At 38.1% G+C, this 72,089-nt stretch overlaps 3 protein-coding genes across 4 annotated transcripts; 2 read left to right on the top strand and 1 right to left on the bottom strand.

The window, feature by feature from the left end:
• Nucleotides 1-32,149: 32,149 nt before the first annotated feature.
• Nucleotides 32,150-43,848, bottom strand: LOC105228618 (uncharacterized). The gene is made up of 3 exons (XM_011208507.4): nt 41,076-43,848; nt 35,006-35,059; nt 32,150-34,873 (listed from the first exon to the last, which is right to left on the bottom strand). The coding sequence occupies exons 1-3, from the start codon at nt 43,619-43,621 to the stop codon at nt 32,230-32,232; spliced, it is 5,244 nt and encodes a 1,747-aa protein (XP_011206809.4). The 5' UTR covers nt 43,622-43,848; the 3' UTR covers nt 32,150-32,229.
• A 5,595-nt stretch (nt 43,849-49,443) lies between these two features.
• LOC105228635 (protein toll-like) lies at nt 49,444-57,181 on the top strand. 2 transcript variants are annotated; one of them, XM_049454894.1, is made up of 2 exons: nt 49,444-49,503; nt 52,297-55,097. In XM_049454894.1, exon 2 carries the CDS (start codon nt 52,321-52,323, stop codon nt 55,003-55,005), a length of 2,685 nt encoding a protein of 894 aa, XP_049310851.1. In that variant the 5' UTR covers nt 49,444-49,503; nt 52,297-52,320; the 3' UTR covers nt 55,006-55,097. The 2 variants fall into 2 exon arrangements, 1 of the variants encoding a protein (XP_049310851.1); XR_007422584.1 differs by lacking the exon at nt 52,297-55,097 and adding an exon at nt 56,969-57,181 and having other exon boundaries at nt 49,458-49,503.
• Nucleotides 57,182-57,365: 184 nt separating this feature from the next.
• On the top strand, nt 57,366-60,116 carry LOC125775249 (protein toll-like). The gene has a single exon (XM_049454871.1). It carries the CDS (start codon nt 57,366-57,368, stop codon nt 60,114-60,116), a length of 2,751 nt encoding a protein of 916 aa, XP_049310828.1.
• The last annotated feature ends 11,973 nt before the right edge of the window (nt 60,117-72,089 follow it).

The raw sequence follows: 72,089 nt of genomic DNA, 5'->3' as shown, positions 1-72,089 counted from the left end.
GCAGATCGGGGTGAGATGGAAAGCCTTAAAGACGTTTAGAATCACCAAATCTTGTACAGGAGTCCCGAAGAAAAACACGCATGATTTTTACTAACACAATCTCAAAAGTACTGAAGGACGGTTGTTGGTCTAGTTACTACTCACAATTTCTTGGCATCACATGCAAGCCGGATAGACATTGGTAACAGCGATGCATGCGGAAAGTTTAGGGAAGTAGGCATGAGAGAGATGACAGAGACGTTGGAACACCTCATATTCTTCCGTTCAGCCTTATCTAGAACATCGTATTAAATATCTAGGAACTTCGCAGTTCAAGGGACTAGATTTAGTATCAACATTAGCTATCAAGTAGTTCGGAAAAAGCGTTTAGATCAGCTCAGATTAAACTTTACCTCCATCTGTCACTAACAAGGACGAAGGGGGTCTATGTATGGCGTGAAAGACGTTCAGTATAACCTAAACTGTCTTTCTATTACTGAAATTATATAAAATACAGAGAAATCTATTTCACGACAACGTTCTTCCGTAAATCGGTCGCAAAGTGCGAAAACCTAAGTAAGTAGCTCATGATTTCAAATCTTCGTTGAAAACATAACACAAACTAAAAATAAATGTTCCCCTGAAGCTATTTCTAAAAGACCGAAATTTTAAACTCTTCATGCTAAATGGCATTTAAGGAACAGTGGAAACCGTCGCTTCCAGAACTATATAAGGTATTACCTTATTAGGTATCCAAAAATTGAACCACAGCGACTGGTCTTTGTAGCTTTGAGTAAAGTGCTCTCTTTACTGGTTATTAACGATGTACCACTCCATCAGTGCTGCTGGAACTCAGAAAACAAGAATATTTTTTTAGTGAGTTTGAGCCTCAAACATTAGCGGAGTTAATTGGACTAGTGAGTGGACAAATTCTAACAAAACCTATATTAGCTTTCGTTTGGGAGATAACGAAGTTTGACTAACAGCATCCTGTTGCCGGTTAAGCAAGTTTTTCTTGGGACTAATCAGATAATCCGCGTTTTTCGACTGCGACTTTTGTAGTGATGGTTTGACTCTCACGCTATTTATCGAGCAAAGCTTTTGAGGAGCTGATGATAGTGCTGATTGACTGTCTTTGAATGAATTCGCCTGTTTGTAGAACACTTCAGCAATTGTAAAGCATATCCATGATCGCATAGCCTCAGTGAAGCTTAAACGTTCCAGCAGTTTGAAAGAAGTTTTTTTGTGGCAAATATCTTGAAGAAATGATGTTGAGAAAGCAATCCAGTAGACACTTCTTCTCATATCTTATATAAACATTACCAATATTATGGTCCCTGAGGATCATACTTACAGAACGCTGTACGGTATTCTGATTGATTTAAAGTTTTTTAGTAGTGCAGTGCTTGTTTTCCTCGACTTTTCTGTTATCCTTGTTTGAACTACTAAGTTCGCTAAGCTATTGACAGCGTAACTTTGTCTTTCACACTGGATCTTCATTGTTTAGTGAGCAGTAAACGAGTTTGTTGAATGTTTGACACTTCGATGAAGGTGCAAATCATAAACTAAGTTTAACCTCAGGTTGTGTAAATCAAATCCATCGTCCGAACGAATACCTATCCTATCTACTTCAGAGTTGAATTTTGGTTGAACGGAATAAGTCTGTGTTTAGCATCTTCAAAAACTGGGCTAGAAAACATTATTTTACTCTCTTGTAGCCCACTGTTTTAACGCCCTAATCTGCTGTATTTATGTATATCCTACAGTATTCTGGAATCTCTATTGGTGCTCACAGAACTATGGTTCTGAAACGAATGAGACAACATATTTTTCAAAGCCTTAGCGATTACAATGGAGTTTCTTCTTTTTTGTAATCACATCTACACACCAAAACACATAACGTTTCAGATCTACCTGAACATACTATACACCAAGGACTTTCTTAATTGAAGAACATCTGTCATCGCTTTGATTCGTCTGCCATTAGGCTTAATGTTAGCAGCTTGAATGTCTAGCACCTATATTTCTGAGTTATCACAAATTTAATTATCTTCCACGGATTTTCTGCCGATAGAATCAGTATAAGTAAAGGGGAGAGGCACTAAACTATAACAGAGCTGTTAGCGACTCGCTCACTAACTGCATTTATTTAGAAATGATTTCGCACAATTGGACAAGTGAAACACGACGACTGTGTATCATACGAGTTCATACCAGAAAGGCAGGTGTGCGGATAAGTAACACTGAACAAGTGGAACACTAGAACTACGGCTGACTGTGTATGCATTAGTAGGATTAGAACCTTCCGAACGAAAGGGTTGTACAGCATCATTAGTAGGCGGTTTGTTGGTCATTACTAAGCAAGCTTGTGTTTTTTGCAGCTTTGCTCTGCTTTTTTGTTTCCATTTTTCGATTTGTGTCGCAAACTGTAGTTAATTTTTGTGGTAACAGTCTATTCTGATATCCAGACAACTCATAGTGTTATATGCGCAAGTGTTGGCGTTGACCCAAAACTAATTTTGTCTAAAAATTTTGTTGTTTTCTATGACAAATGATCAAAATGTCACATATGGAATTTAAAGTAGGCCGAACACGTATCCCGTTACATTGCTGGCGCAGACAACTGTGGCATACCGGAAAGATTAGTGCCTTTGATGCCTCAATCAGCATTTTGCACGTAGATGTGTTTACTTTTTTTGTAGAAAAACTTACATATGTGTCACATGTGCTTTAAGGTAGAGCGCTCGCCTAGCATAAACTATTTATTAAATAGAGCCACACTAATAACCTGAGTGAAGTCTTAGTATGTCTCATGATTGTGGCATATAAGTGTTTTTCAATATTTCCACAAAGTTTTTGAAAAATGACCGACTTTGACAGCTTGCATCTACCATATATGTGGTATTCACCACAGCAGCTGCTGGCAGCAGGCGGTAAATAGAGCATTAGACTAACAGCGCTGATTGTCATTTGAAATGTTGAGTAAATAAATGAATAAAGGTGGCGCGCCCTTCGCTAATGCAATAATATAAATGTTAACGGCGCCCTCCACCTTCTCTAAAGCAGACGTAATACATCTACCCATCCATTCCTTTCGCAACCAAGCCACCATTGTCTCATTCCACCACGCTCACATATGCGTTGCCACCACATATGTACTCACATATCCGTTTTTCGTGCGCTTAGTGTAATATTTTCATTTCCCGCTGATTGGTCTTAGTTGCTGATCCCCTAAATGTCGTTATGTTGGCATTCTTATTTTGACAATGAAATGTCAGTTTTGACAGCTGCTCAATTAGTCATTTTGCGCTGAGGTGTGTATAAGCTGCATAAGACTTTTATTGGATTACATTTTTATTTGTATTGAAAAACGATGTGATATGAATACGCACTATAGCTGTACAGATACATATATGTATGTGTGTAGACTTAATAAGCTTATTGGCGGGATATTAGAGCGTACGCGCATAATAAATGATTATAGTCAGACACAGATTGCTGTGCAAATTAAAAGCTAGTGCTCCCGTTCTTACGCTGTCAATTAGTACATATGTATATAACTTGACTTGCTATCTTGAGACCGAAAGCTTTTAAAGATCGTTCTCTCAATTGAGTGAAGGTAAGTTAAAAAAAAAAACATTATAAATATACAAGGTCCGGCACTCGAAGTGTAACCAACTTTACACCATTCGCACAGCTGTCGCACTGGCATCAGCTGTTTAAAAATTTGCTGAATGATAGCTCGGAGTATTGTTCACAAGTGTACAAACGCGTTTTGCCAAAAGTGAACGCAAAAAAAGTGATCAGCGATGGAATTCAAACGTAATCGTGTGATTCCTTTACAGTTAGCTGGAAAATCACAGCTAGCAATTGTTCGTGAGCTCAAACACCTTAATGTGAATAATGTTTTTGCTTATCGCACCATCATTCGTTACAATGATACTAGTAGCATCACAAAACGTCATGGAGGTGGTCATCAAAAGACTGCTACGTCACGTGAGATGGTTCGGAAAGTGAAGAAGCGACTTGAGCGAAATCCACGACGAAGTGCCAAATATATACGAAATATTCGACCGCATCATCCGACGCATATTGAAAAATGAGCACAAGGTCAAGTCTTACAAGTTCCAAATGATCTCACACCGAAGCAGCAACAAGTAAGACATAAGAGAGTGAAGCAGTTCTTTCGCTTGGCCGAAGGCGGTCAAATTCCGAACATTGTGTTTTCTGACGAAACAATTTTTATAATTGAGCAATTCGCAAACTCTCAAAACAATAGGGTTTACTTGACCGACCATTCATACGAGAATCTAAGTCATCGGTTGGCCACCAGGAGGCAACACCCACCACAAATAATGGGTTGGGCCGCTGTCACCGCTGATGGGCGCTTTCCAATTGTTTTCGTCGAGCCTGGCGTCAAAGTAAATGCGACATGTTATCGGGAAAGTGTTCTGGAGGCTGCTTTGGGCAAACAAACATTTCGGTCGCAAACTATGGACGTTTCAACAAGACTGGCTGAAAAACAACGTTCCGAACTTCATTACGACCACACAATGGCTCTCGAATTCACCGGATGCGAATCCAATGGATTATTCTCTCTAGGCTATTTTTGAGAGCAAGGTCCGAAGTAAAAAATACAACAGTCTCGAGATGTTGAAGAAAGCCATTGTCTATGAGTGGGCCAAAATACCGGCAAGTCACATTCGGGCAGCTTGCGATCCGTTTTTTGACCGTATCATGGCCATAGTTAAGGAAAAAGTTTGTCATATCGAGCAAAAGTGATCTGGTCCTGAATTTATGATTATTTTCTCACATTTTGTACTTTAAAATAAATAAGAACAATTTTCCAAACCGAATTTATGGCTTCATAATTGGTTACATTTCGAGCTTCGATCATATTGGCCTCTCATAAATTTATATTAAGTATATTTAAATCTTTGCATCAACAGACACAAAAATCTCCTTTCTTCATTTCATAGAGTACTGATTAAAGCCTTTTCCTTACCAAACCTTTAGCGGTATTAAGAGTTTCGATCAAGTAAGACTTTAGTTGATTTATTGTACTCTTGCAAACAGTTGCTACAGAATATTACAGTTTTTACGCCAGTAAAGAAGAAGAAAAAAGCTTTTCAAACTTATATTCGGAATTACAATTAAGTAAAATTTAAAACTTTGTAAATTGAAAAAAGTTATGAAAGCTTTGTAATGAGGAAACTTGTCAAAGAGATGAGTTACTCGAAAGAAAACTCCAGAGGCCAGCATACATTAAATATTGCTTGGTCATTACATTGTTAAAATAATTCACGTCGCTATTGTCGATCGCTCAAAAAAAGTCTCGATTGGTCGAGAGAATGTTAAAAACTACGATAACAGCGCTTCGGAACGTCCATGGAATGCTGAGAGGTGATGAAATGAGGATTTACGCGTAGACGTCTGAAAGCAACGATCAGTTAACTGCAGGGTTGTTTCAAGATGAGTCGAATCCGACAGAAGTTGTTCACGCACAAGCCACTTCTAGGGATATTATTGCATGTTATTTGAGAAAAACTTGATTTATCGCAACCATAGAATAAGACAAGTAAAATGTGAGTGATACACAACTATCGGTTTGTCAGTTGTCTTTCAAGAAATCAGCAGAAACAACCCGCGAAGACGGATCACTCTTCCCACGACAATGCGCGTTTTCACACACCCACGGAAAAAATTGCATTTTAGAGCACTTAAAACTTTGAAGAGTCATTTACGGATAAATTCTAACTTGGCATTGAACGACTTCTTTTCATCTCCGCATGTAAAAAATTAACAAGAGATCAACGTTCTTCGACTCCTGAAGAGAATGTTGATGCGTTCAGAATGTATGTTTTGAAGAAACATCAATCAGAGTAGCTAAAGTGCCTCGAAATTGGTTCAAACGCGTATAGAAGTACTTATATGATATAAAGGGTGATCCCAGTAGTTGTACCTTTTTCAATAACCTTTTTTCGACATATGACGTCTGAGTCGTGTAAAGCTTTTATGTTATTTTTGCTCAGTATTGTTTAGCATTCAATCGTGGAAAGACTTATGCCTTACGACAATATAATTGGCCTACTGAATGTACTATTCGCATCATCATCACCTATCCTGAGACATTCATTATTGGATAATATTCGACCGAATAGGTCACGTCTAGCACTCAGTGAAGAAAATATAGCAGCCATAGCTGAGAATGTACACGAAGACCGTGGAAAGTCGATTCGGCGTCGTTTGAGGCAACTCGAACCGACGTATGGAACGACTTGGTGCATTTTACCACGAAATCTTAAAGCGTACAAAATATAGCTTGTGCAGGAACTGAATCCACTCTACCTTCCCAAGCGACACCGCTTCGCTCTATGGGGTCTAGAAGAGTTCCAGGAAGATCCGACGTTTTCGAGATAAATTTTGTTCAGCGATGAGGCTCATTTCTGGGTATGTAAAGGTGTAACATTGTCACATTAGGGACTTAGAGCAACCAGAAGAGATTCAAAAGCTGCCATTTCAACGCTTTGGTGTGGTTTGCGTCCGGATCAGTACATATTTCTTAAAAAATGATCCGACGGTGGTGGGGAACATCGAAATAAATCACACTTTTGTTTGCGCTAAATAAATTTTTATGAAAAACTCTGAACACAATATGCAGAAAATCGTGGAAATTCATACATATTGTCCCTAGTCCTATACTCGCACATATGGTATATAACTACATCCCCATATGAGTTCAAATGTGGTAAAGCATTTATGAGAGCGAAACCACACAATTTATCCCACAGATAAAACATATTTAAATTCAAATTCAACTACAATTACACCCACAGGATTAGTTAACAAAAGTCAATACGTTTATGAAGCAGAAAAAATATTTACCCCATAGGAGCGTAATAAAAACAGCACATATGCAGACACAGCAAAAAGCGCATTCTACATTTATATAAATGGAAGAAGAAATTTCGCTTTTTGCAAGGCGTGAAAACTACATTATTTGCTGGCGAAATTGTATTATTTAAAAAAGTCATAAATCAATTGGATACGCCAACAACGGCCGCAGCCACCACAAAATACGCAAATCTATTTTTAAATGCAAAATAATACGGCGGAACCGAGCGCGCGAGCGCATCCTGCGGCGTTCGACCTTTTCGCGGAACAATAAAAAAAAATAAAAAAATAAAAAACTGGAAAGAAAAATATTTCGGCAAAAAAAAAATAAAATATATGCAAAAGCTAGAGCGAAGATTATTGCCGGAAAAAAATGTTTCACGCACACACATATGCATACTGTAGGCCACGCATGATATGTATATGTGCTTATGCTTTTTTCATTCCCCTGCTGTTGCTGGTGTTGTTGTGCGGGCAGCACGCATACGTGTCCTATCGATAGCCGGCGCTGTAACCAATGAGCCGTTGGCGGTGACTACTCGACTGTCAAGTGGGAGAAATCATTGGCCGCAATGCCCCGCTGGGTATTATTGTTGGCAATAAACGTAAAGAAAGACAGCGGCAACATAAGCAATAAAATGTTTCCGCTTTTGTGTGCGAAAAATGTGGCAGCAACTTAAAAAAAAAGTTTGCCAGCGCGCAAGTCAGGCATGTGAGGTTCGTGAGGCTATGAAAATGCTTTGGGTCACATTTTTGACACTATTTTTCATTTGAGTGTGTTTTCACTTTTGGGTTTTTCAGTTGAGCCACACACTTCAATGAGTTCGAAATGTTATTTGATGGTCCACAGGGCATACATTTATAAGTGTATCATATATGGGGACCCTTAAGTTAAGTGCGTGATATGCAAATCTGCGTAACACAACAATGAAGATAACCACATATGAGTGTTTGTATTATGTTAAAAAGATATGTTTCTTCAGAGATTGACAGTAGCTTACTTGAAGGAAATATACACTTTATTGAAGTTGAAGTACACTGAGAAAAATTTTTTCAGGTCTAATGCTTTAATATTAAATTTTTAAATATTTAAATACGGAATATTTTTTGTCGCGTATGGCAACCTTGTAAAGTTTTTTCCAGATTAATTTTGCTTCGACTACTTCGTATACGAAATAAAGACTAAAATGTTTTAATATAAAAATTATTATATAATGTTTTATTTTCATATACATAGGTGGCAACTCTAAAAAAATAAAGTAATTTCAATTATTAATATTAATTAATTTCAATTATTTATCACAAGAAAAAAATACATAAACATACAAAATTTTCCAGTTTTTGAACTATTTGCTATTTTACTTTGAAATATATGGCAACTCTATAAAAGATGTGTTGTCATTATATTCGACTTTTTTTTAACTACTTTTCACAGAAAAGAAACATTAAAAGCTTTAGATTTTTAAGTTTTGTTACTAGTTTTTTATAAAAAAAATAATCTGGCAACTCTATAAGATATTTATTACGTTCAATTTTTTTATCATGCTAATTTATTTAGTTTCTTATAAAAATTACAAGCTAGAGAATTAAAGCTTGTAATTTGTATACCAGTATATTGCAATTAATATTGTATTAAAATAATATGGCAGCATTGTCAAAAAAAATTTAAATTATGAAGTTTCAAATATTTTTATGGCAACCATTATGTTACATATACAAACATAATGGTTGCCATAAAAATATCAATGTATATAATTTTTTAAAATTTGCAAATAGGTGGCAAGGTCTTTTCAAAATTGTATAATGTTATATATACACTTTTCTGATCATGATAATTCAACTTTTTTACAAATGTTACTATTTTTGTAATAAATATTGTAGACAATATATTAATTATTTTTTATAAAAAATTTGTTTCATTATTACTTATATTTGGTTATACTATATTATTACTATTGGTTTTATAGAAGGCAATATTTTAAATTAGAAAAAGTTGATATAAGTTTCTAATAAATGGTGGCAACTCTATTTTAAAATCGCTTTGAATAATATTATTTAATCCAAATAGTTTTATTTTAAAGTGGCTTCAACCATGTTTTAGTAAATTTTGAGGTAGGTGATTTCGTGAAAGGTGGCAAGGCGTCAAAAAATTATGTACTAGTTTGCCAATATTAAAAAATAATTTAATTGTATTTTTTTTATAATTTATTTTTTCTTTAAAAGGTGTCTCAGTAAACCAAATAAAATTTTTTATTTAATTTGCAATAAACATGGCAACACCATTTCAGGTGACTTTACTTTAATTTTGAGAATGGCTTCATAAAAGTTTATCTTATATAAAGAAATATTTACACTTTTTGAATATTTTATAGAAAGTAGTATTTGTTAGAGCCGCATCCTACCACCATTCTAGAAACTCTAACAAACATAATCAAAATATTGTTCTCTGTATTAATCTCTCTCACTTTCTCTTTAATAATTTATCGTATACGAAATTTTATTTTTGTTATATTTTGAATAATCCATTTTGGTTTTTTAAAACATTAAGTGATTTATTGTACAAAGTTTCCTTATTGTTTCGTCTCTTACTTAGGTGTTTTCTGACATCGATATCAGTTACTATACTTATGAAGGTCAAGGATTTTTGACGTCTGTCTGATCTGAGAGGCTTTATATTTCTTATATATAACGCTTCTAGTTTGCTCTTGCATACACTATTCACCGTTAGCAGATTTCAAGTAATTTTTTAAGTGTTTTATCAAATTGTTGCAAATAGTTTCAGGTTTTATATGGGATGCCCAAGTTGTTTTTGAAGAGCTTGGTACCCTAGATAACAAAATAGTTGCTGTAGTCCTTAATAATGTGTAGGTGATTGCTTGCTAAGTCTCAACAGAAACTACGTATGTAGGTATTTTCAGTAACCCCCTAGTTAATCTTGAAAAGCCTTAACGACTATAGGATATATTTTTTTGGTTTAAGATGCTTGCATAAGTTACTTAAAAACTGGTATTTAACGATTTTTGCAAATTTGTAATGGTTTATTTGCATATAAACTCTCTCTGGGGTTATTTCAAAATGGGCCCTGAAGACTTTTCAATTTTTTGTGAATTATTTTAAATGTTTATGAAACCTTTCCATTGTTTGTTTGCCTATTAAATGTTCTCAAGCTGTATTTGTTTATATGTATAAGGAGCTTCTAAGTGTTTCTCGTACAGTTTTTTTTTTTCGATTTTCGGTGAATAATTTAAAGTATATTAGACGTTCAATAGATTATTCAGGTCCCAAATAGTTCTTGGGATACCTTTGGGTTCATATTCCAAGTGAGATCGGGATTTGGTGTCCTTTCCCTTTAGGTAAATCACTCTATCAAGACTAAGGTTACAATTTGGTATACAATGGTAGATTTTTAAGATTTCTATAACCTTATTAAAGTATCTACTGTTTTGTTTTCGATAAATATTCGATTCAAATTCTTTACTTGACAGCTAAAGAAAACAAAAGTATCTCAGTACACAAATATATTGTTAGAGAAAAACGAAGTCAGTCTATATTGCAGACAAAAGTATTTAGTGTGAATTATTTCTCACAGTGTAAGCAAATAAAATTGATGTAATGCCTTGACACACATCCAAAGCTGAGCTAGTTACAGAAAATAGGGTTGTCTATGAGTATGTGACCACAAAAGACCAGCCTCGAACATAAGTAAGTGCTTAAAAAAACTGTAAAAGTATAAAACATAGCAACGCAAACACACATATGAACATATGGAAGGATATCTGAGTATATCTATTTATCTAATATACACATGTGAACGTGGTATTTGCGCACATGTATGCAAATACACCCCCACAAAAGTTTCTGCTATCAATGCACACGCTTACTATTTAAATAAATCGTTTTTTCCTGATTCCTGGCCTGCTGGGTGGATACATAAATTTGTTTATGCAAACAAATCAAGCATAATCCTTTTTAACACTCAACAGCATACCAAATAAGTACGCATGTAACCCAAAAAATAAAAAAGGAAAACCTCAAACAAAGTTAGAGAAAAAATCAAAGAATTTTCCTAACTCACGCGTCCGAAAAAGTGCAGGGAAAAGGGATGCGCCTAAATGTATGCATGTGTTTACACATATGTGCGGTAGCAGTGGTTGAAGTATAGTTAGTTTGATAGACATTTATGTTTGTATATACATATGTGTATATGTACATATTAGTATTTGCATGTGTAGCTGCCGTGTGACTGACTGTCTGACTTGACTGCTTAACTCGCTTGGTAGCCGTAAACAAATCAGATATCCGCTCTAATTCAGCGATACGGTCAATTTGTAAGCGAACGTCGGGCGATAGTTAAATATTTTGGGGCATTATAAGTGTGCATGTATGTGGGAATATATTAATGCGCTCATATTTGAAGAAGTAATATACATATATATGTATATTGTATGTATTTGTACAAAGGACACGCGTTCAACACTTTGCCTGCGGCATATTAGCCTTATGTGCTTGATATGGAAAATAATATTTTTTCCTTTATACATAGTTTTATCTTACTTATTTTTCCTTTAAATTTTTTAGTTTTGGTACAATCTTTATTATAGTAAAATTTTATTGCAATCTTTTTATGTACTTCAGTTTCTTTTTCCACTGAGTAATTTTTGCAGCATACATGTATGCGGACATACATAGAACTGCACTCTATGATGGTCTGTTGTCGTTTACTTGTACTGACTTCAAGTCCCTAAAAGCTAAATTCTTTTATATGTCAAGAAACACAAAGAAATTTTGCATAGATTGCAATTACTTAATCTGATTAATTGGGATTTAGCTTGCAAAAAAGAGTTTGAAAAATTGCAGATGATTCATTCATTCGATTTCAGTAAGATAAATTTATTTCTAGCACGCATTGATATTACAGTAGCTGCTATGTATACAGACCCTTAAGCTTGGTGATATTGTGCTCACAGCTAGAGAAGGTGTACAGGACCACATTCGCCATAGAATTAAGTTACTTCAACAATAAACTAGGGTAAGTTCCTGGCCACAGCGGAATTGTCGGAAACTGTGAAGCCGATAAGCTTCCAAGAAAGAGCACGCTTACTCAAGTTTTCAGAATAGAAACGAGCAAAGATTCCCTTGACTTTCTGCACGCTGGATCTATGGGCTTCAAGCAAGCGTAGTAGCGTTGGTCAACAACTGGTCCAAAGTGAACGTAATAAATACAAAAAACAGCAAGCTCTTAGCAAGGCTCACAGCATTACGTGTGTTACTTAGACACTATCCCATTGGCACTTATGTGGTGACGCTAAAGATTCTGGAGTTTATCAAAGTTGCAGAAAGGAAGATGAGGTGAAAACATCTTCTTCTCTGGCCAGTTTCGCCATACTATTGTTGAAGGATCTTAGTTGACATAACTTCTACGAACCGGCGCATTAACTGGAGTAGGTATTAGCTTCCTCAATACATTTTTGGTAGACTATAGACATTTTATCCATATCTGATGGTGTTTTTGATTCATATTTTGGAGTTATGGGTCTCATAACGGACAAGCTTATCTTGCTGTATAAGTGGGTTTATGCGTGGCCTCACGGGAAAATAGTTAATTTACCTAACCTAGCTAACCAAACAAATATATAACACATTTTATTTAATAAAACTTTAATAAACAACTAACAATGTTTTAGAATTATTTGTTTTAGAGTTGCCACCTTTTTGAAAAAACTTATTATATTTATCTTAAAAAAAACTGTATTAAATAAAACCTTAATAAAAACTGAAACCGTTTAAAGATTATAGTTTTTTTGGAGTTGCCACCTTATTGATAAAATATTATTTCTTGTAAAAAAAACAATACATTTTATTAAATAAAATCTTAATTAAAAGTAACATAATTTCGGAGTTATTTTTTTAGAGTTGCCACCTTATTGAAAAAACTTATAAAAAAATTAATTAATTTTATTAAATAAAACCTTAATAAAAAAACTGACGTTGACAAACCTTACCTTATTGAAAAATATATTATTTCCTACAACAACTAAATGTTGGATTAAAATTTGTTAAAGGTGTGACTCGAAAAGTGGTTATACTATACATACGATTTAAATATTTACGCGGGTAAAGAGGAATGGTCAACATTATCTGGAACTTTAGGGGAGAGAGCTGTTTTTAAATTTTGTTTTAATGTTTAGTCGTTTTTTTACCTCATACAATCAGATGAAAATTTTGCCCTTTGCATGCTTGGGAACATGTATTCAAAATAGGAAGAACCTGCTAACAATAAGTGACCGTTTGCAGAACCGAATATACATATACAATGGTTATTGTCATGAGTAGCTGTCATAATCCTACAATATCCGAGATCTTCAAACAGCAAAAAAGATGGCTTAGAGTTGTTACTAACTGCTGGCTTTCTATAATGAGAACATAGAAGGAGTTGACATATCAGATTAATCGAAGAAACTACCATTTTTTTACAATATTGCGGTTTCTCTAAAAATCGCTTTTGGGCAAAAATTTCGACCTTAAATTGTTTACAAATATATATATCTATATATTTATCGGTGAAATTTTTCGATTAATTACTAAAAAACATATTTAAGAAGAGAGTTTAAATTAAAAATTGAGAGTTTTCAAATGCATCGCAAAATTAGATAATATGTAACGCAGGTTAATATTTTTTATTTCAAATATATTTTTTTTATTTTTTATATTAATATAATACTAGAATATCATTAATTACTTTAAGGAGAGTTATTAAAAAAAACCAACAACCAAAAGATACAAAGTACTTGAAAAATTCAAAATTTTACTATACCAAAACATAAACTTTTCACCCTACTGCCTTAAGCTTTCTTTTATTCGTTTCAAATTCATTATATTAAATGCGACTACAAAAATTCTTGATTGCCTTTTTAACTAATTTCCACATAAGCAAGCGCTTGCCAGCTAAAAAAGACACTTGAAATAAAAATACGATAAAAATGCCACACACCGCTGTAGCGTCAACATAAAAGGAACAGGAATGCTGGCAGATATGTTAAGTGCTCATCACAGACGCGCGACGGCAAGCGCAAGTGACACAACAAAAGCGCACATTAACTTATTTGCCCTAAGATACGCGTGTGTATGTGTGCCGCTGTATCAATGAAATAATTTTTTTCTGTTATTTCTGATAGATGTTTACGTCTAAGTACGCACGCACCTTCGAAAACTGCACCATTGGGATTTATACAGATATTTGAAGCATACCTTGCGGCGCGCTATCCCACCAACAACCACCATACGCTTAAAGAAACACACATACATCACTATTACTTCAACTTGAAGCATTTACCCACACCACTTTGAACTGAAAGAAGAAAATTTGCATATTCCTTGACGCGCATGTGTATGTGTAGCTCGCTTTATGTGTGTGTGTGTGTGCGTTCTTCTCTTCACTCGCCTATCGTTGGTTTGTTGCGCCCGCCTCCGCGGTTTTACGCCGCGGTTTAAAGTATTTTGCATATGTTACGCGAAATTTGCGAAATTTACAAAATTGCGTTGTCAAGTCAACTCCCGCACCCGCCCTAAGCACTCACAACGCGCGGCGCAGCAAAAATTATTGCCGCCTTGCTCGGCTTGTGCGCGCTTGCTCATTGTCAGCTGCTTGGCATTTTCGCTTTCGCATTTTTTTTTGGCGAACTTTTTGTTCTTGTTTTTGCAGCTCAATCTCGCTCACAACGCCACGACCTCTTTGTAATCCATACACCAATCACTCACCCCCACCCGCGTTGCAGTGTCGCGCTGTCGTCGGTCTTGCTAACATCGCGGTTATTTGTGTTTAAATTTTTTTTGTTAATAACTTATTTGTGCATACATATGTTTGTATGGCTTTTTGTGCGCTTATCAACTTATCCAATTCGAGTGGCAGAGAAAATTATTTCTATTATAGCGTTTTTATCGGTTTCCGCAAGGCGCGGATGGAGTAATGAGCTCGTATTCATTCTTGTCTGATATATGTAAATGAGTATATATTTGTGGAAATTACTGTGTGTGTTAGTATATAGATAAGTGTGAATTAAAAAAAAAAACAACAAACGTTAACTATGCCAAATTTCGTGAAGTTACTTTGTCATATGAAAAAGTTTTTCCATACAAGGACTTGAAAATTATCCGTCTTTTCATCGAAAAATGATCTTCAACGATGAGACTCATTACTGGCGGAATGGATTTGACAATAAGCAAAATATGCGTTATTGGTCAGGCAGCAATCCAAACGTACTCCGTAAGTCCTCATTGCATCCCGAAAAAATTACGGTTCTGTGCGGTTTATGGACCGGCGGCGTCATTGGACCGTACTTCTTCTATGATGATCCAGCCCGGCTCGTTACTGTGAATGAGAATCGCTACCTCTGAATGATAACTGAATATTTTTGGCCTGAATTGGATAATATAGATTTCGAAAATATTTCCTGTGGGGCTACGTCAAGGTTATGGTCTATGCCAACAAGCTAGCGACGATTGATAAACTTCGTACGAATTATGATTGAAAATCGTCGAAAATTAGGTTCAGCGTCTGGACTTCTGCAAGCGTGCCGGTGGTGGTCATGCAAAAGAATACGAGTTCCATACATAATCAATCAGAATTTCATTGATATCCCATACAGTTTATGTTCTATTTAAAACTTGCTTTTGTAGTACACTTATTGAAAACCCCGTAATCTACGTAGAGACTGTTAAACGTATAAGCTCTTCGAACGACTGCAGTTGCTATGTTTGTTATATGTGACCTGGTCTACGAACGTGCGAAAACTAGTTTCTGGTTTCGTCAGTTTGGTTCTCGTTTCGTCAGTTTCTCGTTTTTCATTAATTGTTGTTAATTTTGACACCTAAGCCCCCTTTCCGTAGACCAGGTCACATATAGAGAATATTATAGATGAGCAAAAGCTCGCTTACCTAGAATACCATAGGCAATTACTATCCTTTTAGAATCTTATAGCACATCTCTGACATCTTCCAGAAAAAACCGATATTTCGTCAAAGGGTCAGATTTGTTGAAGCATATGAAAATGTAGATATTGTGTTATCATTTTGAAGATTGCGTTGGAAAAATTACATCTACTTCGCCATTGGAATACCGATATTAGTATCCGTTGACTTCCATAGTCATCCGCTCAGCATCTTCAGCATTATCACTTTTTCAACTCATTGTCGACTAAACGTTTTGTTATCGTTTCGTCCTTAATCGGAACTACTCTTTCAAAGGTCTTTAACCTTCCCTTACTATCCAGGTTTCGCAAGACTTAGGTTGAAACGTTTTAGCAGTCAAACTTTCAGTTATCCACGAGACACAACCGAAACTGCTTTTAGCCGTCTCAACAAATTTGTGAGGAGACCAAAGCGCTTCAGCGATTTATGAGGACCTTCCTTATCAATTTTATACTCGTAGGAGCTGTCTAAGTGAGTTCACTGTTAGTATCGACATTTTAACCAAACTAACCTATAATTTCGAGTAGTTAACTTCGACGGCTGTTTATATGGAAACATAAGGCAGCAATGCTACTCAACGCATCACGACGACCACTCTTTGGACATCTAGTATACCATTCCTGCCGGGTTGCTCAACCCAATTGCATACTTTTGTGCATTTTTAATTATCGGTCTTCTTAGTCAAACTTTGACTATAGTCGGTCGTTAATTGTATTTGCTTTCACTCTTCCTGCATATTTTTTCCAAATGTTTGCTCAAAAACTACTAACTGCCGTTAAGAGTACGAGAGTTTGAGAGAGCGGCGCAAAAAAAGAATAAATTCAATTTTATTGCCATTTGTGAGTGAATGAAAGTAAAACAAAACTAACGAGCAATCATCAAAAAGGGCGGAGTTTTGAGCTTTACACGCCTCGTCTCGCTTCGCCTCGCCACGCTGTTGCTTTGGCCGTACGAATTGGCGCTGAACACTTGGAAGTTGGAGAGTTCATATAAAATGCATGGAATTTTAACTAAAAGTGGATATTGCCAAAACGTTGCAGCAAGAATGGACCGAGCGAAAAAGCGACCAAATGGCATATAGGAGAGCGAGGTGATGCTGTGCGGACACGAAAGGAGTTGAAAGCGAAAATGCTGGCATTTATATAGCGTCATATATATCCACGTAGCGCATAGAACGTCTGGTTGTATGCTGCTCGAACGGGAACGCAGAAATTGTTGCTTTCCGTCTGACCATTGGCAGCGCTGGTGATTGAACAAATTGCTAGGCGGATAGCCAAAATAAATATTTGTCGAGTAAAAAGTGCAGAAGCAAATAGTAAATATCAAAAAAGTACGAAAAAATAGAAATTGCACTACTTTATTAGTTTGAAATGCGCGAAATGAAAAATGCAATTTGATGTATGCAATACGGAAGAAATGGATGGAAAATTTTATTTTGGGTGCAAAGTAACTGGCGGGCAGAGTAAATACTTGAATTGATGTAGTCCATTGAAGAGTGAAAATTGGAAGTATCAAAGCAATATGAAGCACAATTATAATAACCGGATATATCGGACTGATCTGACTGATTTCAACTGACCAGTCGCTCGTTCGTTAGCTAGGAACGCCTTCTACCGAATACAGTCGGTCCGCTGCCGGCCGGAAGAAAGTCAGTCCTATTATTTTCCGGACAAATCCTGTATATATATATTTCACAGGCTCTCCATCGTATCCTTTGGTGCATTACAAACTGCATGGTTTAAAAACTACAGGACAGAACGGTCTTCGTTCGTCAAAACTTTATTTATAAATTGTCTAATCAGTCCAAAGTAGCTCCTGTCGGCAAGAGATATTTTGCGTTGGATTTCGAGGCTGACGTTGTCGTTGGTGTTGATAGTGGTTTCAGGATAGACGAAGTTATCTATGACTTCCAAGTTATGACTGTAAACAGTGATGTGGCAGCCCAGTCGTGAGTGCGACGACTGTTTGTTTGATGGCAGGAATTATTTCATCTTGTTCTCGTTCACCACTAGACTCATTTGCTTCGCTGCCTTATCCATTCTGGGGAAAGCAGAACTAATGGCCCGGTTATAGGAATCAATGACATAAATATGATCGGCGTACGACATCAGCTATACATTCTTATTTTCTCCAAGAGGAGATTGAAGAAGTCGTACGGTAGGGAGTCGCCTTGTATAAAACCTCGTTTATTATCAAACGGCTCTTGATAGAGCTTTTGGTGTTGCTCAACGACAGTTTACACAGCCGTATCAGTTTTTCGGCGATACCTAATTCATACATTTCTTTTCTAAAGTTTGGCGCTTGGTGAATATCTAGTTAGTAGTTGATTTTCCGAACCTAAATTCGCATTGATAAGACCCAAATCAAGCTCTTTGTATCGGCGCATTTCTGTGCCTTCCTTTTTTTGTGTGCAAATTCGCCTCGCTTCCCTCCCGGCATCTATCCCATCCTGCACGTGTAGTGGTCGATTGTAAGTTTGCGAGGTAGGCAGTCTGTCTTCTTTTCACTGCGACACGACACCCCTCATCGTACTACCAACTGTTCTCTTGACTTTTCCAAAAATCAATAGTTTCGTTTGCAGCTGTACGAAAGTAGCGTGAATTGCCGCCCACAATTCCCTTATATCGGGGTGCTGATGAGTGATCTCAGAGAACAGGTGTGCAAGTCGAGTAGAAAATCGTTGGGTTGTTTGTTTTGATTGCAGTTTCTCGACGTCGAATCTTCATTGTGTTTTTTTGACGTGCGTTTTTAGCTGCACAGAGGCGGGCGCACATCTTGACTGCAACAAGATGGTGGCCTGAGTCGATGTTAGGACCTCGGAGCGTACGCACATCTAAAACACTGGAGACGTGTCTTCCATCTATCACAACATGTTCGATGTGGTTGACGGCTTTTCGATCCGGAAACAGTCCAGTAGCTTGATGAATTGTCTTTTACTGGAATGTAGTATTACAGATAACCATATTTCGGGTCCGGAGAAGTCGATCAGCCTCAATCCATTTGGTATGATAATTTCTATGTCCACCCCTATATGGCCGCTACAGTCAATGTCACAAGGACGTGCTCGTCTCAGTCCATGTTTTGTCCATCGCAATTCTTGGACGGCGGTGATGTCAGCATTAGCCCTTACGAGGATATCAACCAGCTTGGCAGCGGCACCTTCCCAATTAAGAGACGGGACATTCCAAGTGCATGCAGTGGCCGACATCAAAAGGGGGTATCTCATCCAAGGCTGTTGTGTGTTTCTTTTAGGTAGCGGGTTCTAAACCCAACTCCAACCTTGGAGAGGAATGTTTCGCCTTCTCATTTAAGCTTGCCTACAAACTGATGGTTTTGACTACTTGGAGGATACTTGGTCTAAGACCGGAAGTCGCGAGGTGCTTAATATATATGTAAAATAATCGTTACTGGTCACTCCCAAGTGAATGGTGTTCAGAGATCATTCCTCCCTTGCGTGAACTTCTACATATGACTCCATCTTCGAGAAATTTGGCATGCGATATTATCCAAGACAACGATGTAATATCTGAAGAAATTGTGCCTATCCAAGTACTAGAGCATTTAGCTGCCGTACAAACTGGCAGGTCAAATTCATGTTATATAAGGAATCTTCTGTATTCGTGAAGGGTACTATAGTAGCTTCAGATCAGCCCAAGTTAACGTTGTTTCTTATTTAGTATATACTCTAACAGAAATAATTTTAAATAACTGTAAATTACCACAGGCTACGCGTACCGAAAATTATAATAATTGTAATGGATGAGCTAAATTGCTTGATATTTATACAAATGCAAAATATATGGGGAAGAAAAAGTGGCAACAATTGCAGAAATTGGCAGAAATAAAACGGCGAGCAGGCAGTTGACATTTCTAAGCCAAAATATATGATGACAAAAAGCTTTGAGCGCACGAACGTGTGAAAAGCAGTAAGAAGAAATGACTTTTTAAAAAGGCGTAATTTTTCAAGCTTTTCAGCACATAAATACAAAAAGGTTTATATATGCATGTACATATATATATATACTTATATACATGTAGAAGTATATACAAATGTGAAAAGCTGCGCGAAAAAAGGTGTTAGCGACAAACACGAGTTGTTAATGTGCGTTGGCAGAACAAATGCGCACACATATGCCATAAATTTGTGTCACTGTGTGGTTATATGCACATACAAGCATATATATGTATATACGTATGTATGTATATGAATTGGGGGAAATGTATATAAAGGACACATTGTCATGTGCATGACTTTGAGCCAGTGTGCGCCGTTGATTGCAGCAGATTGAGTGAGCATTTCTCCAACTAGTGGTGTGAGTGCGCCATGCATGTGTGTGTGTGCGTTGCGGCTGGCCTGCAAGTGCGCTTGGTTGTGCGGAAATCGCTTAAAATGCTGAATTGTTAAAATGGCGAAATGCTGATTTCCGCTTTGCAACATTTTTTTCCACAATTTTTTCTGACATTTTTGCATACACGTCCAACACTGCGCTCGCTTACCGTTAGCTAGCTTTCAAACAAACTATTTGCACTTTATCAAAAGATTTAAAAAACGGCAGCGCAGCGGCTGCGGTAGCTATTACTACTGGTAGCTGCTGTTGTTGTAGTTTTTTGTACTTGTTGTTGTTGTTTGCTGAGCAAGTGTTTAAGAAAAATGTGCAAAGGTGCCACTGCTGAGCCTGTAGCTGGCAGCGCCAGCTTACGCCGCATTTGTAAGACGAGGCGGGGTGTGAGTAAGCGCAGAAAGCAAGAAAAAAGTGAATACAACAAATCAAACGAGCGCCCACTCTTATTTAAATTAACATAAATCATAAGAATGCCAGGCAAGCACACACATGCACGGCGGCCATAAGATATACGTATGCCTCATACACTCCCACTCAAAAAAAATAAAAAACCCGCCTTTCACACACACATACAACAATCAGATCCACAGTTAGAGCACCACAATTGCATACTCGTTTTAATGCGCACACGTACCGCCGCGCAATTTAACAATTTATTTTTTGCAGAAAAAAATTTTAACGAAAAAGCTATGTGTGTCTATGTGTGCGCGTTGAAAAATGCCACTTTGTACTTTTGTCACATTTCATACTTAAAAATTAAAAAAAAAAAAAAAACTCTTACTCCACCATTTCCCAGTAGCCACACACATGCTTCGTGCTTACCTACGCGTTGATTGCTGTGATTTTTCATATTTTTCACAGTTTTCCGCTCGACCGCTGATACCCGCTGCGCTAACCGGTTGTCGTTTGTTCGCGACAGGCGATTTTTAGCAATTTTGCTGCTGACATAGATTTGTGGCGAACTCGTTGACTTCAGTAGCTTAGGTGCTGTGCGCTGAATTATAACACGTTCACGATGTGTGGGTAATAGAGATAAATACTTACTGTCAAAGCAGTAGTCAAGGAGAAAAACAGGGAGAGAAACAACACTATAGAGCTAAGATGAGAGTAGTGGCAAATTTATAATAAATGCCGATACAGGATATATGTTATATATGTTAGGAAGGAATGACGCAGATACACTCTCAGATAATCTATGAAGATATGGAAACACCTACATATTAAGATTCACTTTTTCAGATAAAAGTTGAAGGTAGAAATACAACTGCAAGCGCAAGAAATCGTCAGGAAAAGTTATTGATAACGAACACCTCCAGATACATGATCCTTATAACGGGAGATCCAAGCCGACGTATGAGTCGTGTCAAGTTGACATGCTATTTTTGTTTGGAAAGATTTACCTTTGAACAACGTTTACAAATCGTCCAACTTTATTACGAAAATACGCGTTCTATAAATATGTAATGTGTTTCGCGCGCTTCGCTCAACTTATGGTCAACATAATCGGCCTACTGAGCGTACTATTCGCAACATCATCACCCATCTTGAGACCCAGCATTCATTATTGAATAATATTCGACCGAATAGACCACGTCCAGCACGCAGTGAAGAAAATATAGCAGTCGTAGCTGAGAGTGTACACGAAGACCGTGGAGAGTCGATTCGGCGCCGTTCACAGCAACTCGGTCTAACGTATGGAAGACTTGGTGCATTTTACGTCAATATTTTAAATTGAAAGAGTACAAAACACAGTATGTGCAAGAACTGGAGCAGTTCGACCTTCCTAAGCGATATCGCTTCATTCTAAGGTATCTTTGAAAGATACGACTTTTTCGAGCCACATTCTGATCAGACGATGAGGCCCACTTATGGCTCAATGGGTATGTGAACAAGCAAAATTGCCACATTTGGGACGAAAAGTAACCTGAAAATTCTCAAGGGCTGCCATTTCATCCGAGAAAAAGCACGGTTTGGTTTGGTTTGTGGGCCGGTGGAATCATTGATACTTATTTCTTCAAGAATGATGCCGGTGAGAACGGAACCGTTAATGGCAACCGTTCTCGTGTTATGATATCCGACTATTAAATGCCTTTTATTGAAGCTCGAGATCTCGCCGAAATTTGGTTTAAACAAGATGACGCCATTTCCACATCTCGAATCAATAATTGGATTTATTGAGAGATTACTGCGGTGAGCAGATAATTTCACGTTTTGGGCCATTCGATTGGCCACAATGATCGTGTGATATCACACCCTTAGACTTTTTCTTGTGGTGATATGTAAAGTCTAAAGTCTATGCGACAATTTCGCTTTGATTCATGTCTCTGAGGAAAACATCACTCGTGTCGTAATCCGCGGCCAACATTTGAAAAAGATAATATTAAAAAAAAAAGAAATGTCAAAAAATGTTCTTTCGAATGATAATAAACATTCCCCGTTTGAAGTTTCTATGTTTTTGCCTTGTAAACAGGCCATAGGGAGAGCGGTATTTGATAAGTGGTACTCGCTGGGTATGCACAGAGGTGATTAGAGTCATGCGGGAACACATTGCACTCTGGACATATATTTGATATGTCGGAGTCAATTCTGTCCTTTAACTTACTACAGTAGTTTGATGTTAGTTTAACACCAAGTAGGCTACTCACTGCAAGACAATCAGCGAAGGTGTTGATAGCTGCACTATGAATAGAGGTCAGTGCGTATCTGAAGTGTGCTACATCCGAAGACTGGTCAGTGTACTGTTCGATATCCTTGACGAAATCTAGCAGGGAGCTCTTCATGTTCCATTGAGGTGACTTCGCTTCTAGCAGAAGACTGTTTTGGACTGGAGTTAGGTTTGGACCGGAGTTATATTTCTTGAGCAGAAGCATGGGGCCTCACTATATAAGTGTTGAACTGGAGGCGTCAGGGGGCAGTAATCGAGTGCAGTAATCGAAGCGCCTGAAGCTTCTTTGTTTACGTTTCACTACATCCAGGCGATCATATCGATGCAGCGTATTTTATGATTGGCCGACCGGTGGCCTTGCATGTTGCCATCAATATTTCTTTGTCTGTTCTCAAGCAGCTGCCGGCAAGCAACTTGAGGATTTTGTTTCAGATGTATACAATAGTAGAGTGGCGTACTAAAATCGTAGGGTTGTTGATAGTCGAAATTATATCGGTACCGAACGTGATTTTAAGATCCAGCCCGCATTCCCTCGTTCAGTTTGTGAGTTCCCTTGTGGCCTGGAGACCAGTATATATGCAACAGAATTCCAGCAGCCACTACATCTACTGCTTAACTGCTTTTCATGACATAATTCGATGTGAGACAATTTCCGCCTAGCTATCGACGTATGCCTTGAGTTCTTTATGTTGTTTCCTACATTGAGATAGCTCAGCCGCTTTCCGAAAAATCCGAAAATACTTCCGCCAGGAAGATAATGCAGTATTTTGGAAGCTTGAACGGTCGCCTGAGATCCAGCTCTAACCAACATTGTAGAATATTACAATAACGTAACTTCGACATCGCAAAGCTACAATTAAAAGAAATAACCAACAGCTTTGATACTATACTTTCTCTGCAAGTTTCTGAAGGTAGTGGTCATCAACTTGATAATCCCAACTACTCTTATTGGCATGCCTTCTATTTGTTTTTTTCTACTGAAGAAGGAACTTAATATTTCGAGTGCCCACAATCTCATATTTCCAAACTATAAATTTACTGTTTACTGTATTTCTGTGTAATTATATTTGCTATATTTTATTCCCGACGAATTTCAAGGCGCTTACTCTTACTGATTTACTTACTGACTATATATGTATGTAAATATTCAGCAGGTCCTTGAACTCAGGTTTCTTACAACTTTCTCGCCAACCAATCGCAAAACAAATCGTAATGGAAATATTAATATACAGCAAGCAAAGCGGCAGTGTGGGAGATTGCTTGTAAATAAGCATATATAGTATATGGTATACAAGTGTCTTCAGCAAATCTTCATCCCAATTACTTACTTTATACTAAAGAAAGAAGAAGAAAAAAACGAAAAAAATGGTAGAATGTTGTGTCCGAATATAAATGACAACGCCTCATCGCGCAATTCGTTTACCTTACATTTGCTGCTACATAGCCATAAAACATTGCATACTTACAGGCGTTCGAGCGACTGTTTGTATTTACGTCAATTCTTTCAATTTTTTCCGCAACTTCTTGCGCTCTCACAGACTCTGGCCATCAATTTAAAAATTGCTACATTAGCATTACGCACTTAACCTATAGAGGGAGTGTTGCCGGTGGGGGTGGTCCGCTCTTGTTGCGCCCACACTTAAACGCACATTTCTGCTTGCGTGTGTGTGCGTGTGTTTGTGCGCACATTAAAATTAGTGATTAATTTTTACGCCTAAAATATGTAATTGCACATTGATGAATACCAATGGGACAAGCGCGCAGCAAAGGTCGCCGCTAAGTATGCTTCATTTTCTGCTTCATTGCGGGCCTGCGCTGCTGCGCGGGCATTTACAGCGATTTTTTTCCTTTTTTTTCTTGTTTTTTGTAATTTTCCACTTTTTTCCTTTTCGATAAGAAGAAATGTCCATAGGGAATTGCATTTGTGCGCTGTTTGGGGATTTTTCCACAATATTTCCTAAGGCGGTAGTACCTATGTAATATCATTGTGTGTTGTTTTTGTAAAGGAAATGTTGTTATGTCGCTTTTTTTAAAATTTTTCAAAAGGAAATGAAAAATTTTTCGTCATATTTTCCAGCGTTTTTACTTTTATTTTATTTCATTTTTCCTGCCATTATAAGTGAAAAAGAAATCAAAATTTTTTTTCCTTTTTTTCAATGAAAAATGTTAATGCGCAACGAAATGAAATTGTTTGTCCTGCAGGCAAATTGATTATGAACACAATCGAGTTGGTTTCCTCTGCGCAGCGTTGGTGATTTTAGAAGCGCACACATACATACATTTGCATTTGTCTTGTTAAGTTGTGCGTTGTGTGGGAAGTGTGTTTGCTGGTGGGCTGGGTGGGCTGGCTGAGTTGCTTTGAGGTGGTTTTAGGTAGCTTAAGCATAGCAAATGTATACAAAATGATTTTAGTGCGTTCAAGAAGCGCGCAGATGTTAATGAGCAGCTGAATTGACAGTCATTAAAACATTTCCTTCACATTTGCCGTATGGCGGCGTACAATGTGATATTATTATGTTGGCTGTAGCTGTTAGCCTGAAAGCATTCTTATTATTTTAATATTGTAGTTTTTTTTTGCATTATATGTAAAAAAAACTTGCAGTTTGTAAACTATTGAGGTCGTATATCAGCAATGAAGCATTGAATATTATTTTTCAAGGCGTCGACTTCCCATAACCACACAAAAAAATTTGTACAGCGGTGTTATACGCACACCAAAAGTTTCCTTCGTTCAATTGTTTGTTTCGTTGGTTATAACACATGTAGTGCCGTAGTGTAAGCCGTCTTATTGGAATAAAAGTTTGCTCGCATCAACATCGTCCGGTTCAGGTACGAAAAAGTCTATAATAATGGCTTTTAGCGTTCCTCACTGATTGTTACATTATGGCCGACGTCATTTTTGAAGAAGCATGGGTCGATGATTCCCCTTGCCCATAGAGTACAGTAAACATGGACTTCTTAAAGATGTAATGGCGTCTAGATAATGGCTTGTAAACTAACATCATTCCAAATACGCTAGCTTTGTTTATGTATGTATCCACAACCAAAAGTCAGCTTCATCATTAAACAAAATTTTCTTGTGAAAATCGGTATCGTTCCAAACTAAGTCTATTAATTATGAAATGGCAAACCAAGCAGAGTATAAATCGAGTAACAGCTGTCAAAAAGACGAACTCCGAAAATAATATTGCTTGATTGAAAACCAAACGTCTGAAAACAACACCCATTATACCAAACATATACATAAGATATCCACTAATTAAAGGACAACCGTGATTTGGAAAGTTATTAGTTCACGCCGAAAGAACTTTTAACCATGTCTTCGTCCTGAGGACCTGTAGTGGTATTGGCTTTTCGACCTCAGATTACTCTCTTCCCTGCGGAAAGATAAATTCACTTTTTTCTTGCAAAAAGTCATTTTTTTCTGTAACTTACGCCGTATAATTGATGTTTCAATAATGTTGAATATTACACCGCGTCGGTCATGATTCTTTGGAAGGCAATATATAATCAACTTTTATCTCTTTTGCCTCAATCTAGGCTTCAAACTCGACAACTATCTCTTTGTACTCGCTAAATTTCCATGTTTGCGATCTGTTGACCGGTGGTCAGAGCGTAACAATGTTTACTGAGCTGTTTTAATGACAATCGGTACAAAAATGGAAGTGCAAAGTTTTCCTTTATTTAGTTTGAATCTTCCTTTTTAGAGTCCCATAATATCGCTTTTTTACCAATATCATCTATCTCTTATTGGAAAACCTACGATAAAGGTATATAGAAATTTTCTACAATATTCACATGTCAAAAGAAAAAAATTCAACCCGTTATGAGAGACTTTTAGCCTAAAACTTACCTAATAAGCTTCAACTTCTTAAGATCTTAACAGAGATCTCACTTGGATAACTCAAAAATCGCCGACCAGCGTCTGCAAAGCTCACGCGAGATCCATTGGTTCAACGGTAGAATGCAAGACGCCAAAGGAGATCCAACGCGATCCCATTCCGATGTCAGTGGGGCAAGACTGCCTATGTCCAGTTCTCCAAACGAGTCTGATAATGAAGTAGCTTGACGGTGCAGTTGGCGTGCTCAGCGCTGGTATCGCCGCTAATTTGTGAGAATTCCCACTATGAAGAGAGTACCCAGCTTTTGACCATGAAGCTCCTCCACAGCAATATAAGTCAACCAATGCCTTCTTTACTCTCTCCTTGAAATTTGGCCTCTATAAAAGGCTACTTTCAAGAATAAGCCTTAAGTATTCCACCTTATTAACAGGTTGCAGACGAAAAACTCTTAAAGAGGAGAGAGGAACTATCAACTATCTTGTAGTATTAAGTTAACTTATTTCTGGGTCTCAAGGAGTTGCTTTTTTACTTTCTTTACTGGCGTAGACAATGCTACGCGGTTATAGCCGAGTTAACAACAGCGCGTCAGTCGAATTGCTAGATCACGGAGATTCAAACGTTCCTTGTATCCAAGAGGATAACTGAGTACTTAGATCAACTTCAGTATCTTAGGAAGGTTGAGTATCGAAAATCATAGTTCAAGGCCCATATAAAATCCTTGAACGTCTTAACTTGGTTTGCCTCACCAAACGGGTCTGCAGCGGTCCTAGTAATAATGTATGCATTAATATATGGTTGTATAAAAATGCAACGCACATTGCGCTCACAATAAATACTCATCAAATTGAAATCAAATAAATGCACACAAAATACAGTGGCACTCAGCAAGGCCATCGAATGGCGGAAAAAGACAGCAGCGAAAAGCTCTTAAGTAGAGAAAATCATTCACGATACTAAAGAGGAAAAATCAGAATTGATGATTATTGCTTTTTGACAGCGCAACAAAACCAGAAAGCAAAAAAAAATAACAACTACACAAATTGTCAAGAAATATCAGAGACAGGCTGGCGAAACAGCTGGCCAAGCAGACGATTATGACTGCCCACACCATCGTGTGCGTGCCTACAATAAACGCAAAGAACAATAAAAACCTACAACAAGGCACACATACACATAAATAGATGCGTTTGTGATTGTGTGCGTGGCTTTAGCAGCGACCATTTGAAGATGTTGGGCAACTCAGGCGACCTGTGCCAGCATAAAACTGCCAACAGCTGCGAACGTTAAATGTCCCAAAGCAGCGCAAAAACAACAAATAATTACAACACATACGACTATATTGAATCTATGTAATAATGTAACATGTATATGCGTATGTGTATGTGTAGTGCTGGCGGAAAAACATTGTTTGGTCGGAGTATCAATAAAATACCATAGAAAAATATTTATGAACATGTTAGTGTAAGTGCAAAATAATAGCGTCAAGCACAAAGGACACGTATGGCAAGCGGCGCACGAAAAAAAAAAACAAAAACAAAAATTATATGAGTACATGTGACAATAATAAAACTAGCAGGATTTTAACGGTAAAGTATGGGTATTTCGTAGTAAAAGTAAGTAAAGGACAATGTGGTGAAGATGTTGTAAATATATGCTCACATACATACCATATGTACATATTGCTACGTGAGTGCGCTAGTGAAAGTGCGAGAGCGTATGAGCGTGTGTGTGTGTATGCTGCAGTCAGCAGCGCCAATGTCGCGTAGCAATTCGGCAATAATGCACTCGACACTTTTATTTCTTTTTTATTTGACTTCGAGGTAGTTCACTCGCCTAATGTGGCAGCGGGAAGGGGGAAGGTGGCAATGGCGAGCAATAAAAATGTACAACAAAGCGACAAGTGTGAAACAGTGATGCAGAAAACTTAATGCAAGAAAGTAAAATGCTTAAGACTTTGGTAAAAAGGAAAAAATATGAAACATTGAAATATAATATTATGAAACGAAATGGAATTCACTGATAAAATGCTAAAATATTATGTTTTGTTGAACGTATAACATTTTCCTTAAATACAGTAAATTTAAATATCACAAGGAACGAAATGGAACTGAAACGAAACTCAAGTGAAACAAAACCTGATTAGTCTACAAAGCCAAAGCTTTGGAATTGGGTGTAGAACACATGAGAGGAACGAAATGGAATTGGAACATATAAAATGAAAATATCGTTTAATAACTGAAATAATGAATATAATGCAAGAAAGATGATGATTGTCAATTTCAAAATTGAAGAAAATATATCTTATTGTAAGCAATGAAATGGAACTCGATAAATTCAAAACAAAACTGAAGTGGTACCGGAACAGTTTTGGAACCAATTTGTGTCTTATCACTGTTAACTTAATGAAAACTTTTACATTAAAAAGCAAATAAAGTATATAAAATATTGGAATGAATTGAAATTGGAAGAAAATATTAATATACATATGTATGTATGTATAACTCCTTGGAGTTCAAATATGTATGTATGTATATAAACTTTATGCTATATGAAAATTAAAAATAAATCAATTGAAATTAATAAATATGGATATTTTTTAACATTTTAGACACATTTTTTTGAAATTAGGAACGATTTGGAATTGGAACATGGAACATGAAACTTGAATAAAACTCAATGTTTTTGGCAAAATTTACGGGTTTAAATAGTTCATAGCATAAAAAGAGTAATTAATTGTGAATTGAAAAAAATGAGAATTGAAACGTTTTGGAATATGAAACTTAAAAAAAAATAAAGTTAAATTAAAAAATAAGGATATATGTATGTATTTTAACTTTAAATTTTTTTTTTGTAATTAGGAACGATTTGAAATTGGAACATGGACCATGAAACTTGGAACCGAATAAAATTCAGTGTTTTAGAGAAAATTTACGGTTTTAAATAGTTTATGAAAAATGGTACATATTGGAATTGGAACACAAATGAAGCTCCTCTTTTAGTTTTTGGAAGAACTGAAGTATCTGCGTACAACTGGCGTAATTCTTATGCTACACATACAAAACATAGTTGGCTTTGCTTACATTTCAGAACAACTAACCACTCCCGCTCAATTATGACAATTTATATAGCATACTTGCAGGCGCTCATGGGAATTACTTACAAATACATAAGTGGTCCAGTAACTACAATGTCCTGTACTTGTTTGCTGTCTTCCGCGCTACCAGCTCCTGTCAAGCTAACATTTTCCTCGTGCCTTTTGATTACTGTTTATGCTCGTGTTTGGTCGGCTCTGCTACTTGTATGTTTGTGTTTGTGCGCCATTGGCTAGCACTGAGGCTGTCCATTACCGGCCTACTGCAGAAATCTATAAATTCGAGGATTTGGCGAACAATTTTATTTGTTAGCAATCAGCGTCGCTTATGCTTGCTGCACCGTTACATGATGTTTTCGGTTTTTGCTCTCTCTTTTTTCGGTTCTTTATGGCAAACTAGCAGGAAGCGCAAATTGCCAAAAGTAAATATGATTGCCATAATTTCTAATAATTTCTATGATTATTATTGCTGCACCCACACCTAGCAGGCGGCGTAATTTGAAGGGCATTTGAGGCCAATAGTTTGCAATTAGTATGATAGGTACACTAAAGTATGATCAAGCATAAATGGAATTTTATGTTTTCGCGCGAGTAATGATTTGTGTTAACGGTACTTAATGCCATTAAATATTTTTATATGAATTTATGCTTTTGAAGGGAGTGAGTATTGGTCACAAATATAAAGGATTTGAGACCAAATCATCATGAAGCACGAGGAGAATGCAATATTTTTGGAAGAAACTCTGGGACTCCAGGAAACTGAATATTCAATATTTTTAGAGACAAAATACCAACAATTCTGTGTCCTCAAGGGAATTATGGTGACTTTTTTTCTACAAATTTATGTTATAAGTCACCTACCCAGCTCACTAAGAAGCAGAATATAAAATCTCCCCACACTGACTCTTTTTCTGTACACTGTTACTAACGACTGTCATTTTGAGCTTCAAATTACTTTTAACTTGTGATCTCAAAAAACCTTGAATAGCTAAAAATCAGTGCTTTCTGCAGACTTCACGTACTGACCCTATAATAGCATATGGTTTCCCTGGAATCACTTACCTAAAAATCAAACAGCCTAAAATGTCCTTTCATTTCCCCTTAAGAGATCCATTTTGAAGATCTTTTAATTATGTTAACGCCCCACAGCTGCCGATTTTCGAATATTTCATGGTCGTAACCTTTACGAAAACTCGTTTCTAAGTTTTCCTTATTGTGAAATTTTTTTGAAAAGACCCTTTATCGAAGTACCTTTAGTCATTATCTCTTTTCTTCGCGATAACAATTCAAACCCATGACATCTCTTCTTAAGAAAAATTTTCATAGATAGACTGCTTTGCAAAAACCATAATCTGATGTCTCCGTTGAAGAGAGCTCTTATCGAAGTTTCCTAAGATATAACCTCTTTTCTTCGCCGTACTCGTTGAAAACCATGGCATCTCTTCGTTAAAAAGTTTTCCTGACAGACCGCTTTGCAAAGACCATAATCTGAAGTCTCCGTTGAAGAGACCTCTTATCAGTTTACTAAGACATAATCTCTTTCCTTCGCCGTACTCGTTGAAAACCATGAGATCTTAAAAAAATTCTTAAGAAAAATTTTTTCGAAGATCACTCAGAGACTTCAAAGTTCCCTTTATTGTTATTCCTCCTTTCAGATGAAAACCCTTTCGAGGATCGTTTAATCAAACCGTCTAACCTTAGGAAGCCCCCTTTTATCATTTTAATTGACGTTTTCTGGCATTTGTTCTTAAGAGAATAGTTGCTCAGAATTTGAGTCACCTTTAAGGAGCACTCTTTTAACAAGTTATCTTAATCAGGAATCTTATTCTCTTGAATTCGTTCAAAGCTCCCTCCAACGTTATGTCTCTTTGTGGAAGAAAAACTTTTCCAAGACCGTTTAATAAAATCGTCTAGTCATATTTAGTTCCCTTTTCTGAATGTAATTGTCGTCTCCTCTTTTGACTACTCTTTTGCGTTCTTACAACCTTCTATGCCTTTCGTCTAAACGTTGTTTTGCTTTGGATTATTTAGGGCTACAAAAGAATCAGATATAATCAAGTAAACATCTTCATCCAATTTTAGTACAAGCAGTTCAAACTCCAAATGTTAGTCGTCATTTAAGTTAGCTTTTTTCCAACCGGCTCACTTAGTTATTGCTCAAAAAGATAGGTCAAATAATGAATGAACCAAGACTGCCGCACTTAAGCTCTTTATACGCTCAATATTCTTCTACGCACCTGTCTTACTCTTCATATGAATCTGACACCTGATACTTGATATTATACAACTGGTGGAAATTAGCACATAATCTTAAAATTATCAAGCTTACCGATATAATTTACTCCTATTGAAGGAATGCAGACTCAGAAAAATATTAATTTCATTTATTTATTTATATGTAATAACTATCAAATCTACTTGAATATTTTCTCTTGATTATTATAATTATTATCGTAGAATTAGCTTATCTTGCCCAATGAAATTAATAGGCTTCTGTCCTTCGTGCTGATCCGATTTACTACCAATAGCGATTTTATGCGGCAATGCATAGCGCAGCTTTTGCCAAAAACGCGAATCGTTAAAGTCCAGATACGTGTTCATTTTCAGATAGGCCTGCAGCTCCTTATCCAGTTGCGCTACATTCGTAAGCTCGCCATACTTTATGATAATTATGCGCTCGCGTCGCTCATTTAAAGCGCTCTGATGCGCCATGCGAAACTCCATGCGCGCCCAATCCGATGCGATGAAATCATCTGACAGCACAATGATTGTACGGCGCGACTGCTCCACCGATTCAATAATCTGCTCGGGTATAAAAGCGCCCGCTAACCAGTTGCGTTCGTGTGTGCAAATGCGATATGGTGGATCGCCCTGCTCAAGCTCCGGCAGCAATATATGATTGACATAGTGCTGTTGTTGATGCGAATATGATATAAAAGCATCAAACGTTTTATCACTATCCAGCGTTTCCACTGTAATACAACACTGACATATGTGATGCGCATATAGCCAGATCTTTATTTGTAATTTGTATTTGTAGTAAAGCGCAATGGCGCTAATGAGCATAGTGATAACAATCGTAAGCACTAATGCTAACTGAAAAATCTTGGCGCGCGACTTGTTGACGTGGCAAATATCGGTAAAAATGACATCTGTAAGTGTAACATTTGGTAGGTTGGCGCAAAGCGCTGCGTCGGCGTCGGGTATGCGCTTTCGTTGCGCGCGCACGACGCGCAAGAGCAGCTCAGCGCCACAATCGCAAATCCAAGGATTGCCTGAGATATATAGCTCTTCTAAAGTTTCACTTGCTTCTAGATTTCTTAGTAAAAAGTTATTGCTCAAGCGCTCCAGTTTATTAGCGCGCACATCCAGTACCGTCAAGTTAGGCGGCAAGCGCTTTGAATGTATGCTGGTCAGCTTATTATAAGCGGCGTACAAGCGCGTTACTTGTGCGTAGCCAAAACTTGTGTTCAGCGGTAGCTCGTATAATGTATTATTGTTGATGTTTAACGTTGTACTACTGAGGGCCACCTGTTCTGGGCGCGGTATGCTTGGTAACTGCGAAAGCTGCGCTTTAGCACAATTAACTAAGAGCGCGTTAGTATCATAACTACAGGCGCACTTGTCTGGACACGTAGCAGGTGACCAATTGCAAAGTGCGCTGTGATTCAGCGCTTTTAGCGCATGCATGGACAAGTGTTCAGGGTATGTGCAGCGCCAATCACGAGTATCAAATTGATAACCGTTATTGATTAACCAAGCCAACTGACAGTCACAATGCAACGGATTATTGGCGAGCAGCCATTTCCGCCAGCAGCGCACCATATTTACACCCGGATGCTTCAAAAACGTTACATGCTTGATGTTGTTATGCGACAGATCGTAAGTGTAGTAGCAATCATTAATGTATTCAAACCAATCGAAGCTAAGCGCGCTGATGTTATTGTGACTTAATTTAACATATAAGTTTAAAGCGGAATAGTAGCTAAAGCGCGTGTGAATCTTACGCGTTAAAATCGTTTTATTTTCATACAAACCCGTGCCACGCAGCGTGCTCAATTGATTGTAGCTCAAATCGAATTCGCGCATATTGAAAAAAGTCACAGAATGTTCTATAACATTATTGGGCACGCTGAATTCATTGTGTGCCAACAGTAATACCTCTAAATTTAGTGGCCACTTGAAAAAGTTGCGCGGCAGCGATTTTAGTTTATTGTAACTCAAATCCAATGACTTTAATTTAATTTGCGCCGACAACAAATCAGCGGGTAGCGTCTCTAGCGCATTCAGGGATAAGTTCAAATGCTGTAAACTGTATACTGGCCTAAAAATATCTGCAGCAAGCGTGCGTAAGCGATTATCATCCAAGCGCAATATTTTAAGTTTTTTTAAATCGCGAAAATGCGCCGCTGTCAATTGTGGCGTTGCGCCGCTGATGTGAAAGCGCAGCGTCTCTAACGTGTCTAATGTGTGCAACAAGTCGTCGGGAATTATATTGGCGCCACCTGTGCAATCGGCTGTCAAGTCCAGTACCTTAATTTGATCCAATTCCAGTAATAGCTGCGCGAATAGTTCACCACTGCTAGCATTTTTGCTTATATGGTTCAGTTCCCATAAATTGTGCGAATTTGGAAAATAAATATCTTCTCCTGCTACAGCAGCACTAAGTTTGTCGTGCACTACTTTGCCGTAATAGCTTAGTTTCTTCTGCCGCAACGCTTCTGGCGTTTGCAGACAATTTGCCAGTGTAAACTCAGTTTTTTTAACATAACTTTTAATCACTGGTACAATTATGCGTGGCACGAACTGGTTGTTGTATTTTGTGCGTGTTTTTAGTGTACAGTGATTTGAAGCTGCTGCATATTCTATGCGGCGTACGCCTATAAATTGTGGACCGCTAGCGTTACAATCCTTTAGCTGACACATCACAGCAGTTGCATTGCACGCGCACCTTCCAATATCGCAATATGTATCGAGAGCTCTTCCATTATTGGTTTTCGAGTTGGCTGTTTTTAGTGGTTGCGTTTGATGAAAAAAGAGCAGCGCTATATAAAAAACGACAGTATGTTTATGAACGCCTGGCATCATGACTTATGTCTAGAAAAGAGTTAAAGGAAATGTGATTAGAATGCAACAAAATGTAGATATTTTTCAAAGAGACATTAGACAAAAATACATAAATTGCTAAAGAAAAAAAAAAACAGGTCAACTTAAATGGCGCTACTTGAATTGAATCTCTAAACTCCAAACGGCGCATGTATATGGTGTCGGATCATTACTTTGTGAATTATATAAATTTGAGTAAAGCATTCTTTTATTATTGTGAAAAAAATGGCTAAAAAGGAGTTCCGAATGTTAATGAAATATTGGTATTTAAAGAGAAGAAAATCAAGCATCAAAACTGGTATGTTGAGGTTAGACGTGGTGAAGTGAGCATCGAAGACGCTGAACGTAGTGGACACCCAAAAGCGGTTGTTACCGAAAGTAAAGAAAGTAATTTTAGAAGACTTTTTCGAGGATTCGACCGTTTGACCGTCCTTGAAAGAATATAAACTCAGGTTCATTTTCATTGTCATGGCAAAGTACATATATTTTCGGTCTTCCACTCTCAGGGTTTCCAAACCAGTTTGTAACTGCTTAACGGAGCTGTCAATATATAGCGTTTTGGACTGCTTAAGGACTATAACCGCAGTACCTAAAAACTAAATAGTTTAGTTTTTCATGGGTTCAAATTCGGCTGAACTAAATTCGAAAATTAACGAAAAAAATTCCGAACCGCCAAGACGCGAGTTTCCGACCTCATTTTTGCCATGCAGCAACTTTTCACAAAAAATATTTAAAAACTAATTACTGAAACTCTAGGCTAAGGTCCGCCTACCTCACTGTCACTAAACAAGACTAGGTTTAGCGTTGAAAACTACCTATAGTTGAAGTCTTGACTATGTATAGCTTAGTTTTAAACAATCTAAGAAGATTTTTTAGATATAATTTATCCTCACCTGGTAATTCATAAAAATGTCAATAAATTCATATTAAATCCCGAAATTTCAGTACAAAATCCACTTATTGGTAAGCGACAATTGCGCCGCTTAACAACGCCACGTTTAGCGTAGACACATACCATGCGCGGAAACGTTTATATTGTTTCTAATGTTAAGGTTTAGCTTACTTTTGATTATTAAACCTAACTAAAAATTGGTAAGAAAGGTATACTCGTATCTCGCTTTGAAAACTTTCAATCTGATTAAAATTAACTTTGGAGCTTAAAAAAATCATTGAATATAGTGACCCTCCAATTCTTCAATACCATTTGTCTTTAGTACGATTTGCCCTTTGCTGCAAAATATACCCCAGTAACGGCGTTCACTTCTTTATTCGATAAAAATTTCTTCCCAGCGAGCATTCTTTCATTTCTTTCTTCAAACAGGGAGTAGTCAGTGGGGAGCAGGTCTGGATACAGAAGCAATTCGGAAGCCCAACTCATGGATTTTTGCCATCGTTTTCACTGACTTGTGACACAGTGCATTGCCTCGGTGAAACAGCCCTTTATTTTCTTCAAATGCGGCCGTTTTTCCACGATTTCGTACTTCACCGCCGTGTTTATATAGCTCGGCCGGCGATCCGTCGGTCCCCGCCGCTTTGTTGTTCTTCAGACGGGTAATTGCTATCTTCATGGTCGGCCAGTGGAATATCTGCTTCATCGTCAGCGATTGGGGAATAGGGTTCACCTTCTCCTGGCGTTATTCTTTAACTGTCATTCAGCAGGAGAAGTGTTCCCTCCATAATTTTAGTATGCTTTGAGCATGGGTTACCAGATCACCTCTGGGGGTTTTACAAGAGTATGATCCGGTATTGAAACCTTCTGTTAGTTGCTGCATCTTTTCGTTGAATTTTCGAGTTTTAGCTCTGTTGGCCAGCTTGTTAAACTCTTCATACTCACGCATTTCAGGATCTTTCTTTTTCTGTCTACGAATGCGTCTCGCTTAACTCTTCACTTCGTGGTATATATCCCATCCCGCATGTGTTGTGGTCGATTGCGAGGTAGGTAGTACGAGTATATTTTCCCTCTACTGCGACACAGCACTCCTCATCCTACCAGTTGTTCTTTTGCCTTTTCCAAAAACCAATGGTTTCCCTTGCAGCTGTACGTAAAGAGCTTGAAATGTCTTTCCACTGTTCCCCAAGTTCTGAATTGTTGACGAGTGCTCTCAGAGAGCAAGTGTGCAATTCGAGTGAAAAATCGTTCGGCTATCCGTTTTGATTGCAGCTTCTCGACGTCGCACCTTTCTTGTTTTTGTTGGCGTGCGTCTGAGTCCATGTTAAGACCTCCGACTACACTGGAGACGTGCCTTACGTCTATCACAACAAAATCGGTTTGGTTGGTGGCTTTTTGATCCGGAGACAGCCAGATAGCTAGATGAATTTTTCTATGCTGGAATCTAGTACTACAAATAACCATATTTGGGGCCCGGTGAAGTCGATCAGCCTCAATTCGTTTGGGGTTGTTTCATCATGGAGGTTGCATTTACTCTTACCCGAGTCTGTTTTCTTCATTTCATTGATTGGGAGTTTGACGTGACGGATGCCAAACCCAGCGCACAATCTTGGGGAGGAATTGTTCGCCTTCTCACTTTAGCTCGCCAACAAACGGATATTTTTTTGCTACCCAGAAGATACTTGGTCTAAGACCGGCAGTCGTGAGCTGCTTGAGCCATATGTAAAATAATCGTGTTTGACCACTCCCAAGTGAATGGCATTAAGAGAATTTTCCTCACTTGAGTGAACTTCTACACATGACGCCATCCTCCAAATATAAGAGTTTACCTACGCTATATCTACGAATACAAGACAACCATCGCAAGATTGCAGATCAATATGGGCAAACCTATCGGTAACATTGAAGAAGACCATATAGGTGAAAAGCTGTTCACACTCGAAGATGAACATAAATCAAAAAAAGTTGAGATAGTAGTCAGGTATATAATAGGTTATTATGGTCACGCCACACAAAGACCTACTGGTCTCCCGTAATAACAGATGGTGGTTCAATTCAATTTGAGCTGAAAGAAGAGAACTTAAGATCTAGTTTTGATACATCATCTAGTACCTTCAACTCCAAAGCCCTATATCTAATACGAGTTTTGATTCAAATGATCTGGACGGTCCTGCATGTCCTTAAGGTATAGTTGCCCTTCCGGAAACTTCATTATGTACTGTTTTTAGCAATTTACGTTTTTACAGTACTGATCCGGTAGCCAGACGGATGACAGTTTTCTCAATCTTATTAGCGATTTCGTTTACCGGAGTTCCGTTGCTGCTTGGATCTCTATATAGATATATGCAGCCGCTTTCCGCTCGCCACTACAGCTACTGTCTCCCTGCTTTTAAGAACATTTTCTGGCATAACATTGTGTGATTTTATTGCCTGTCACCTGGCTATGGATAACCGCTTTTCTGACCGCAAAGAGGAGAACACATCTTAATAATTATTTCTAAAACGCGAACCAGCTGAGCTTATCTCGACCCAAACTACTCCAAATTATATGGACCAATCGTACTTTCATAAAATTACTCCTTCCTTTACCAGTTACCTTTCCTCGAGCATTCCATATTTCGCTTTCTCGGCAGATGTCAGGTTCTTATCTAAGTCAAGTTACTAGTCGGGTTGGAGACATACAAAATGGTCTTACAGCAATACATATTATTCAAAATTTTGTTTATAAAAAAACATATTTTTCTAAAATCATTCTCATATCCTAAAGCTCTTAGTTTGATATTTATGACGCTCCGCTTAACAAAATTTTGTAAGATAAATTTATTGCCGCCTATTAAATACTGCCATTTTTATTAACAACTATACCCTGTCACACCCATGCGTCCAATTTATGCCTCCCCCGGTGATTTGGGTAAAAAAGGTCAATTCAATCATCTTGAAAATTGATAACATGCCATTTACAAATGACATTCGACATCGAACTGTGCGGCTAGCAGAGAATAAAAATGATAACAAATGATATGATAATGAAACGCACGCACACCAGAGCACAGCGCAGGCAAGCCGCAAGTAGATAGCAACAAATTGTGGCATGAAAAATGCGCAAACAAAGCAAAAAAGTGAAATAATAAATACAAAAAAATAAGCATAAAACAGAATTGGCCATAGCAAATGAATAGCGCCCGGCAGCAAGTACCGTTAGCACAGTGTAAGCGCAAATAAAAAACAGCATATTCAAAATTTGAAGCACGTGCAACATTATTGAATACAAGCGATTGACCACAGCAATTGTATGTGCGAGTACGAGCGCGTCACTGCCTTAAAGTAGACCTTAGCGAAAGCAAATTGTTTCTATGTGTGTATATGTGGGCGAATGTATGCGCGCGCGCATGTGTGCGGGCGCATGTTGCGCGCTACTGCTCGGCGCCGCATGCCGCCAGTGGGCAGCTGTTCGTGCGGCGCATTGTTCTCTCCCCATTCCCCATTTTTGTGGGTTGCTGTACACCCTTCAATTCATTTCCTTTGATTTTTTGTTTCCACAATTTTTCAATAGCCATTTTTTATCGCTTTTCCTTGGCAAATCAGCCAAACGCAGACAATTGATTTGTACGCACTGGGCTGCTGCATGTTTACTAGGTGTGCCACAATTGTTGGGTCAGCAGTTGGTTGGGCTGGAAGTTGGCTGCTGTAACCTCACGCGCTTCACTCCACTCCACTTTTGGTCATTGTGCTCGGCGCCTGGTTTTATATGCTTTTATTGACCGCCTCCGCTACTTTTTCTTTGTTTGCTGTCCGCTTTTTGTGGTTTACTATTGTTATTGTTGTTATCATTTTACGGAAATTGACGCTGGGAAAACAACAGGACGCAAGTTAAGTGATTTGATACGTGATGTTTGTGGCCTCACGGTTACTAACAGGGTGGCCGTTATGGGCGAGGAATACTAAGCTGGTTGTTAAAGTTGGTTATATAAAGCTATATTTGTACTTCATGGTAGATATTCCAAAAACTTTTTGATATTTCCAGTTTGAGGACTCGAAACTGGAGGTGGTCAAAAGAAGTTGAGTTAAGTTTGATTTGATCCTGAATATTAACCGATATAATATCTATAAGATTAAACACAAATGAGAAGACTCATAAAATATATTATATGTGGGCTAAGGAAAGTATGAATCGACATTAATATTTTTTGCCCCAATTTTATTAATTTACGCCATGTCTAGGCGCAAATATGAGCGAGTAGCTCTGTCGGCGACTTTAGACGTTCGATACGCCTTCACTAGAGCGAGCGCTTTAGAAAAACATCTCAGAATCCCCGATTACCTCAATTATGTGGTGCAGAGCTATCTTAGTAACAGAAAACTGTTGTACAAGACCAAATAGGCATCACGACAAATAGAAGTAACGTCAGGAGCAACACAAGGTAAGGTCCATTTTCCGCCTAGAACTGGTTAACGTTTGTTATGACGGAATACTAGAACTCCCGACGAATCATATTTAATCGCCTACGCGGACGACAGAACAGCAGTAGTCACAGCCCCAGACACAGGGGAAGCCCGATGAAAGCTTAATCATGAAACGGACTCAAACACTGGTTTGACACAACCTCCAGCATGCTACAGAAAGAAAGAGCTACTGTTGCTGACGAACAAACTCTCGTAATGAGCATGAAAACGACTAAGTATGTATATACTAAGGAAACAGAAGGCTGTTAATTATCTAGGCGTAAGACTCGACCCCAAGATAACTTTCTGGGTACAAATCCCGCGCGCCGCAGGAAAGGCAGTGAAAACACCTCCTATCTTAGCAGAGTGATGACTAACACAGGAGGTCTTACAGAAAAAGAGAAAGCTCTTAATATCAACAACTACAAGCGTCTTACTATACGGAGCAGTGATTTGGTCAAATCTGCCGTAAGGTATTGGCCAGAGTGCAGCACGTCAGAAGTGGACTTCTACACAACACAGCTGCGCCCCGGTCACGAATATCTCAGAAAGTACCTTCATAGAATGAGTAAAGTCGAAAAGCCGCTATGCTTAAACGCGGTTCCAGCGTGGGTGACGGTTACTTAGAGTTTAAGTGGCACATACCGTTGCTGTGACATCACCTATAATGATTCGGAACGCATTTTGCATCCGTTCACCCGCGAAGTAGAAAACAAAAAGCATGAACTTAAACTTTTACTGAAACTATATTGACTATTATATTTGTTCAATCTCTCGACACAACTTAGATACTAAACTTTGAAAATAGTTCCATACAATTTGTATGAGCCTAACATCCATAAACGTTCACATATGCTATCCATCCTGTCCGCGCAGCCGATTCAGCTCCACATCGCCAATGACATAAACTCTCTGCCGTTCATCTAACTCAAGCATGCCGGCATTGCGCAGCTCTCCCTTGCGATGTGGCATAGCATAACGCAGTTTACTCCAAAACCATGGATGTTCCTCCCACTTCAAATACGTGTTCATATCCAAATAGGCGCGCAACTCCTTATCAATCATCGTGAGATCGGCAAGCTCGCCATACTTTATAATAATTAATCGCGCGCGTCGTTCATTCAAAGCGCACTGGTGCGCCGTGCGAAATTCCATGCGCGCCCAATCCGATGCGATAAAATGCTGTGAGAGCACAATGATTGTGCGACGCGATTGTGCAACGGACTCAATTATTTGTTCGGGTATGTAAGCGCCCGCAAGCCAATTGCGTTCATGCGTACACACGCGAAATGGTGGCTCACCTTGCTCTAGACCTGGCAAAAGTATGTCATTGACAAAAGACGCGTCCTGATGCGCATACGATATGAATGCATCGAATGTTTTTTCCTTATCCAAGTCATATTCGCGTATGCAACAGAGAAACATATCGTGCGCGTATAGCCACACATGTAGCTCCAAATTATATTTATAGTAAAGCGCTAATATACTAATTAACACAATAGCTGCCAGCGACAAGCTGAAAAGTAACCACAACAAGCGCAAACGCCGCGCTATTGCTGGTATACAAACTTCCGTGTAGCGCGCTTGTAGCAAGCTGGTATTCTGCAGATTTGCGCAAGCTAAAAGCGCCACATCGGGTATGCGCTTACGATGCGCGCGCACAGCGTTTAACAATTGCTCAGCCTCACAGTCGCAAAGCCATGGATTCTCGGAGAGATAAAGCTGCTGTAAAGTGGCGCTTTCATTAAGGTAGTGCAAAATGAAACTGTTACTTAGGCGCGCTAAAAGATTATTACGCACATCTAACAGTTGCAAATGCGGCGGCAGGTGCGCGCTTTGTATATTTTCCAGGCGATTGTGTGCTGCATACAGGCGCGTCACATTAGCGTAACCGAAAGTCAAATTCGATGGCAATTCAAAAAAGCGGTTGTGCGTAATATCCAGCGTGCTCTGCGTCAACGAGACCTGCGCTGGGCGTGGCAGCTGGGTCAAGCTATTCAACATGGCATGTGTACAGTTGATATGCAGTACTTGCGCGTCATAGTGGCAGTTGCAAGCGCTAGGGCAAAATTTCGGCGTCCAGGCGCACATAGCGCGCTGCCCGTGTAAATACATATAATTGCTACCATCACGCCTAACACACTCCCAGTTCGTCGCAATAGAGAAATTCATGCTGTAGATCCAAGCTAAGGCACAGTCGCACTGCAGTGGATTGAACTGCAATAGCAACTTACGCGTACAGTCGCTGTGACTGCGCTCAGGATGACTTAGCGCGTAAATATGCTTTATTTGATTATTGGTCAAATCAAGCTCATAAGGACATTGCAGCGTAGCAGCGCTGATGCTATGTAAATGAAATGTTTCAATACGATTATGACTCAGGTTGATTATAGTCGTATTGTATGGCGGCGCATATCGTTTGGTCGACAGCTGCGCCAAATACTGTTGAAAGTAAGGCGGCGCGTCACTAATTTTTCCAATATTCTGGCGCGTGAGTAGTGAGCGATTTGCATACTCATCAGCGCCCTCAATGCGCGTAAAGTTATTGTAACTCAAGTTGAGCTGATACAGAAAACGCAGCGGTTTGACCGCTGTAATAATATTTGTAGGTTTAGAAAGTAGATTGTCGTTCAAGTCAAGTTCCCATAGGTGCGGTGTCGTATCGAAGAAACGAGACGGTAGTGACTGCAGCAAATTGCCGGCTAGACTAAGCTTTATCAGTTTACCCTGCGCGCGCAGCAACCCGCTTGGCAGCGCCGCCAACTGGTTCAAGCACAAAGTCAATTCGTTTAATTCGGGTAGCGTGACAAAGAGTTCAGCTGACAATGCTTGCATATAATTACCATCCAAATTAAGTTTTCGCAAATTCGGCATATCACGAAAATGCAAAGATGTTAAATTGCGCAGCACCGTATTTGTAATGCCATCGAGATCAGTTTGTACAACGCGCACTAATAGCGCTTCCAGCGCGTACAGCCTGTGGAATATTTGCGTTGGTAGCGCCACTTCATCCGGTTTGCATAACAGTAACAATCTAAGCTCCTTCAAAGCGCCTTGATTGTGAAAGAGTTCTGCAGGCAAACTATCTGCAGCGCTGCTGTTAATTGTCACATCAAAGCGCAAACGCTGCAAACCTCTTGCTTGGTCTAAAAAGTGCGCAGGCACCGGCAAAGCGCCATTGAATTTGATAGTACCTGTGTAGTTGATTTGCGCGCGCTTCAATATATCTGGTAGCATTGCGCAATTTTCCAAATTAAATTTGACATTGTGATGCCGAAAACTGTAAGCGAACTGCGCTTTCTTTATTTCCTCAGCAGTTGTATTCGCTGCACAACTTATAGTGAGTCGCGCGCTGCCTGTCACTGGCGCGCCGCTGTCGATGAGTATAGTAACACCTTTCATAACACATTTAAGCACAAAACCGCTGCATTGACAGCGCACGTCGTGGCAAGTGTGATAGATTTGTTGTTGTGCGCTTATAGTGGGTTTTATTGTTTTTATTATATGTGTCGCCGCACTTGTTGTTGGTGGCAGATTTGCCCGTGATAACGTGCTGAATATTATTACAAGCGCAAGTTGTTGAAAAGCGAAGGCGAGACCGCGGTTTGTGTGGTACTTAGGTGCCTCCATTTTCAGAAAAATCTTTGCTGTTTTTAATGCCATCATTTAAGTGGCGAATGCGCTTGTAGAAGTTAAGATTTAAGTTAAAGCAACCCTTGCTATCTCAGCTTATTAACACTTGCAAATCTAAATTTAAATACATGACTTTAGCGCGTTATTTAATTACATAGCGCCTATTGCGTACTTTACAGTTATGATTTCGATTCGGAACTAAATATAAATCTTGGCACAAACCAGGCCACACATGGATTTTTTTAACTTTTGCTAATATAAAGCACGCGTTTTTCTGTTGACTGTTTGAAAATGTTGTCATAAAACCACAAAAAAGTAATGCAGTGAGGAGTACAGGGTGCTACAGTAGAACTGGTATATATTGTATACACTTTAATGTTTTAAACGACCTACGTTATGGCTATATAGCCATGCATCTTTGTTTTTATCCGTTTAAAAACTCTAAATTGGAAATTTGGGTTTGGACTTCATCTAAGATAGATGCCCCTACGAAGCCTATGGAGTTCAGCTCTAGCAATTCAAACTCTCACATGAGTTTTTAGAAAAGTTTAAACCGTGCCGAAAAATGTTGATTTTTAGTGTGAGAGACCAATTCGCATTCCAAGCCATCTGGAATCTAAAAACCTTAAAGGCAAACCATGGATTGCTAAAATTTAGCCGTAAGGAATAGATTTTGGCGCAGAGGCAGAACAGTTAAACATCGGCTTTTTAAGTAGCCAAACTCGCCTGAGGATGGACCAAAATATCTCAAATATCGACAACAGGCCCTGAGGCCATCAATAAACTGTTGGAAGATTTTCTTCAATCACCACGAAAACTAAAGATCTGAACCCAGAATGTGTAAACTTATTTTTTCGAGAGCTGCACAATGCAGAAAACTGTGTCGAAATGATTTCACGTCGGTTTGTTCCAGAGAACTTCCACAACTGTAGTACATTATATAGAATGCTCATTGAATAATGTTTGCTTAGCAGTCCTGCAACTACAAGTAAAACAAGATGAACCTTATTGAGGACAAGTAGAGAATCAATGGTCATCTTGTGATATACTTAAGGCCAGATCGCGGAAGCGAAGGTATGGAACTGTTTGGTTACAAGATAAATTTCCCGTTGCAACATTAAAGTTATGTTAAAAAGTTTTCTGAAAAGGCATGTTGCTTAAGTCTTGAAGCTGATATTTCTTACGAAAAAAAATATTTGAATACAAACTGAAATATTACTCGATTGCTCATGCATGTAAAGGAATATGCTGACGCTTTTCTTTACCGATAGCTACATTGTGCAGCCGTGTAAGTCAAGAATTTGATTCAAAACCAAAGAGTCTCGAGCTCATGCATGTAAAAAAAACTCGCAGATGTTAGGTGTACAGAGCTACGGGTCCAGAAAGCACTGACACACGCTTAACGAAAGAAGAAAGGAATTAGGAAATACAAAGGAGCCTAAAAGAATTGGTCCTCCTACAACAGAACCGCAAAAAACTCTTTGTAGTTATATCTTTTTTTCTACCCAAACTATGAAAAAGAGAGATATGAAATGGATAACCTAATAAGCGATCGAGTGACGCCGGAGAATATCGTGCCTTAGCCAATCGAAGGAGGTCTAGGTCAGAGTGAGAGCGTGGATAGGTATAGCTAAGCAAGAGATAAGGAGGAACGAATGACGCAGTTGCAGCAGCAGGTTGACCAAATAATGACGAGGTTGGTTGAGCAGCTGTCTGCCCGAAGCCACCTAGCGTACCAGGTTTAACAGCGGATCCAAAAGCAGATGTTGTTGATTGCCCGAAAACGGAGCTAATATTGGACATTTGTTGCGGTGCGCCAAACAGAAGAATTAACCGGTCTTATCTGGGACGAAAATTCCCGAAATACTTGAAATACATTATTTATAGAGGTCAGCAATTAAGAAGTAATGAATGATACTATTATTTCAGTACAAATATATTGTATGTTAGTCAATATTTTATACATCTTACTCAGTTATACGTATAGTCTTTTGCTATCACATTTGCGTCAGCAGCCAACTTCAAGGTTTAATGCGCTGTCAAAATTTCAAATTTAAATGACGCAAACGTTTCGCCTTGTTATTCTGGCATGATTCAGAAAAATTGTATGACGATTTGGGGTTTTACAGCACTTAATTAAAGCTATGTGAGCTGGTACTAGCTGAGTACCGCTGCCAAAGAACTAAAAATATACTAAGTGGACTGAGTTGAAAGGGAATGAGGCAACAGAATCCACATATTTATGAATAATGAAATAGAAAGTTTGATTTTTTTGGAGTCAATTTTAAAACTATTTTGTAGTAATATTAGTTTGGAAAAAGTACGACCCCTTCCAGTGAATGGCTTACTTGGTGTAAAACTGTGAATTTTGACTCTTACGTAGCTTCGTTTAGCCTTATATAATAGGTTAAACTCCTCCTACCCAGAATTGAGTCGAACATATCAAATATATCTCCAGCGTGCAACAAGTCTCCACATGAGACTAACCACCTATTTGCATGCCCAACTAAACCTACACATCTGACACCCCTCTCCCTATAGTCTGAGCTCGTCCAAACAGCACGTTTTCTGGGTCTATCTTTGTATGACCTCGATGACAACTTATCTGAACCTTACCATCCCTACGGGCACTAGATAACCTGAAAGATGCACCCAACATTTTCGAGTCTACGTAATCAAAACTTTGTGGCATTAAAATCGCTAAAGTCGACGAGATTCTTCAAATCTATTTGTAGACTATTTTTTTGCTGTCACTGTAACAATAACAGCGCCAAAAGGGAATATCAACGCTTCTAACAAAGGTTTCTTTGATATTAAAACTGTAAAGAGAGATCGATACGATTTGATGAATCGAAAGTGTTGTTTCAAAATCACTCGTAACACTCACAGCTGAAGTGACAATACAGTTTGTTGCGGCTCTACTTGAGTTTTAGTTAAGACACAATTGTATTCTTTTTTATGCTCCATTTTGCAAAATTTTCCATAATTCTTTGGAGCAAAATTGCTTTTTAATTTACACACTTCCCGGAACACCCAAATTTAATTTTACGATTTATCACAAAAAAGAAACGCTCAACGATTCTTTATATATGTATTTATTTATTTGGCCAACTTACATATAAATAACTATATAAATATGCAATGGTTTGAGCGTTCTTATGACCGCTTACACTAAGTACTCTCTTCTAATGCACAATAGAACACACTGACTACGACTGTGGGCGCTGTTCGATGTGAAATTCCATTTGCCGCAATGTCGTGCGATGATAAAAGATTGTATAATATTACTGGAAGTGCACCAAATGCTCGAGTTGATTTCAGGAGAAAATTAAGATAAGATTTTTACGAGAGTAGCCACACTTCTGCGAACACATGTATGCATATTGTATAACAAAAGTTATCGGAAATGCTGTTCCGGATATAGCAAGCGAGATTATATTGTATGTTGGGTGTTTGAGGCACGCGTTTACTTATATTGTGGGGGCTTCAAGGTGTCAAATTCAGGGACAGTTGCTGTCAAAATAGAATATAAATTTAAAACTGAAGATAAAGGTATAGATATAGATATAGATATAGATATAGATATAGATATAGATATAGATATAGATATAGATATAGATATAGATATAGATATAGATATAGATATAGATATAGATATAGATATAGATATAGATATAGATATAGATATAGATATAGATATAGATATAGATATAGATATAGATATAGATATAGATATAGATATAGATATAGATATAGATATAGATATAGATATAGATATAGATATAGATATAGATATAGATATAGATATAGATATAGATATAGATATAGATATAGATATAGATATAGATATAGATATAGATATAGATATAGATATAGATATAGATATAGATATAGTATACATATTTTACTTGAAAAGGTCTTTAATTCAGAATAATGGAGTTGCCATACATCGAGTTTACTTATAGATCACACTTTGCATCACATTTGTTTATTATAAGAAGTGGGATAGTATCAGATTTCTCAAAAGATATTCCGAAAAAAAGTTGGTTAGACAACTTAGAAATTTTACAAAATAGAGTTGCCACCTATCGAAAAACTTAAACTGACAAAATACTACAAAAATGTGTGCGAAGAGAAAGTTGGAGTTTTTACAATTTCTCAAAAGTAAGTGATTTATTTTATATGTGGACATGTTTCGCGAACAGCGTTGCCACTCAACGAAAAATAAGTTGACTAAAAAGGATATTAAATGTATGTTTTACGAGATAATCAAATATACCAATCTCAAGAAAACCTTCCGAAAAATAGTTTGGTAGCTAGTAACTTAGAAATTGTATAAAACAGAGTTGCCACCTATCGAAAACCACTTAACCGAAACATAATTCCGCAAAATATATGCGAAGGGAGTTAGTTGGGGTTTTTAAAATTTCCACCTAATTATTTAACTTATTAATATTTAGAGTCCGCACATTTTTGAGTAGAGTTGCCAAACATAGAAAAATAATGCAAGTATAAGAAAAAAGAATATTAAGCATGCGGCTTTTAAGACAAACTTCCGAGTAACTTGTCTTTAGTTTTAATATATTTATTTGATAAATTTAAAAAAAGAGTTGGCACCTAACAAAAAATATTAAGAGAAGAAACTACTAAAAATCTCATGCCAACAGACTTGGTTGGAGTTTTGAAGGCTTATATGAAAGTATTGCTGTTTGCAATACCTATTTTGGTATAGAGCTGTCACTTTAAAAATTAAAAAAAAAATTCCACCTTTTAGTAAGCCATCATTAAAAATTTCAGGTGCCTTTAATCTGGATATTTTTTGAAATAGCGTTGCCACTTTTCACTAACCAATAAATTTAAAAACCATGCAATTTTTCGAAAAATTTGAAGCTTTAAAAGGATATACAAAAACATGAATGGCCTTGATTAAAAAATATTAACAGAGTTGCCACCTTTCGAAAATTCGAACCAGAGTTGCCGCTTATCAAAAATTAGCTAGTTTAAAAACCAGGCAATTCTTGCAAAAAAATCTTGAATATTAAAAGTATACAGGTAAACATTAGTGGCCGTTATTAAAAAATACTCACAGAGTTGCCAGCTTTTAAAAATTTTAATATTTGTATCATAACAGTTGCGCTAACTACAACGATTTTAAGAAAGTTTTCTGAAATTACAATATTTGTTTATAAAAAATTTATTTGGTACGGAGTTGCCACTTACCAGCAGAAATTTAATTTGGGTACATTATAAACTGTTTGCCGGAAATAGACTTTATGAAGAGTTTTACGAAAAGTATTCGGCATATTTGCAATCGAACAGTTACTTTAATAGCACGGTAAGCAATTGCATTATTTTCCTCAACACTGTGCGTGTAAATTACAGCTTCTTGAATGCATTCATTATTTAATAAATGAGCATACCCGTTTTTACGTGGAAATTTCGCAAACAGTGCTTTGCACTATTATTAGATGCAAATCGTATGTGTATATTTCTGGGTATATATGTATGTGTGTACGTATGTAGATTTTATCAATACAGTAGCTATTGCTATTGTACGTTGTCAAACCGAGGCGATGGGTAATTGGCGAACAGTCGTAAGTTGAGTGTTGAAGTGTGAAAATTGCATTGAAGTGTGAGCGAGTGTACAACAGGTTGCTATTCTGTGCAATTTAAAGAAAATAATTCAATTTAAGCAATTTAAAAAATGTGTATAAACATACTATATGTACTTATATTGTATATCAAGAGAGACAATTAAATGCTAATGGTTATTGAAGAAACCAGCTTTTGGATATACAATACAAGAAGCTTTTCAAATTATGCAAACATATTAAAATTACTTTTTTTGAGTTATGTCTTTGTAAATTCCTAAAAAATTTAAAAGCAAATTGAAATAGTTGGATACATGTATGTAATTGCATATATGCATATACATATGTACATATGTATATCAATATATAAACTATAGTCAAAGTTCCAAATTCCAAAAATTGTGCAATAACTGAAGTGAAACTGATCAAACTCGACTGCAACGAAATTTCGTCACGTTCGAACAATATGAATGTATGTAGAGTTTCCGTTACGTTCGTACTATAATAATGCAGAGACTCCGTTACGTTCGTAGTTTACGAACGATGAGTCGATCTGAAAACACTTTTGTTTGGTTTGCAGCAATACTTCTATTTCAAGAGAAAATGTTAGAATTTAGCCACTACGAGTATTTTTAAAATTTTAATACAAAATTAAGACATTTCAATCTTAAACATAATTTAAATAAAATTTAATATGCACAAAATGTGACCACAGTCGAAGCGGTTGAAGATAATTTCCCGCCAAACATTTTTTTTTCAAAATAGTTGCCACCTGTTTGAATTCTTTTACCGCAATTTATTAGTAAAATGAATGATAAATGGCGGTCAGCTCCTTTTACGAACTTAAAACGGGATAGTTATACATAAGTGCAAAATATTTTTGGAAAAAGTAAAACGTGTAAAATATGACAATATGCTTCTTCTCAAAAATCTTTGCAGAAGTTTGGCAACATGCTTGACATTTCTTACTCAAAAAGTTTTTTTCAATAAATTAACAATATACATAGAATAAACATATTGCAGTGAACAAATCACGATGAAGAAGTACATGAAGTCTTACAGTCAACATATTTTCAAATAGGGTTGCCACTGATATTTTTGCTGCAATGAGTACTAAATAATATTCCTTTAACAAACTGAACATTTTAATAACTGAAACAGTCTTCCTAAACAGTTTATGAATTTTAAAAGTACAACACACATATATTTTAACAGCCTTGCCACCTAGCTAGAAAATTTTAAATTCATTTTGTTTTTATTTTTAATTTTTTTTTAAGCCGACGTTATTGCGTGAAAGATTACAGTGTAAAAATTTTTTGAGAGCGTTGCCACCTGTTTGGTTTTTACAGTTATACAAATCTTTTAAATAATTAATTGTTATCATTAAATTATTATTATGTATCAAATATAATAATAATTTTAAAATTTCTGAAACTGAACATAGAGTTGCCACCCTTTAAAAATTTTTAATTAACAAAATTAATGAAAAAATTCTTTATACATTTTTTCGTTTCGTTTTTTTTTTTTAATTCTTTCGAGGAAATGTAGTTTTGAGTAAGATTACAGTCTAAAATATTTTTGAGGGCGTTGCCAATTGTTTTCAATTTGCAAACCTTATAGAAAATTAAATGTTATCAATAAATGATCGCTCGACGAAGATTTCAGTTTAAAATATTTTTTAGAGGGTTGCCACCTATTTGATTTTTTCAGTTATACAAATTAATTGTTACCAATAAATGATTTTTATGTATCAAATTTAATAATGAATATAAAATTCTTGCTTCAAACTGAATATAGGGCTGCCACCATATCCAAATTTTAATTACTAAATTAATGAAAAAATTCTTTATAATTTTTTTCGTTTTGTTTCTTTTTAATTCTTTCAAGAAAATGTGGTTTTGAGGAAGATTACAGTTTAAAATACTTTTTTAGAGGGTTGTCACCTGTTTGATTTTTCAGTTAGGCAAAACTTATTAATTAATTATTATGAATGTAATATATAATATAAATGATTATTATGTATTCAATATAATAACAAATGTAAAACTTCTGAATGTAGCGTTGCTACCATTCCTCAATTTTAATTCCCAAAATTAATAAAAAAAATGTATAATATGTTTTTTTTAACAAACTATGCAAATTATGTAACTTTTTAGCTACCAAGCTTTTAAAGCTCTTTATCGTTAGTTCTGGCATCTTCGCTATCAAAATGTTTGTTCTAAAAATTTTCTTTCGCCCTATTAATCAATAGATAATTTATCCTAACCTCTTAGTTTCCTCTTTAAATTAACTTTCACTAGTACCGAACTAAATAGCACTTAATGCAGCACTTACGTTTAATTTTTTCCACCGCTCGAACCAGCACGAAACTTCAAGACTTCTAGAGCTTTCCTTTAGGTACGACCCCTTATCACTGAACTAAGAGCTTAGTGCCTTGTGGTAGCACAAAATGCTAAGCTTTTCTCATTTTCTCTCTCTTTCACTGCTCCAAACGTTCACTGGAGAGTAGAAAGGAAGCTATGTAAGTGGCATACTTTGCAATACAGATTTTTAAGGTTGAATCCAAGCGGACGATTATATCAGTGGTAAACTTCCAGATATTCTTGCTGTACTAATATTAGACCTTTTCTAGCCACTTAATCGGGTATCTCCACGATATGCTGTTTGATATTAACAGACTAGAGAAAGCTGACATTAAAGCCGGCATTTTCTCTGTTTGACAATTTTCTAAACAACTCCCGTGGCTGTAACGACTTTACCAGCACGACATCGGAAACTTCTGCAACTATTTTTGTAGTGAAAAGTATTCGAACCTCGGTATGATTTCTGATTGAACCTATTTTTTTGGCATAGCTTCCGACATACTTGTATAAGAAAATGTGGCGTAATTGTATGCGCCTCATAACACTCTACGCATTGGCAACGCCACCAGGCATGGCAGGTGCCAAACTCGAATTGCCAACGCAGCCGCAAATCTGCAATAGCGACATGTGTGAATGCACTACTGTGAACTTCGAATGCCGCTTAAAGGGTAGATTCAGCTTAGTCAACGTAGAATCCAGAATACGCGCATGGGGCGACCAAACAGATGTCCACACCGCGTACGATTTAAATATAACTTGCATATATGAACCTGAGGATCTAAACGTGGTGCTAAATATGATGCCACCCATAATATTGGAAGAGCCAATGCAATACTATTTGAAAAACTGCTTGGAATACCCCGCTATACTGCAGCAGTCGCATGTAACATACGAAGGTATTGTGGAATTCGATCAATACTTGGAAACGCCGCCCAGATTTTTCAATCAAACGCCAGTTTTGCAGGCGCTGACTTTGCCAGTGCGTTTCAATTATGTCAAGAACCCGTTACCGCCGCAATTGTTGCATAATTTAACGAATTTACAGCATTTGATTTTGCAGCTTTACACCCCGTATCCGGAAGTACGCTATCCCGTCGAGCTTTTGCACACACTATACAAATTGGAAACACTTTCCATAGAGCTCATAGCGCTGCAAACAAGCGTACGCGACACTCAAAGCGCGCATTTTCGCGATCTGCGCCTACTAAAGCAATTGAATTTAGAAGCAAATCATATGACGGCGCTACCTGGCGAACTCTTCAGCACTTTACCAGAGTTGAGAAGACTGAGCTTACGACTGAATGACCTAGAGGAGCTGCCGCCGGATTTGTTACGTATGCAGCGTAAACTGTTAGTACTAGATCTATCGGAGAATCACTTAAGCGCATTACCTAAAGGCTTATTCGACAATACGCCGCTGCTGTGGGAGCTCTTACTCGCGCACAATAGATTCAAAGTGCCAACAAGTATTATAGAAAATGTGCATGCGCTTCACTTTTTGCGCAAAATCAATTTGGGCTATAATGGCTTAGAGACGGTTTGGGGTACAGGTACTTACAGCAATCACACGCTTTTCACACGCACCCTTATTACAGATGCGCAATCGCTGATCAACTTTGAACACATGGTTAAGTATGTAGCGACCTTACATGAACTTGAGCCGCTGAATTATACGGAGGTGGTGCTGAGAGCTAACAAACTCACATACTTTTCGTTGGACTGGCTTGCGGCGGCAGGCGTCAGCTGCCCCTACTATATTGATCTCGCAATAAATAAGATACGCCACGTACATGCGCTTCTGTCACCGACAAAAGCAACCTGTCGGCAAGAAGTGCACTTGTTGCATAACCCGCTCGTTTGCGATTGTGAATTAGCTTGGATCTACAATACGAATATGCTTGTAATTGGCGTTCAGTGGCAGTGCGCAACGCCGGAGCGCTTGTCTGACAGCGATTTACGAAATTTGCGAAGCGACGCGCTTTGCGACTGGTCACCCGCCTGGTGTCCACTGACATGCCGTTGTACGCGACAACTGAATGCGCTGCTAATCGATTGCAGTGCGGCAGCGCTACAAGCGCTTAGTCAGCTGCCGCGGCCCGAACAGTTGTCGCTCGCGGAGGCAACGCTCAACCTCACGCGCAATCAATTTCGCGAGTTGCCATCGAATGCCACCTTCGGCTATGCGAATGTTACGCGCCTGTATGCGGCGCACAATCGCATTAATACCCTGCTACCAACACATTTGCCACATACGCTGCGCGTCTTGGATCTGCGCACGAATCAGCTGCAGCGCTTGGATGAAAACTTTCTGCGCGCTTATCTAAACGACAGTAACACGCTTACAGCGCTTTATCTCTCCGACAATCCCTGGTTGTGCGATTGCGCCACTGAGCTCTTGCTGTATACGCTACGCGTACACCACAGTCGCATACCAGACATCGCGGAATTGGTTTGCGCCAATCTTCCAAATATAACGCTCGCGAATGCGACTTTCACGGATATTTGTGTAAGACCCAGCAACAGTTGGGCTTTAATCACACAGCTCATTGCTGCTTTTCTTACAATACTCACACTCTTGACTTGCATTGCACTGTACTACAAGTACGAGTTGGAGCTGAAAATTTGGCTGCATGCGCATAATGTGAACATAGCCTGTTGCAGCATTGACGAAATGGACTGTAACAAAACCTTCGATGCTTTCATCTCATATGCGCACGAGCAGTCGGACTATGTAAACCAGATACTCGTACCTGGGCTCGAGAAAACGGCACCTTACTTTCGCATATGCACACACGAACGCAACTGGCTTGCCGGCGCTTACATACCAGAGCAAATTGTCGAGTCGGTTGCGCAATCGCGTCGCACCATCATTGTGCTCTCGCAGGATTTCATTGCATCGCTTTGGGCGCGCATGGAATTTAAGACGGCGCATCAGTTTGCTGTGAACGAACGGCGTGCGCGCATCATTATTATTAAGTATGGTGAGGTGGGCGATATGGCGGGGCTTGACAGCGAGTTGCTGGCTTATTTGCGTATGAACACCTATTTGGAGTCAGAGGATCCGCGCTTCTGGCAGAAACTGCGGTACGCCATGCCGCATCTTAGGGGTGAAGGCAGGAAAGCCGGTATGCTCGAGGTGGGCGAAAGAGTTTACGTGCGAGGACAAGTGGAGTTGAATCAAATGGCGATTAGCAAATAAATGTGTGCTAGCATGTCAATACTTAAATCTTATTTTTGTTACAAAATACTTACGGCTTATAAAAGTTAATAAAAGCTTAATAGACTTGTGGAATTTTAAATCAAAAAATTGTGTTTAAAATTTTGACATATAGCTTTCTCTCTGAAGTATTCAGCTGAATTATTTCACGATTATTTTAAAAACGTTTCCCTTTATAAAGCTTAATGAGGTGTCTTATTAATCACAGAATAACAGAGCGAGTTTGAGCACTTCTCTAACAAAGTCCGGCAACTCGGTGGATGTAGGTTAACCAATTCGACAAATACCTTCCTACTGCAGACCAATTTGAAGTTAGAGAAGTAAACCGATAGACATCTAGCCTTTACAGGCCAATTTGAAGCTAGAGAATCCGGTGACACTCAAGAGCAGTTCTAGAAGACTGATGTCGATGTCCCAAAAAATCTACTTATATAGAGGAGCAGTAGGAACTCCTTTACAAACTGTTCACATTTTTTCGTTGAGCCGTGACCTCAGATTGACTATTTCATAAAGGAATCACATTTAGAAATATTATAAAATTGATGTCGGAAACCTCCTTACGGTAAGGAATTTATTCTTATAGCTTCAAAGCAGTACTCAATTACTTTGGGGATATTATCAAATGCACGAAGATTTACCAAACTGTTGTCTTGATGACTTCAACGACTCTGAACAATAATAAGGGGGCCAGGAACCCCTTTTTAAGATATCAGAATAAGTCTCAAAAATAGAACTCTCATCCAAGGCTGTTTTCTTATTTTCATTGGTAGTGCTTTGACGTGGTAGTACCAAACGTGGCAGGTCCCAAACCCAGTATATAACCCTGTGCAGGGATAGTTCGCCTTCTCAGTTTAGTTCGCCTTCAAATGGATGTTTTTTGGCTACTCAGAGGGCACTTGGTCTAAGACCGGAAATCGTGAACAGCTTGAGCCATATGTAAAAGAATTATTTCTGGAACCTCCAAAGTGAATGGCGCTCAGTGAACTTACCTCACTTGCGTGAATTTCTACACATGGCTCTATCCCGATAACTGGAAATAAGTGTACTCTGTCCAGTCCAAAACTCCACAACCTGTACCAACTACCGTGATATAAGCCTCCTCAGCATCCCAAATTACGCTCTTTAGGGCGTATTGTGTGAAAGATTAAAACCGTCAACAAACCGATTGGACCTTATCAATGTGGCTTTAGACCTGGAAATCAACAACTGACCAGATATTCAACATGCGCCAAATCTTGGAAAGACCCTTGAGGACTGACATACATCACTTCTTCGTCGATTTCAAAGCTGCTTTTGACAGTAGGAAACGGAGCTGGAAAGATATTACGGCTCTCTACGTCACTGTTGACAGTCATAACTTAAAAGCCGTACATAGTTTCGCCTATCTTGGAACCAGTATTAAGAATCCAACGAAGAATAAATTTTTCCAACAGTTGCTACTTTGGATTGAGTAAACAATTGAGAAGTAAAGTCATATCTGGACGAACAGAGACCAAATTCTATAAATATTATACCCGTCCTGGTATAGGGTGGCTAGATCATGTCGTCCATATGGATGAAAATACTCCAGCTCTGAAAGTATTTGAAGCAGTACTCCCCGGAGGAAGCAGAGGAAAGGGGAAGACGTCCTTCCTGGATGCACTTGGTATCTTAAATTGGCGCCAAATAGCGAAAAGAATAATCGCATTGCGCGTAAACGGTGTATACGTCATACGATCATGTAAACAAGATCACTCTTTTAAGTACATAATGAGGCCGGTCTCAGCTTTTACTCGTCTGAGTTTTCCAAATGGAATTGGATTGGAAGTCAATCGGGCTTGTAGACTCTTACCTTTTAACGTTAAGCTGTTGTTTTCAAGCCATTATTTCTAAATCGGTCGATTAGAAGTTTTCGTTTTATATATATATAAACTAGGGTTAAGTTTACAGACTTTTTTCAGTGCAGTTACCTCTGTCCAAGTCTTATTTATTATTTATAATACGTAGATGCTATGCTTAAATTTATGACAGCATTCGGTTCAAACGAAATTGAGTAGACAAAAACTAAGTAAAACAGAAAGTGATAAAAGAGGAAAGACAGTACATCAACAATTTGGAGGTCGAGCTGTAGCTTTTAGAGCTTTATGCATGGAACCAACAATTAAGCTGAGACCTTGGCCCGAATGTAAGCTTCTAAAGAGCTCTACGAGCCCTTATAACTTAGAATCTGTCATGAAGCACTTTAAAACTTACATTAACTTACTTAAACATTTTACTTGTTCTTTTCAGCTTTCGCTCGACTTTGAGGTTATGTACTGCTAAGTTCTGCCGATGCCTTAAACTATTTATGACCACGCCTTAGAATGTTCCACCAAGTAACTCATAAGCAAAGCTTGATACTGCAGCTCTTACTGCACTTCCTATGCGTCAACGTGGTGTACACCAATTTGACAGCACCAAAGCCGACGTTGCTAACGAAGCTGCAGCCGAAGCCAAATGGACCCGATAGCGCCTTCAAAAGCTGCTACCAAAACAAGTGTCAGTGCAAAAAAGAACTAATCAATTGCTACTTGAGCGACCGCAATGGTGCGGTGACGCTCACCATTTCCTGGGATTTGGGAAAAGACAAGATTACAATGGACTGCGAAGGCGCGACTGAAAATTTAGACGCGCTGTTAAGTCAAGTGACGCATGAATTCGTACATAATGATACCTATTACGAGCTGACCAATTGTCAACAACTGCCGACTATGCTGCGTCGTCCGAACATCACTTACATAGGTCACGTGTCATTTACTGAAGATGTTGCAGTACCTGAGCGTTTGTTTTTGGATACAAATGGCTTGTTGTTGTTAGTGTTTAATATAACAACGTCGAATGCGGCGCTTAGCTTGCCGGTGCAACTGTTTCACGACCTTACGGAAATAAGAGAGTTGGAGTTGTTAGTTGTTAGTGACGCGCCAGCGATCACCTTACCCGTGGAACTCTTTCATAAACTTGAAACTTTGGAAATACTCTCTTTTTACGTGTATAACGCTGCGATGGGCTATTACGAAAAGCCGAATGCGCAACGAACATCGGCACGAAATTTAACGAGCGCACATTTTCGTGATTGTAATGCATTGAGGAGTCTGCTGCTGGATGCGAATCAACTCAGAACGCTGGAGCCAACAATTTTCAATACACTGCACGAATTGAACCATTTGAGTTTGAGTTTGAACGAGTTGCAAAGTTTACCCGAAGACTTATTCGTTGCGCAACAAAAGCTGGTCATAGTGGACTTGAGTATGAATGCGTTGAGCGCACTGCCGCCGCGCTTATTTGCGCATACGCCACTGTTATGGAAATCAAACTTAGCTGAAAATCATTTCCACACGCCTACAAATATTATAGCCGCACTGCACTCGCTACACTATCTCTACAAACTCGATTTGGATAATAATAAGCTCAGTAGCATTTGGGGCACCGGCATATATAGCAATCGGACGCTACTAACACGCAGCGATATAAGAGATCCAGCAACGCTGCCCGAGTTCACCGATTATGTGACCATTGAGCGCGGCGCTTATAATGAACGCGAACTTAATATTACCATTATTAGTCTACGTCGAAATCAGCTTACGCACTTCAACTTCGACTGGATTAGTGGCGCTGATGGCTTAGCTTGCCCTTACGAGCTGGATCTCTCGCGCAATAAAATTGAAACTATTTACGCTGCCAAGCGACCGCCGAGCACCACTGGCAGGTGCCAGCGCAATTTAAACTACAATCGCTTGCATTGTGATTGCCAACTAGCTTGGTTGTATAACAGCGATTTTCTAACGAAAGATGTTGACTGGAGTTGTACAACGCCAGCGGCGTTAGCGCGGAAGCCACTCAAAGAGTTGCAGCGCAGTCAGCTGTGCCCTTGGGCGCCGAGCTTTTGTCCTGCGGGCTGTGTGTGTGACTATGCCACACAAGCGCTTGTTGTGAATTGCACAAACGCGCGTCTTGAGGGCATCACACAGCTGCCGCATGCTGCGCAGTTCGCGCTCAACAGCAGCACGCTTTACATCGAGCGCAACAATTTCTACGAACTACCTGTGAATACAACGCCAGGTTACGTGGATGTTACACACATCTACGCCGCGCACAATCGGCTTGTCGCGCTGCAGTCAACTCACTTGCCGCCCAATCTGACAACGTTGGATGTGCGCGACAATCAGCTGGAGCGTCTGGGCGCTGACTTTCTGCGCGCATACCTAAATGAGAGCGCAACATTGCAGGCGTTATATCTCGGTGACAATCCGTGGTTATGCGATTGCGAGTCGGAGGAGCTCTTGCATGCGGTTCGCCTACAGCGCGCGCGCATACCCGATGCCAGCAGTTTAATGTGTGCAAATTTTGCTAATGTCACTTTACTGAGTGCGCGCTTTGAAGAAATATGTAAGAAACCCTTTCAGTACGCCAGCTTGTATGCGCCGCTTATTGGCGTGTTTAGTTCTTCAGTACTTATACTAGTGCTTGTTGCGCTCTTTTACAAATACAAGTTAACGGTGAAAATTTGGTTTTTCGGCCACAACATGTTTTTGTGTTGCATCAAGGAACACGAGCTGGATAAGCATAAAGCTTTCGATGCCTTCATCTCGTATGCGCATCAAGACCAACACTTTGTTAATACCGTGTTGATACCGGGATTGGAGCAGGGTGGCACACGTTTTCGCATTTGTACACACGAACGAAATTGGCTCGCCGGTGTTTATATACCTGAGCAAATAATGGAGTCGGTAGAGCAATCGTGTCGCACGATTATTGTGCTTTCACAGCATTTCATCGAATCTGACTGGGCGCGCTTGGAGTTTCGCACCGCCCATCAGTGCGCTTTAAATGAAGGTCGCGCGCGCATAATTATTATAAAGTACGGTGAGCTTACGGATTTGACGCGTCTGGATAACGAATTGCTGGCCTACATGAAATTGAATACCTACTTGGAATGGGGTGATACGAGATTCTGGCCTAAACTGCGCTACGCTTTGCCGCATAAATTTGGTGAGGTTAAAAAATCGGGTATGTTGGAAGTTGGCAGAAAAGTCTATGTGCGAGACGGCTTGGAGATGCATGAATTACACATTTAGCTCCGTATAATTATACGGCCGAGGCGACTTGATTACATAAGCAGGTACTTAAGCATGTTTACAAGCTAGTGTAGTTAAGTTACGCGATAGCAACAACTTATTTCATAAGAAAATTCATTTCATTTTTATCACTTTTATTGTTGTTTATATACTATATTTCTGTAGTAAAAAGATTTATTAATAAATAGTTGTAATTGTATTTGGCGCCGTTAATTGCATAATTGTTTACTTTGTAGATTTCTGTATAAAAGGTATACTTCTTATCACTTATTATGTATAATGTTGTATGTACTTACATTCTTTTATTGCATATACATATACAAACAATGTGATAAACATACTTAAACTTTGCAATTAATTATTGACACGTGTTTTATTCTATTTATACTCTTTTCTATGAAATCTTAGGACTTTCTTATAGCTTCTTCGACATAGTGGCCATACATATAGTAAATGAATCCTATAAATATGCAGATATACATATGTACCATATACATATGTATATTGGTATTAAACAAAGTAATTTCCTGTTAATTTTTAAGGAAACATAAAATATTGATTACCTTGCCGATTTATACCAGTTCCACAATTGTAATAATCAATTAGGAATTATCGCGAGCTTATAATAAACTAAAATTTGAATGTTTTCTAGTTTATACCAGTTTCTTAGAAACACAAAAATGTAAACATGTAATTTTTTAACATATCCACTATTTTAACAGAAATAGATTAGTGTGTTTTTAAGTTTTAAAACTAATTCCAATTTATACCAGTTCACAATAAGCGCTCGCATTTCACCAAATTATAGCTAAGCAATATTTTAGGATATAAATTATAACAAAATCATAATAAAATAAAATTTTGAGTTTATGCCAGTTTATACCAGTTTTATAGAAACACAAAAATTAATATATGACGTTTTTTTTAATTTAAATTTATAAAAAAATAATAAATTTCAGTACATTAAGAAGTTAAAAAACTTTTTTCAGTTTATACCAGTGAACAATAAGTGCAGTACCAGCGAATTAATTACAACATTTTTGTTGTTAACTAATAGAAAAAAAGTCAAAAGTATTAAATTTAATTTTATTCAGTTTATACCAATTTAATAAGAGCCTTGAAATAAAGAAATTTCCTTCTTAGTTGAAGCTTATTTCGAATAAGTTCAAGGTAATGCTGAATGTGTTAAGCAACACTATAAACCAGTATGAGGAAAAAATTTTTTAATAAATTTAATTAATGATAAAACACGTTGATGTTTCATTTATTATACCATTTCAAATATGGAAAAAAATTAATCGAATCAACTTTCAAAGCAGCCTTTTTCATTTTGGTTTTTGTTATTCATAATAGAAAAAATTGAGCTGCTTTGTTGGATAATGACATGTCATATAATGTTAGAAATAATAATATAATAATGAAATGGTATAAATGGTCGAGTTAAAATATTATAATAAGTTTTCTATACATAAAAATTTAAACAAATATTTCACCGCTTTTTCCAAATAATATTGCATAGAAATACAGCTTATCTATCAACTGGTATAATTTTGCTTTAAACTGGATTCCATTTGCATTATGGTTTTTTTACAACCATATTTGTTCACAGTTCTCTTTTTAGATACAGTCACAGTTATTAATGAAGCTTTTAAAAACTTTTAAGACTTTTAATTGGTTTAGACTAGTTTTAAAATATACTTCTCTACTTACATGGACAAACATAGTATTCCTCTTTCTATTGAACGATAACGATTAAGGGTATCTACAGCTACAATAAGTAAATTGTTGTTCAATGCAAAATATTACTCTTAAATCAAACCATATTCATTTAATAGTTTTTGGAAATTTTTATGAACTGGTATAAAACTGGTATAATCGTATAAGTGTTTTATTATACTTTGTAAGTATTTTTAATGTAAAATTAAATAATTTATAGAAATTTATCAACTGGTATAAAAATAGGTTTAACTGGTATAAAATGAAATTTCACCATAACTAAATGTAGTTTACCAAAGTTACCAAATATGAACTTATCCTCTCACTTTATCAGAATTTGCCTCACTTTTTTGATCATATCTCCACATTTAATAAAAAAGGGTAATGGGGGTAAAGCAAAGATACTTTTTTTGATTTTTTTTAATGAATTATAAAATTTATGAGACCCACCCAATGCAGGTATTAGATATGGAATGATGGTAAGGGTGAACCGATTGGGTTGAAGTGAGGCCACTAGATGTAGGTGATTTACCGCCTGCATTCTCATCCCAATTTTAAGCGCATTTCCGCCAGATTCAACCATAAATCAAATACTCAATGTCAAGTTACGTCAAAGTATTATAGACACCCTACCATTGGTTTCGCTAACTCCTTTATAATATGAGAATCCCTTTATGGAATTGTAGCAAGTTTTGAGCAGTAGTGTGGGCGCTCAAGAAAATCAAGTGGAATGCAAAATATTTGCGAAGATTATTAAAGGCAAATAAACCAAAAAAAGAACAATAACAATGATGGGCATAAGAATTGTCTATGCACACTTGTGCGATGAAAAAAATTCGCGAAAGGAGTAAAACGCACACAAATGCCACATATGAGTCGCACTGAGCTGCGAAGCATGGGAAATATATTATATTATGCTTTAAGCATTACTTGCGGTTGTCAGAGTGCGTGGCAGGAGAACTTATCGACAAAGCTGCCGCAGCAATTTGTCATGCATACGCGCGCACACAAGGACGACAGGATACAAACGCAAGACGGCACAGAAAAGAATTGTGAAAGGATGTGGGAGCAGTAAGCTGTGTATGAGCACATATACGCAAATATCAGCTATTGTTGGTGTAGCTCTTGAAAATGCAAATAAATCATTTACGTTGCAAATACACTTGAAATAATGCCACAATTGTACATATCAGGAGCAGTGGAGCAGCTCGAACTGTCAAATGCACGCACAGACATGGAATGCCAAATGCGCGCCATTAGCTTAAGCCGTCAATGCTGGCGCGTGAGAGTGCGGTGGGGGAGAGTGCACATATGCAGGATGTTAGGGTAGCACTGAAGACTGAAGTCTTCGTGGCACCACTGAAATAACTGTGAATGTAATTTTACTCATTTAAGAATTCCGATTAAAATAGTATGTTTATTTTTGTATTTTTAATACTACCCTAATAAATTCGAATGCGTTTAGGTAAAGCAGTTGCACATAAATCAAAAATTGCAGATTTTTCTTCAGCCTAGAACGTATTCTCTTATATTTCCACATTCCTTGTCACACAGCCTTAAAGTATACTAGACGTTCATGGCCAGCAAGCGTCACTAATATGGCAGAGTATTGTGAAAACTTCTTTATTGGATTATTTAATATAAGAAGTGGAGTGGTTGAGGAGATAGGATGAGGACATGGGTGGAAACGGTAAGTATATATATTGACTGTCACATAGAAAAAGTATGTAATCACTTATCGAAATGAAAAAATATGAATATTAACTTTAATATAGATATAGCTATAGTTATAGATATAAATATAGAGTTAGAGATAGGCATAGATGTAAAGAGAGTGATAGTATAGATATAGATAAAATCAATCCAGACTCATTAAAGAGTTTTTGGAAATTTTTATGAACTGGTATAAAACTGGTATAAACATAGAAGTAATTTAAAATTTTTATAGATAGATAGTGATAGAGAGGTACAGTTAGAAGTTGAGATAGAAGTAGAGATAGATACAAAGATAGAGATAGAGTTAGAGTTAGAGATATATAGATAGCTATAGGGATAAACATGGAGATGGAGATTCTAAATGTACTTCTGCGCATTGAGGACTATGTAGAACTCTAAAAATTGCTCTATTAATATGGGTAATGTGAAGCAGACAAAATTAAAGGACTGTGGAGATATTGAGTCCCTGTGAGCCATGAAAGTAGGCTTTTCTTTCTAGTGCTAGTACTTCCTTCTCGCAACACCTCCTAAAAAAGTTGTATTGACTCTTTAACTATTTTTTTGTAAAACTCTTAGGTCTATAAAGTCAAATTCTTGTGGTTGCCTGTGGCTGTGAATGAAAGCCAAGTCATAAGAAGACTTTACTTTAACCAAATGTCACCAGCAATAGCATCAATCCCTTAAAATGTGATAATAGTTGCACTTCTAAGTCTATTATGCCTCGAATACTGATATCTTTTGAAAGCAAAATAGTTTACAATACAAATAGCAAAAAAAATAATCAAAAGGTCAAAAGCATAGTTAAATAGTTGACAGGTCACTAACAAAACAGCCAGGGTTTATGAAGTCAAGTGACAACACAAATGCCCAAGCAAATTGATGTTCCAAAGATACACGTAAACCAGCAAACATTTTGCTCGACTACTATAATGGTATACAAATCCTTCTTGAGTAGATTTGACTACAGTTTGACCAGAACAGAACTAATCCAGATCAGATGCGAGAAAATTTCTACGCAAAATTCCACACCAAGATTACCATTTGCTGTATCCAATAACCAAATTCAAAAACGTATGTATGTCGGCAGTAAGATTGAAGGACTTTCAACGAAAACTAAGTCCGCTTGATTATGTGTATCTAGTCAAGCCTGAACATATCTAATCAAATGAAACAAACTCTCAATATTTTTGCTCACTGTGCAAACTAGAGACACATCCTTTCTCTTTACCAACCAGCAGCCAATAGTTGTACCCGTTGACACTCAATGATAGCCGAGCGCAAAGACTTGACCACAGGTCAATTTTCCAAAATACAATGCAAAATATTTTTCCAAACAACACAGAACTATAAACACACAAAAAGCACGACAGAAGAGTTAAAAAACTAAAAGGACGAAAGAGCGACACAGCAGGCATAAAACTATGGTACGAAAAGAGCAGTTGCTGTCGGGTACGAGTAGTAAATACGAGTATGTGTTGGGTCTGCGTGGCATTGTCTTCTGTTGACATTGTCTTTTGGCATTAAATGTTGCCAATGGTCACTTTTTGTTGTTGCAGGCACTTCATAAGTATGTTCTTGAGTTGCCGGATTTCCTGTCGCGCAGCAGGAGTTAATTGTAAACAAAAATAAATCATTTATTACCAAGTGAGAGCGCCAAACTTACTTGGCAACTGCACGCTGCCTTTATACGAATAGCAAATATTTGCCAGAAACTAGTGCTTCTTTCGATAGCTTTTAGTTTTCGAACGCACAAAGTGTTTGACCACTCCCGCTGACGTAAATTGACCCTGGGTCAACTGTTTGGTACGAGTGGGATGCATTTTTCTACGCCCTTTGTTGTTGGTTGTTACGGATTGCGCTTTGCGTTTGGCAGTTGCTAAGTGGACAATTAAAAATTCCACTTGATGAAGATATATTGAAATTAGTTTTGAGTTGAAGGGCTTTCGGCACGCCTGCTCTGAAGAGTGGGTATGGCATTTGTGTTATTAATAGTTACAAATGAAAATAGTTTTTGTTTTTTTAATTAGATTAACAATCAGTTGTTTCTAAATAAGAATCGTCCAGAGAAGTCGGGTCTAAGTAATCGGACTCAGATTCATATATCCAAGCGACATTTAAAACAATAATATCACACTTTCCTCCTTCAATGCATGGAGACAGTAGAAATAGCGGCTGCCGGTAAGCAGATTTCATATATATTCATATTTGAGGTCACAAGGGCGTTCTGGGAAACAAAAGAGCTAATAAGATTACCAAAAGAGTCATCCGCTTGGCTGTCGAACCAATTCAGGAAAGTCGCTAAGAACTTTACATAATGAAATTTCCGCAAATGCTGACAGATGAATCAGGGTGAGATGGATGAAGAGGTCATGCTTTTTACACTTACGGTCTCAAAAAACTGCATGAGGGTTTTTTTACCTAGAGACAGGTAACTATTTCTTAACCTTCGAGAGGGACGCTGAAACCACTCCTCTGCATCTGTTCGGCCTTATTTAGAACTCAACTTAGATATTTAGAATCATCGCAATTCAAGAGACTGGATGATGTATCAGAATTTGAAATCACGTCTCTATTAAATTGCGCAGAAAGTGTATGTGCTTTTCATAATGTGAACTTCAGCTCGTATTAAACTGAACCCCAACCTCCCAAAGAACTTGTAAGTCTATGTATAATTTTATACCGATTCTACAAAGTAAGTAACGATTTCCGTCCGGTAATGGTTGAGATAATTACTCCATTCTTGATCCATATTTCTTCAAAAATGATGCCGCAGAGAACGTAACCATCAATGGCGACCGTTAGCGCTCTATGATAACCGACTATGTCTGATATTGAAGCTCGTGATCTCGGCGACATTTGGTTTTAACAGGTCGGAGCCACTTCCCACACATCGCATCAATCAATGGATTTCTTAAGAGAACACTTCGGTGAGCAGATAATTTCACGTTTTGGGCCGGTCGTTTGGCCACCAAGATCGTGTGTTCGTTAGTCTTTTTCCTGTGGGGAGGAAAGGGAGGACTTTACATAGTCCTAAGCCTATTCGGACAATACCGCTTCGATTCAGGCCGTGGAGCAAAACAGCACGCGTGTCATTCGTCAGTTATCAGTCGAAAATCTTCAAAAAAAAAAATTAAAGAACATTCGTTCGGAAGATATAAAAAATCCCATCTCGGAGATAGTATTCACCAAGTGATCCCTGGACAACTGGGTTAAACTTGTCTGAAATTTCTGTAACTTTTATATAAATTCAGAATTACCAAACTTGCTTGGAATTGCAAGTGTTAGTGTTTCAAAATGTATTACCGTTCTACATTGTTCTGGTGCTTGAAATTGAGTTATTGCGGGCTTCTATGGTTCTGCTTAGATTTCCATTGGTTTTCATGTTACGCTGTCATTATTTGCTTAACTTAAATTGATCTTTGACGTAGGATTTCAAATATTCTTACTTTAATTAAGCCGGTCAAGTAGTTTCAATCTTAATGTCCACTTATTTATAATCATTTCAGTAACTCGTACACCTATCGTTACACATATGTATACTGGTATCTTGATAGTGATTATATCACACGTTGCTTGCTGAAAGCATTTGTCGCACGAATCAATATTAAACTGACGATCGACTAATCAGCCGATCGTTTTGTACTGATCAGCATAAGACGATCGCAACAACTTACACACTTTATTGCAAAAATGTCTTTCGCTCCAACATATGAATCTCTCTCATTACGCCGTCGTTGGTCACACTACCCACATTGCGCTGGTCGTTGATCGCGCTGCGTCCGCAGAGCAAAGCTGAGCTTCGTCTGTCGCATGTCGTTCGCCTTTTGTGTCTTTGATGTTCGATAATTGTAAATTCCGTTTGAGTGCGCGTTCACTCGCTTCCACACTTTCGTCCATCGTGTATGAGCCCACGACAGCGCACATTTTTGACTGCTGCACGATCGGATTTAAATCAGTGACGCATTGCAAGTAAATTGATCTTTTATCGCTAAAGTGAGCAGTGAACGGTGCTGAGTGAGGCAGTCCCAGCTGTTAGCTGTGAGTGGAAGCAAATTTGCAAAATCGCGCGGATTCAAATCAGCAGCGTCAGCTGAGGCTTTCGTATGGCACTTCTTTGACTTGACTGCTGGCGGATTAGTTGGCAAGTTATGCGTTTGTCAGTTACGATTTCTGCGCTCATCTGCGTCCCACTGATATGATTTTGTTGTTTGCCTGCACGCCCTTTAGTCGCTCACAGCTTGCCACTGTTGTTGCTACACAGCGCCGTGGCTTGAATGAAAAGTTGTTCCAGCCGCTGTTCGGCTGATGTGTTGCACACCATTCTGATGATGTTGAATGGTGATGAAGTAAGAATGTTTAGCGTATCGAATGCGGATTAAAATCAACGCTCCGACAAATACATAAACTGAATAGTCAGGCCAGCCGACAAGCAGCAGTGGCATGAAATCAGCAGCGATCAGAAACGATCAGTGGATGCATTGGAAAAATTGAGAGGCGATAAAGCAGTCAAGTGGCAAAAGCATTAACGATGTAATCGCCCGTATGGAGAATTGTGTGAAAATAAAGGAGACGTTTTGTGCATAGCAAGTACAGTGGTGGTGATAAATTTTCACAGTGTGTACTTATGTCAATTAAGGGGGCACACGTAGGCGAGCAATATTTCGTTTGGGTAAAATCAGGAAATTATTAGATCTTTAACTCAAACTGGAGATAATATTCCTTAACATGATTAAAATGTCGTGGAAGGGTTATATGAAATATAACTTATTCTGCTTTATACTATTATATTGAAGACCTATTCACCGAAACCCTAGAAATATCTTCGCTAATTTTCATCTAAGCCTACGCGGCATCTAAATAAGAAAAGGAAGGCTGATGGCAGATCACAGGATCAATAGTTGGCAAATGACAGTCTCAAACCGTAGTGAATCTGTTTCAAAATTCATATTAATAGCGAATAAGATATCCGAGAGAAGAAAGAATGAAAATCCTCTTAGAAAAATCGTGTGACGCTTTTGGAAGCGAATAAGAAACCCGAGAGAACAAAGGTCGAAAATCTCCTTAGAAGAATCTTGTACCGCTTAAGCAACTAAAAAGCATTCCAATAGGTTGCTCCTATACATAGCAACGAAATCCGGTTCTTATAGTCACATGAAAAGCGCGTTGGGATCCTTAGACAAGTCCTCGAATATTACCCAAAATAAATTTTATGACCAGACTCAGATACTTGACTCAACAAATAGTGAAGATCTACTTAAAAGCATCTTATAAAACTTAAGTAAGTGATGTCTTAAAAGGATCAAACAACGCAAGCCTCAGAGAGCAAAGAACTGTTCCCTCAATAGTCGGGTCTATGTAACGGACGCGGAGTTTTAAACTGCCAAGAACTGTATCGTGAGTTTACAATGGGCTTAAGCAACCCGAGCCAGCAATGGGCAAAAATTTGAGAGTCGAAAATTCGCTAATGGGATTAAGAAAACCGAGTTAGCAGAAGACACAACGTTGGGAATGATAAATAGTTTTAAGTTTTCTATTTTGTGGTGTCAAAAGGAAGTATATGGAGTCGGCATTTCTTGTTCAGTTTCCAGACATAAAATTGGCGCAGGATCGATATTAGTCAGTTGTGATAGTTAAAGTTAAAGGATGATATTTGATATTTGCTGACATTACTGTGCCGGAAAGAAACTTTCCTAAAATAATTTATTCCGTATTTCCATTTTCAGTCCTTGACCATTGTAAATCCAGTTATGAAAATGAATAATTATCTCCTGTTATAAACTTAATTTTTCTCACGATAAGTTTTTAAAAGAAAAATGTAAGTCCTGTTTACCAAAAATATTCTAATTATGACAGCAAAAAGTTTGATTCCCACAAAAACACATGTTCCCATAACACTTTTCGACAACACAGCTCAAGCGCGTCGATAAATTCCTGAGACATTACTCAGCTGCCTCTTAGGCTCTCACCACTATACTATAACTGTGTACCTAAAAACAAACAACACCCTTTTATTTTCTCATCTGCAGCTTAACACATATTTATTGGTTTTCGCAAGCACTCACGCACGCCGACATCAAAGGGCGCCGCACATACGCACGACTGACACCAAATCAATTGGCATTCCGCTTCGTCGCTCGCGCGCTTCGTGCCGTTCAATTTCAGTCACCAGTCACATTCGATCGCCACCGTTTTGTTCAATCGATCTGTTGAATTGGAATGCAACGCTGCTGACTGACTGGGCTGGGACTTGAGACTGCCGGCTGGCCGCTTCGGCTGTGCTCGTCAGCGACATTGCTGCACGTTGCACTTTTAAATTGATTGGAATTCAGCAGTTAATCAGGTGGCCTACACAAATTGAGCCATGATCTTGCGCAAACGTTCGCCTTGTTGTTTTGCGATTGCAGAAATTTTCATTTGTCTGTATGTATTTCAATATTGGCAGGAGATTTTTGTGAGCATTTCAGTTGATTGGTTTAATTTGAAGCGATGTCAATTGATTGCTGGGAAAATTGCAAAAATTGTTTCATCGACGGGATGCGCATAGCTGTTATTTAGAAAGCTATTGGGGCTATGTACATATGTAAAAAAGTTTTGATAAGGAACAAAACTATGTGGAGAAGATATGATATAGATTCGAGAAAAATGCAGTTGCCTAATTATGGCAGTTCTAATTCAACGTAGCTGCAAAATCAAAATGTTCCAGTTTTATATAAAGTCTAGTAAAAATTATCCAATTAATTTCAAATATCCAGTATTGTTTGAAAGTAATTTCATAATGACAGTCTCATAGAAACACTCGTCCCTCTTGGCATAAAATTTGTATAGTCCATTTTTACTAGATACCCGATCCATACTATTAGGTGGATGCTTAAGAACCAACCAACCAACCAAACTTCCGTTGCTACCAGTGCTTCCGACACGTCACTATCGATATGTGTGGCCTGACGTTGTCCTGATGGTTAAAATAGACCGCTTCTGCGCGATTGCTTTCTTTAGATGCTCCAATTGTTGACAACACAAGTCCGAAATGAGAGTTTGACTTTAAGAAAGTAACTCATAGTAGATTATAATATGTCAATACCACCAAGTATGCACCAAAGCCTTCTACGTATATTTTTAGCGCAGAAGATTGGTGCCGCTGACGAACACCGACGAACTTTGATCTTAGTCATAAGATCGAAAAGGGGGAAGCGGCATCACAAGCAGGTCTGGGGTTGCTTATGCTTATGTTGTACAAGACAGTACAAAACTCCTCAATGGAGGTTATCTTCTATAAATAGGACACAATTTTCACCGAAGGACCGGACCAAGTACCTTTGGATAGTTTTGGACAGCAAACTAGTGTGGAAACACAACGTGGAAGAAAGAATGAGGACCAATTCTGCTCTAAGGTGCAGTATGTATTATGGTGGAAGCCAAAGAAAAGAGTTCAGAGGGTCGTTGCGCGGTGCATGACGGGAGCTTTAAGAACAATTCCAATGGCTGCTTATGAACTGGTACTTAACCTTCCACCCATAGACCACTTCCGGGAAACTGCGAAGCGAAATTGGCGGGGCGACTACTGGCTGCAGGAGAATTTACATATAGATCCCTCGGTCATAGCTCGATGAGTAATGACAGTTGGGCGAAGACGGACTAAATGACCCCATTTTTTCAACTGGGAAAGAAGGTACAAAGTAAAGATAGTAAAAGATGTCTGGCCACTGGTATGTTAGCTACGCGCTACACTCTAAGCGGATGGCTCTAAAGTGGACGATGGAGTTGGTGATGGAATTCCACATTTTTGGCAGTTCCAACATGGCCATGAGCCACCTTCGGTTTCATGCAAATATTATTGTCTGAAGTGAAAGTTCCTCACCTTAATCTAACTGCTGCATTCAGCTCTTTTAAAATAATTCCAAAACTCCAATTTGAGAAATTCATATAGTACTTGCTTCCAATTTGGACCCTTCTGTACTAATTCATCAACTCATATATTAGGTTGTCAAATATCTCCTTTCCGCCTTTTTGCTCTTTATTCAATGTTTTATAAAAAGTTTTACAGTGATCGGATTTAGTTCAAATATTTTCCGTTTCGTTCGTTAATCTGTTTCCATCTAGACGGAAACTTCAGAATACTCCCCTCGTAGAATCCCCTCCTTGTATGCGAAGAACTGGGACAGTCACTTTCCATAAGCCACTTATGAGTTCAACTTTACACCAACAAGGGCGTTCGCCATGGACAGAAACAGGTGGTAATCACTTAGCGCTATGTCCGGGCTATATGGTGGATGCGATAAAACCACCCATTTGAGCTCCCGTAGCTTCTAACGAGTCATCACCGAAGTGTATGGTCTGGCGTTATCCTGGTGGAACACTACTCCCTTCCTGTTGACCAATTCTGGGAACTTCTGGTCGATCGCCTGCTTCTAGCGCTCCAGTTGTTCGCAGTAGATGATAGAATTAAGCGTTTGGTCATATGGGAGTAGCTCATAGTGGATGATTACCTTCAGCAAAACCTTCCTGGCCGTCAATCCCGGCTTGGCCACTGTTTGGGACGCT

This window comes from Bactrocera dorsalis, chromosome 4, assembly GCF_023373825.1.
Source record: "Bactrocera dorsalis isolate Fly_Bdor chromosome 4, ASM2337382v1, whole genome shotgun sequence".
Lineage (NCBI taxonomy): Eukaryota > Metazoa > Arthropoda > Insecta > Diptera > Tephritidae > Bactrocera > Bactrocera dorsalis.
This window is presented reverse-complemented; position numbering and strand designations above follow the sequence as displayed.

Bases quoted from the DNA above. Each gene is read 5' to 3' on its own strand.
- LOC105228618 (XM_011208507.4), bottom strand. From the start codon at position 43,621: ATGAAAGGTGTTACTATACTCATCGACAGCGGCGCGCCAGTGACAGGC. The intron at 35,060-41,075 runs GCATATGTGAAC...TAATTCACAAAG, and splicing joins CTGCGCGGACAGGATGGATA to TAATGATCCGACACCATATA. The intron at 34,874-35,005 runs GTAGCGCCATTT...TTTCTAGACATA, and splicing joins AGTTTAGAGATTCAATTCAA to AGTCATGATGCCAGGCGTTC.
- LOC105228635 (XM_049454894.1), top strand. From the start codon at position 52,321: ATGTGGCGTAATTGTATGCGCCTCATAACACTCTACGCATTGGCAACG.
- LOC125775249 (XM_049454871.1), top strand. From the start codon at position 57,366: ATGTTCCACCAAGTAACTCATAAGCAAAGCTTGATACTGCAGCTCTTA.